The 71,716-nt window shown below is 44.9% G+C and overlaps 1 protein-coding gene across 1 annotated transcript; it reads left to right on the forward strand.

The window, feature by feature from the left end:
• Positions 1-16,815: 16,815 nt before the first annotated feature.
• On the forward strand, positions 16,816-35,037 carry CXCL12 (C-X-C motif chemokine ligand 12). Its single transcript, XM_085065307.1, has 5 exons — positions 16,816-16,976; positions 21,908-22,025; positions 25,446-25,532; positions 29,150-29,247; positions 30,985-35,037. Exons 1-5 carry the CDS (start codon positions 16,916-16,918, stop codon positions 31,014-31,016), a joined length of 396 nt encoding a protein of 131 aa, XP_084921433.1. The 5' UTR covers positions 16,816-16,915; the 3' UTR covers positions 31,017-35,037.
• The last annotated feature ends 36,679 nt before the right edge of the window (positions 35,038-71,716 follow it).

Here is a 71,716-nt window from a genome sequence, read left to right on the forward strand (position 1 = left end):
AACTCTGCAAATAATTGCTGGAGGTCAGTTCAGAGTGAATGTCCTGTTTTCTGGGAATTACACTGGTAGCAGTAGTGCACAATTGTACCCACTGCACTTCAGCCCTGCTCTCAAACACTGGTATAAATTAAGGGAGTCGGTGGAGTGTGAAACAGATGGAGGTGAGATCAAAATAAATCCTTCCACTTTTACCTTGTAACACTTCAGATCACAGATGGGAGCACTGGGATGCAGACAAAATATGACAGGAGGTTACTTGAACATCTGGAGTCTAAACAAATGCTTCTTTATACAAAATAATGTTTAGCAAAAAATGCCTAAGAAATGTGAAAACTGGGCCCAATCCTGGTCCCATGGAAGTCGCTGCCAGCACTCTTGTTCACATCAGCAATTCTGCTCTGATGACATTACAAATGTCATGTCTGAGTTACATCCGACGGCAAATGGAATTTTAAAAGCTTTCCCTGAATCTTTCTGGTAGAATTGTCTTTGCCAAAAAAAACTTCGCAAGGATATTTAAGGCAGGAGCCAAATGTCCAGTATTTGGATTCGCTCTTCAAAGCCACAAATATCTGTGAGGTGTCCAACTTGCCCATGAGAGCCACTGAGAAACAGGCACTTAATTCTGCTTTGTACCTTTGGAAATGTCCTATCCGATTTAGGTTTTAACATAGCCGTTAAAAGGCCAGTTTAAGGTAACACTGTCCAACCATTTGTCATTGAACCACTTTCAGTGAGAAGAGATTATCTCACAATTATCCAGCTGTGAAACAGAGCTAGAGGAACACTCACCATGCTTTAACTGCAACACCAAGCTGCTGCTCAGGGATGGCATAAGCTGATCTGGTTGTCTTTGCCCTGGAGCTGATGAATAGCATTGAATGAGCTGTCTGAGATTAAAATAAATGAGAATATCACAGAATCAAGGCTGCTGAATGTTAAAATCTCTGAAACTGACACTTCTGTACTTACCCAGATAAGAACATCTACACGGAGAACCAGCTTCTTTGAGAACCTGATCTTTTCAGTTCAGTTGGGAAAAGATGAGAATAGGATGAGAACAGAAGTTAGTTTCTATAAATTTTTAGGAAACAATGTTATAATAAAGAAGATTTTTGGATAACACGGCAGAAGTCTGGAATTCTTGATAGATGATTAGAGTAGACAAGCTCTGGGTATACGAGTGTGTGTTTATGGTTTGTATAATGAAGGACAAATAGGCAGCCCTGCCTCTATCCAACTGGAAATCTGTGTGTGATTAAGGAAGGGAGATGTGCTCCCTTCACTACCATTAAGTAGAGTTCTCCCTTATATCACTGTCATGGAGCAGGATCTGATTTAAACCACGTGCTGTAGCTAGTAACCTCAGATAAATTATCGCTTTGTGCCTTTCTAAGGTATTGTCTGTCATTGCAAGGACATTTAACAAACTGCCTGTGTGGGAGTTGCTTGTTTAATCTAAAGCAGAAATACAGACATCTTGGGGTGGGAAGGCAGGAGTGAGACCAACAGGACTCATAACAAATATGTGAAAAGTATTAAAGTAGCCAAGACCTTCCACTGCAGGTGGTGGTCTCCATGCACATGTAGGAGAGAAGTCCTCTGTGTGGAATGTCAGATACACAGTGCAGGTGTAAACAGCCAGATCACATCAGCTGGGCTCAGTGCTTTCTGCAGGGTAAGGGACATGGTGACAGAGCTTCCTATAAGTTTACACCACCATGCTGAGCAAGCTGGAAACTGGAGCCTAACCCTAGCTTTGATGATGGTCACATTGCTCTTTTGGGTGCTCCTGGTGTTTTAGTAAGTCTGTGCTGATCTTGTAGCTCTTTCAGGCTTGGGTGGTTGTTTGATCTTTTGGTGGGATTGGCTGGGGGATTATATACTTAAAATTCACAGATGTCTTTTTCATTTTACTGGAGACTTAAATGAAGAAATTAGATGAGATACAGATTTCAGGCAACTTTAGATGAAGAATATTCCAAGCTGGAATCTCAGTCAGCTCCTGAGAAGGGCAGGGATGGGGCATCACAGAACCTTAGAATAATTTGGTTTGGAAGGGACTTTTAAGGGTCCTAGTCCAAACCCCCTGAAATAAGCAGGGACACCTTCAATTAGATCAGGTTGCTCAGATTCCCATCCAACCTGACCCTGAATGTTTCCATTAGAGTTTCTCAGCAGAGTGAGAATGTATGCATGTGTATATATATAAAATTAGTGTGAAGAGTTATTTTTGGGGGCTTTTTTTCTGTCTATTGCCTTTTCAAATGTAAAATCCTCAGCTGTGATCCAAGGGGAGTAGGCGTTTTGCATTCAGGTGCAGCACAGGGGAGACGTGCCTGTTCCTCAGACAGCTCCTTGGTTGTTCATTCAGATATAACCTCATCTGTATTTTGTGTTTCAGCTGCTGACTATTTTAAGCAACCAAACTTAGATGTGCCAAAGTCAGAGAGGGTGTCACTAGAACAGACATGCGATGTACAGTGTGTGCTGTTGTTAAATGCTGTTAATTACCTTGGCTGGGCAGCCTGCTGTTCCCTGGTAAGTCTCTGCTGGGATCCCAGCCTTTGCTTCCCTTCTGCAATGGAAACATCTCTCCCTTATTTATTTTTGCGTGAGAAAACATGTTTCCATTCGGAGCCTCTAGATACCGCTGGAGTGCCCCCCTGACCTCTCCTCGTGGGCCCAGCCCGTGTAAATGACCAGACAAAGGAATGTGGATGAAGGAAGTGCTATAAAGTAGAAATATTGCTGGCTCGTAAATTCCCTCCAGCACAGCAAGTTTTCAAAATAAACAGAGCTACAGTCACATAGGACAGCATAACTCAGCGGTGCAAAATTCATCACTGGCTTTTGCAAAGGAGGGCAGCCTGACACCAAAATTAAACTCCTCCAAGAGTCCTGTCTGCCCTGGCAACAGACCTGCATTACATTTCCATACAGACTTCCCCCAGCTTTGTTTTCCAGGTTATTCCCTTCTTCAAAACTTGTGCCAGGCTGAATCTGGGGTGGGAAGCTGAACTACAGTTCTTATTTAAATCACTGGGATTTGGTGGTCTTCACACCCTCTGGGTGGCTTTTATAAAAAATCTCAACTTTTGATATTCCTGTGCTCCTCTGACCTGCAGTATCTATATCTCCAGTACCTGGGAGTTCAGCCAAGAGTATTGCCTGCTGCTGTATGCCAGGATTGCTGAGGTATGTTTGGTGTCTTCTGGCTGCTGGATCTTCTTGGCTGCAGATCACTGTTGCTTCTGCTCCAGTGACACTTCTGTCTCAGCTTATAACGGCTCAAGGCCCCTGACTTCTGCAAACAGATTGTCCAGATGCCAGGTGATTTCCAGGTGTTTGAAGAAGCAGCTTATGCACTGTACAGACTGCATCTAAGTGCAATATTCTGGTGTTTTTCATGCTTAAGAAAAGGAAGATTTCTCCTTGGGTTGGGAATTTTTTTAAGAGAAAGGCACTTTCTCCTAACGCATTCTGACAGGTAATACACAAATGGCCATTTGACAGCTTCCCAAAATCCATACCATGTCAAGAAGGGGGGTCAAATTGACATTCCTCGAAACAAAGTTTTGATTTTGGAACATAAGTACAAGAACATATCTGAACTTCAGACATCAGTCCACACTCGGAAGCCTGTCTTAGGGCTCAAAGCAATGGAGTCAACATGACTAGCAAGCAGATACAGACTGTTACTTTTCAACAATTTTTTGGCTTGACATAGGAGATTTTCCGAAGCTGAATTTAGGGTACTTTTGATGAGCTTGTACTGCTTGTTGAAATATATTCCATTTTGACACAAAACATACTGCCTTTCCACTGAGACCCAGTATCCTCCTGCTCTTCTCCCCTGACTCTGCTCTTCTTATCTAAAAATAATTTGGTTTGTTTACTTAGTGAAAAATTGAATGTTTCCAAGGGCACTGAGACTTTTTTCTCTTCACCAAGAGCTCAAATATCTACTGAAAAAGCTTTGATGAGAGATTTTCAATCAGATTCTATGAAAAAAGAGATGAAGGAGGAAATTATGACTTTTTTTTTTTTTTAAAGCGCACAAGAGAGTTCCTTAACATCAGTTGTGGGAATAAAGAAGAAAGTGACTGCCTTTGATCTGAAGGGAATCCTATAGTTTTCCTGAATTCTGCCAGCTGCTCCAATTCTGTACTTCCACTCAGACAAAACCCTACATTATGACTGGGCCTGAAACTAACATAAACAATCCTCTGCCCTTTTACCCCTGCTGTTAGAAGATGGAGTATCAGTGGAGCTGAGAATTTGTTCAATACATCTAAATGAAGTGTAACCTTCCAGAGTTAGATGGCACGAGCTAGATAACCCCGTTCAAGTGGAAATAGATGAGGGATGAGACTGAAGATTGCAAGATGGGGCTGTAGCCAATAGTCCTGCTTGTGACTTCTGTGCTAACTGCACTGGACGTGTAGACACCAAAAGGTTTGTCATTGCCAAAAGTGGAAAAACTCCCAAAAAAGTCTAAAGTTTTGGTTAGTTTAGTTAGTCCAAAGCTAAAAGTTTTGTCTGTAAGTGAAGGAGAAGAGATTCATCACACCATAGACTGTGTCATGCAAGAACAAGTTATTAATAAACGGATGAAGAATAAATTGAGGTCCCAATTAAGAGAAAGTCCTTAACATTTCAAGCAGCCAGGCTTTGAAAGAGTCTGTCAGCAGACTGGGTTAAAGAGGTGTGGTATAAGAGGGTTATTTGTGTGATTATGGGACCTGGACTCAGACCAGAAGATCCTTCCTTGTATTGTGTAACCTTGGAGTCCACAAACCTTGATGTACTTTTTATCTTACATATTTTTATAGCTTTTAGAAATTAAATGTTTTCTATGAAAATGAGAGAGAGGACTCAGTATTGGTCACACAGGGATGCTGAAGGAGTTGTCTGATACATCCCACAGGGCAGAGGATAGCAGATATTTCTGAGCCCTCCTTCCTGAGGACGAGATGTTTTGGGCAGTATCTTGTAAAGGTTCCACATGCCCAAGGACATTGCTGGTGCTTACACAGCTCGAATGGCTGTGTGGGACTCAGTGTTCTAGCAGGTGCTTCCAGGGAAGTGGAGCATGTGGGAAGAGTGGGATGAGAAAAAGGAGAGGCAGAGCAGAGCAATGAAGAGAGAAAAGGAGGGGAAAGGAAGTAGGGAGCTGGAGGAGAAAGAATTAAAAAAATGTGGAAATGAACTAAGAGTAAATGTGTGAGGTGAGCAAAAGGAAGGATGAGAGGGTGGCAGACATAAAAAATGGGGCAGTTAGGTGGGCTGGCTTCTGAGCATGCCGTAAGCAATTTCTGGGCTTGAAGAAGTGGAAATTACAGAAGCTGACTTCTCTGAGTCAGGTCCTAGTGCAAATACCAGGTTGCTCTTGTTCATCTGTCTGTGCCACTGCTTCACAGCAGTGTTCTACCTTGCTGCTCTGGGCTGTTTTCCCTTATGAACATGATCCTCCCCCTATGTCTTCCAGCCTCACAGCCCTAGCAGAGTAAATGTTTGGGAAATTCCTGTTCCTCTTGTTTTGCAGCATCTGGAATTAGGGTTGAATAAACCCCTTTGGGCTGGGAGGTTTTGGAAGGAAGCCCCACACTCACTGGGCCCTTTGCCAGTGAGTTAATCCTTTCTGCATTGACCCTTCTAGAAGCAGCAGTCCCAGGCCACCAAGGATCTGATAGCCTTGAACTCTCCGTGCCTGGAACCGCGCTTGCTGCTTTTTAATGCTGATCTCTTCCCAGCAACTTTCCCCCAAGGACGCAGATGGCAAAGCCGGGGCAGTACAGATCAGCCACTTCATTCCTAGTTCTCTCAGTCAATGCTCTGGTGCAACTGTCATTGTGTCAGTCAGGACAGAGGATGCTGTGCCATGTGCTTCATCCACTTGTTTCTGTTGCCACTGCCCTGCATGTACATGCCAGGAACTCTACACTTCCCCACAGATACACCAGATCCTCTCCCAGGGCTGTTGGCTGTAAGCTGCATGGGTCATTGCAACATCCCTGAACCCTTCGCCCCTCACGTGGAACTGAATCAGGTTGGGCTTGGGCTGAGCTGAAGGCACAGAGCAGTAAGGGGTGCTGGCTGAGCTCATGCTCAGTGAGGTGTGTTCATGGGGATTACAGGCAGCACAGGCATGCCAGGGAAGTTCAATGCAATGGGCAAGAGCTGAGCTCTGTGGATGTTTGTCCTGTGTCCCCTGAGGGACTTGGGGTCAGTTCCGTGGCTTGGAGTAGTCAAATGGAAGACAGAATATATTAATTATCTCTGGCAGTGTCTGAAAATCTCTCAGCTTTCACAAGGAGCCATTGTAGCTGAGGATCACTGCAGCTACGGCAGTAATCTGCACCACTTGAGAGCCTGGGCTTAGTCTTGCCTTTAGTACAGGCTTCTGAGTAATCCCAAATTCCATAAATAGCTCCTAATGCCATGGTGCTCCTTGAGCAGCTGTTTTCCAAAGGCCAGAATACTCACACCAGCCAGCTGGACCTGGCAGCACTCGTCTGCAGCAAGCAAGATTTGGCCTTCCAGACACTGCTTCACCCCAAATGAAAGGACAGTCTTGCAGCCATTATTCAGAGTAATACTCTGCCTTGGTTCTTCCATCCTTTAAATGGGAATAAAACACCAGGATAAAATCCTCTGTTTTGGATGCCTAGAGGTAGGCTTCTAATGCTCTTTGGAACAGCTCATGTGTGCAGCATGCCTGTCAGATGATAAGAAGCTTGTAGACCCAATTATTTCTGAGACCAGGCAGGTACCCCACAGACCTACAATGGACATGTGTCTCCAGCCAGGCAACTGGCCCCCTTTTTCAAGAAGTCCATGAGGTACTAAGACATCCTCATAAAGAGCTCCACAGCAATGTCTGCATAGAGATATATTTCATACAGCCAACCCAGCTGATTTCTTCTTCACCTGTATTGTAGACAGCTCTCAGGCAGGTTCCCTCTTATGGCACATGTTAGGAGGAGTGCAGAGAAGCATCTGCCACCTGGGCTTTTCTTCCACAAATAAAAGCTAAGCCCAAGGGTTTTTATGACCTTTAAACAACTGACTTTTGCTCCTGCATCCCAGCTGCAGGCAGTCCACCTGGTCAGGGTGTTTGCTTGGGAGGAAAAAGCTGCCTTCTGTGGGACATCTGAAAAGCTTTTGTTTCCACATCAGACCTCCTGTTTAAGAGTGCATGCAACACCTCCAAGAAATGTAAAAGGGAAAACTACATCCCCCACGGAACCAATGAGGCTGTAAATCCAGAGAAAATCTTCTTGTGTCATTAATGAGCCAGCACATCAGAAACTGGCCTCTCTTGCAGAGTGGCTTGGTCCAGGCACATTCCTTCTCCTCATTTCCTCAGTTACAAAAGCAGGGGATGTTTGCTGTGGTGTTATTCTGGGAAAAGGGATTACGAAAAAACAGGATTTATGTCCTTAGATGGGCACACTACAGAAATTAATTTTGTCATTCTTCACAAGAAAAACTAATTGGCTATAATTTGCTAACAGGACATAGAGAGAAACACTATTGTAACCTCATAGATTTAGTGTTCTAGGACCAATCTTTCAAGCCTAAAGTCTCTCTTTTCTCTGAATTCCCTGACTTTCTGGTGCCTGCAGTCCTAGCAGCTCTACCTTTTGGGCTTTTCCAATGAGGTTATTGATAGGTACTTTATTGCACAGGGATATTGCCATCAGCTCCTGCTCCAAAAGGAAGGTGCAATATTTTTTTTGTTTCCAGGTGTTCTTGACTTTATCTTCAGGGCAGACATTTACTATTCTATAAATTCCAACTGCAGTTTTTCAGATATTGCAGGAGCTAAAAAAGGCTCTTTATGATCAGGGTGGGGTGGGGAAGGAAGCTGGATTTTGTTTTTCAGGGAGAACAGTGCAAAGTTTTTCAAAAACTGGAGTCTATATCCACAATTCTTTCTTTTTACTGAAGTTTCTGATTCCCTGCTAAAATCAAATGATGCGAGACCTGCTTGAAACTGCTGAAATCAGTGGGATGTTAGGAGCTTCACATCCTTCTTGGAGCTGAGCCCAGACTCTGGGCCATGTGCCGGGAGGGCTTGCTGCAGGGAGCTTCAGCCATGCTTGCCCTCCACCCTTGAGCATCTGCTCTTGAGCATGGCTGGAGAGAGGATTCTGTGCTACACAGACCTTTGATCTGAAATAATGTGGCCTTTGTACTGCTCTCATGCATCTTCCTCTGCATCCTTCCCATCTGTAAATGTCACAGTGCCTGTTAGCTGGTTGTGCTCTGTCAGCTAAGTCTCCCTGCTCTGTAACACACCAGGCTCAGGTCCCACACCATGCCTGCCCCCCAAACACCACTCAGGGAGCTGCACCAGAGCAGGAGGAGAGAAATGCACCAGGCAGGCTTGGTTTGGGCACTTCAATGCACGTGGGGAATATCCAGCTGCGAAGCTCTAACAGATGTTGACACCTCTGTGCTGTGTTTGCTCCATGAAGTGGGAGCAGGGCCAAGGATCAGTCCCCCCACCTGGGATGTACTGCCAGAGCTTTGTGTACATGCTAAATTAACACACACCAAAAAAGTTGTAGTAAACTGTGCTACAGATGCTGGGTAATAGATTGTATGCATGTGTGAAGAGGGTGACTATGCCAAGTTTAAACACCTACTTTATTCCCTTGAGGGATACTGACGTTCTTAGAGCTTAGCTTAACGTATATGTCACGTTCTTGGGGCTTAGCTTAATGGACATGTCACAAAATGAGAAGAAGGTGCGGGGGTTTAAATACATACAAGCATTTTGAGCTAGTTCTTTTTCCTGAAAATCTGAGCACTCACTGTAGATTAGAAGAAATGCAAAACTGACAAATTTTCTTCTAAACTGCCTTGTTTAGATCTCAGTGGTTTTTTACAGAATGAAGCAAGTTCTGAGGAACCAATTCCTACAGACATATAGTTAAGGATATACTGATTTTTCTGAGGTCAGTAATTTTGAACAACTCCTAAAAATGAGATCACAAGCCCTTCATAGATGCTTTTGTCAAATGTTTGCTGTTTGCACAACTGTGTTCTAGTCTGGGGGATTAAAATCATGGCTGAATTTTGACATGAAATTCAGTCTGTGTGAATCCATTACCTGTATGGTCTTTGCCAGGTTGAAAATAGCATGCAAACTGCTTTTGGTGAGCTAACAAAGCCACAAATAGTTGAAAGTACAAAACCACCTACACGTCAGCAAATGTCAGTCCCTGTTTGTGAACTGAGATACAAGAGCAACATTTTTAGGACTCGTGATAAAGGACAATGAAACAACATGGGCATTTATCATTTGGTTGTATGGGTCAAAGAGGAAACGGAATCCATCTCCAGAGAGGAATACTGAAAAGTAGTAAATTAGCATGAATAGATTTTTTACGCTCCAGAAGGGAGGATTTAAAAGTAGAGACATTAGGAAGGAAAGATTTCTGATGGTAAGTCATCTTGGACTATAGAAAGACCTCCTGAGGGAAGAAATAGAAGCTGAATCTCTAAAAACTTTTAAGCACCAGTTGAACATAATGGCAATAAATCTTCAATCAGAAATAGCCCTGCACTGTGAGAATAAAAGGCTAGATGGCTTTACTGTACTTCTGCATGTCTTGTAACTGAATGACTCTGATGCTCCTGGTGGATGGCTGAAGTTTTATAAGCAGCTGGGGATCCATTATGTTGAATGATACTGCAGGAGCACCAACTGGTCTTACTCCCTGTGTGTTTCAGTGTGAATGGTGATAATCTCCTGAAACATGTATTCAGGCCCAAAATGCTGAAGCAGAAGAGAGGAAGTGTAGGTACAGCCACAAGAGCAGAGCTGCTCAAAGGAGGAGAAATGACTAGCTGATATTTCTACTAACCTGCTGGGGGAGTGGCAGGTCACAGGTGTGTCCTTCAGGGACTTATTTCTGCCCCAGTGTTTCCCTCTAAGTAAGCAAAAGTTTAGGAGCTGGCTTTGAAAACCTCAGCTGTTCAGTCAGCTATTGGTTGTAAGATCCAGGAAAGCCCCAAGTAAAACACCACTCCAGCAAGAGAGCAAATGATGGCTTTTGGGGTGTCCCAATCTCCACACCCCAGTTAGGCCTGGACCTGCAAGAAAAAATGTTCTTGTTGTGTGAGTGACATGTATCTTAAGTGATGTTAATGATTGTTTATTGCAAAGTAAACATTTTGCCATCTGGCAACTTTACACAACGAATGTCAGAAAAGTTCCAGCAAATGAAGTGTTTCCATCACCACAAAAAAATCTGTTTGCTGGATCTCACTTCAATGTGAAATTAATACAGCTGCCCATAGCCCAGAGAACAAATCTCTAAACTAGATTTAATTTATCTGCCTCATCAGCAGGCAGATATTCCCTATATGTGCTGCCCAGGCACTAATGCCTGGCTCTGGGCACACAGCACACTAGCCTTTTCCTCACACATACTTTTGTTTTCTCACTGCTTTATCTTACCTATTACTCTGGGCTTTTATGTGATGTGACTCTGTGGTTACTCTTGCCTTTTATGTGATGTAACTGTGGTTACTCTTGCCTAAAATTACTGTATTCATGGTTTTAATTTGCTCTAGGACTTCTTCAAAGCAACACAAAAATAATGGGTGTTTTAAATTATAAAGAGGCACTTATAAAAATTCCAATTTTGAGATTTTTCCTGAATATTTGCAGAAAGGAGGAGGTTAAGAAAGGGGAGGGGGGAAGAAAAAAAAAGGGAAAGAAAAAGAAGGAAAAAAAAAAGAAAATTAGGATAAATATAAAGGAAAAGGAAAGAGAAAAGAAAAATACTTTTAAAAAGCGAAAGCTCAGTACAGCTGCAGTGTGAGAGGCTTTCCCGGCGTTGATCCCGGCCGGAGCGGCTCGGCAGCACTAGAGGGCTCCCCAGGACACACAACGGGCGCTCCGGCCGCGCTCAGCCCCGGCGATACCCGGGACGGATCCGCCTGTCCTGGCGCTGCGCTCCCACCTGCGGCTCGGATCTAACTGGGATGCGGGATCTGCTTCTGGCGTGGACTTCTTGAAGCCCTATCCCTATTTAGTTTGCATCTCAGAGCTGTCTCTGAATGTGTGAAGGATGAAAAAATGTCATAAAATGAACTCCAGAAGGGCATGTAGTCTACTTGTCCACTTGCTAAATAGCAATGCAGTCCTTAGGACAAGAGTACTAGAATAAAAAAACCCACCCTTAAAATGGAATGTTATGACTGCTTTGCTCTGTAGAGCTGTTCTTATTGCACGATGCAAGTTGTTAATATAGACAAAACCCTGGTCTTTGTTGAGGGAGAATGCAGCTGGAAAGTTTGTTTCAGAGTTTGAAAATCCCCAAAGTCTGTAGATATTTGGGTTATAGTGTTTTGTTCATGCCTATCTTAAATTAAAAGCAAATAATAGAAAAAAATATCCCAGGAGACATGTGACTCATATTTGATTAGTCAAATGAAAGCCTGAAAGAAGTGAGATGGGTGTTGTGAGGACCCCTGACCACTCTGACCTGAACACTGGGCTCGATCTTTTCCCTGCAGGCTCTTAAGTCGTTTCAGTTCTAATGCTCTGGTTGTCTGTGCATCACTTTCCCATGGAGAGAGTATAAAAGCAGAGCTGAGCTTGGCCCTGGCCAGACCTCCCAGGTACCTCCTCTTGCTGGGAATAAGGAACCTTTACTGCTGAGGTCCAGGTTCCTCGCAGTGGCCTGCAAGCTCAGTGACCCTGAACGGTCCAAGCAAAAGCCAAGCAAAGCCACACAGTTTGAAACACTCTTGGAATAAAATCCCCTCCGTGGTGTCAGCTTGGTGCTCAGAGGGAGAGGCAGAACACGGCAAACTTGGCTCTGTATTACCCCAAGCTTTCAGGAAACTCCTCACAGCGAGGCCAAGAGCTATGTTCATAACAAAACTTAAACCCAAGCAAAATTTATCACGTTTTGAGTTTCTTCATGAAAGGTTAGACCAACTTGGGATGTGCTCTGCTGGGATAAAAGAAGAGATGGAGTCTGCCCTTAAGGGCCAATTTCACGTCCACTGGAATCACATGCAAAACTCCCAGGGAAGCAAGCTTAAACCTTTAAACACTGTTAGAAAAGCAGCTACCACAGTTCTCTGTCATTCTAGTTAACCATCTATAAACAGTTACTCACTTGACCTCTATTTGATCTCTCCCTCTGCCCTCCAAGGAATCTTTCAGGGCCAACATACATTATGGATATCTCTGTGTACATGAATGTTGGAGGCTATTTTACTACTGTGAGAACAGATCTCTTGCATTTCTATCTGAAATCTGCTTGTTTGGGGAAATTTTTTTTTTTTTCTTTCTGCAGACAAATCCAACAAGTGCCTTCTCTTAGTTTATACTGGTTTGTTGCAAATACTTAAAAGTCCTGTTTGCTACAGGACCTTTGCAAAGGATGATCTTGGAACCCTGACACGGCAGTAAGGAGGAAAAATAGTCTTAGCACTTGAAACAAGAAGGTCAAAGACAGGCGTTAAGAAAGATCTTCAAGCCCCACTACAGTTGTCCTTTTCTAACTGTTGCTTGAATGTGCAGCAAGAGGCAAAGCCTTCAAGCTTTCACCTGATTAATAGTCTTGGGGGAAAAAAAACATTCTGTAGGAATGCTGCAACAGTAAGACTGCTATTTAAAAAAAGAATTCTTAAGGAAAACAAGAATGACAGTAAGATGGAAGTAACTTAAGGTCATATAGTCAGTAACTAAAGGAGAAATTTATATGGATGCCTTGGTTTGGTTGGGTTTTTGTTTATTTTTTTTAAATACAATTAAGAATTTCAGAGTTAAATTACAAAATAATATAAATACATAAAAATATTGAAGCATTTAATATCTCCAAGTACTCTTAACTCTGCATCATGGTAAGGATACCATGCAGTAGCTAATGTCAATTTTAACATTTAAGCATCCTTCACTTCCTTCCCATCACAGTATCATACTATGAGGAAATAACCAGTATAAACATGCTTTAAAAACATAATCTTAGGGAAAAAAAAAAAAAAAAAAAGAGTAGATGCCCAGACAGAGAGATATGGTCGATTTTTTATCTTTATTGTGCAGTCCAACAACCGAATAAATATAGATTTCTAAATATACTTTTTCTTCTTAAGTCTAGAACCCAAGGTAATGTATGGTAATATATTTTACTAGAAATTGTTGAGATGCACTGTTATTCCTAACTCTACTTAAACATAGATTCTGTGTGAACACTCTGGCCATCCAAAAAAGTGATGCATTTAGTTACAGATAATAAGTCCAGGAAACTTTAAGGAAGATCACAATGAGATAGGATTAGTGAGAACAAGATGAAAACAAGGATACTATTTCCAACCTGAGGACATTCAATTTAATTCTTGACTCACACAAAATTTTCTTAACAATAAATTGTCCTGGCCAGAAATGGCTTGTTTTAGACAGAATCTGTGGGGATTTAAAACAGCTTCAGAAAATAATGATTTCATTGCTGGGTTATGCCAGTCTAAAATTCTAAGTAACAGAAATGTTGCCATCTCCTCATTTAAGAGGAAATGTAATTTAATACAAGCACACTAAAAATTTAGAATATTGTATTATTACAAAAGCTGTCTCAAGCTGTGTTAAAATCAACAGTAGGTCTATTTAAGGTTTCTGAATTCATCCTTTCTTTGTTAGCATTCAGATAAAAGATTGAATTTACTGGCTATTATGGAGTTCTGGCTGCAGCTGGTTGGGGGGAGAAGGGGGAGAGAGAGATATTCAGCCACCCAGATCATCAAGGGGTGTAGGCTGGATTTTTTGAGCATTCAGATAAAAACTGGGCAATTCTGTGGGAGTTAACATTAAGTTGAAACGAACTTTTCAAGGAATTTAACACTTGGCAAGTAATTTGACTTTCCTTTTAAATGTTCAGTTCGTTCAGATTTCCCTGAGTTCATAGCTCTAGTTTGGGGCGAGGGGCAAACCATGGACTCCCACTGAGAGGGGGATTTCATGTTTTGTTTCGTTACTCTGTGGCTGGTTAAATCTTAAGCTCATAATTGCTGTACCATAGGCAGCAGTTTGTGCTTGACGGGAAAACAAAAATCGTCGTTCATGAAAATCGCTCGGAGTTGGTTCAGATGAGCTCGGTTGCTTCTGGAGATCTGTTCTTCTCCCGGGAGCAGGATGACAGCGGTGCAGCCGCGGAGGCAGCCCCGGTGCAGGGCTGTGGGGCGGTGCGGGGCTGTGCAGGGCTGTGGGGCTGTGGGGCGGTGCGGGGCTGTGCAGGGCTGTGGGGCTGTGCAGGGCTGTGCAGGGCTGTGGGGCTGTGCAGGGCTGTGGGGCGGTGCGGGGCTGTGGGGCGGTGCAGGGCTGTGCAGGGCTGTGGGGCGGTGCGGGGCTGTGGGGCGGTGCGGGGCTGTGGGGCGGTGCAGGGCTGTGCAGGGCTGTGCAGGGCTGTGGGGCGGTGCAGGGCTGTGGGGCGGTGCAGGGCTGTGGGGCTGTGCGGGCTCCTGTCCGTCGCTGTCCCCTCGCCCCGCTCCGCGGGCTCGGCTGCGCTCTGACCCAGCAGCTCCCCTCGGCTTGAGGGTACCGCCGGGACACGTCCTGTGCTGCTCCGGCAAATCGCTCTGGCAGAAGAAGCCCGCAGCCCGTGTCGCTGTTCTCCCTGCGTGCTGGGGAGCACACCTGTGGGTGCGCGCAGCGATGGGCACGCGTGGCGGGGACGGACGCACAGCGCCGAACAGCCGCGGTTCGCCCGGCAGCCGCCCGAGTGGCGCTTCAGCACGGCGGGGTGGCCTCTCCGCCCGTGCCGAGCTCCCGGGGACTTAACCAAGCACCTGGACCACCCCCTTCCCTGCCCCGTCGGGATCTTCCCCCGGGCTGGCTGCGGGGAGTCGGGGAGGCTGTAGAGGGATGGTGCCGGGTGCGGTGTCCCGGTCCTCCTGTCCCCTTCTCCTCGTGGGACAGACGAGGCTCAGGGGAACCGAGACACCCTCCTGCCTGGTTGGTGCACTCAGCTATCCCGAGGTGTAGAGGGAGCCCTTTCATCTGCGGGCTGTGACTCTTCGACTCAGCTCCGAAGGTCTGTCCAGACATTCCCTAGGATCCAACTAGTTTTCACCTTCAGTTACAACACTCCTGCATGTCTCGGGATGCCGAGGGAGAGACTGCTACAAAGATTTGGCTCTGATTTCATTCCCCATTTATCCAGTCTCTTTGATTAGATTCTTGAGATGTTTTTCTCTGAGGCAGTAGCAACAGCAAATACACGCTATTGCTTCAAGTATTATTTCTCTAAGTAATTGTGACTCTAAGTGTGGTGTGGACATAACAGTGCCTCTACTAAGTGCTGTGTGGATGTCATCCTGTGCCAGTGGGAGCACTGGTGGGACAGCAGCACTCCTAGAAGTGTTTGCAATTACGATGAGCTTCTCCTATCCCTGCACGGAGTGTCACAGTTGTCACGGCAGCAGTAGCCCGGCTCACAGCACTGGTTACAATCGTTGGTCCTTTCAGTGCATCAGGTTCGTGCACTATTGTGCTACTTCACCTAAAAGGAAGGAGGGGATCTGGGAGCAAGATCAGCCTAAACAAATGCAGTGCTTTTTGGTAAGGAGGGACTAAGAAATACAAATCACTAGATTTAGGGAGCTGAATGTGTGTCTGTGTCAGGTAAGGATGCTCTTCATCACCAAACATGACTGCAAGCATTTCTCCTGGCCTTTAGAAATCATCTTTTCCAGTGAAACAGCCACAGGTTAGCACAGATACAATGTTTGGACTCCTGTGTCCAACTTGATGGGCTGTGGCAGGGAGAATTTGCAGCTACCCAGGGTATAAAACCATGCTGGTGCTTTTGATGGCATTGTGAACGTGTCCTTTAAACAGCTCCACACCAGGATTAGCTGTGCCCACTTGACCCCCACAGTGGCCCAACCGAAGGTGCCTGTTTTAAACTTAGGCAAGGAGTCCAAATTCAATCAAAGCCTCGATGTTTATTTAAAGTTTTTAATAGCAACAAACGGGGCCCTGTAGACTTGGGCTTCATATGGTGAGGACATGCTTAAGTCAATTACACTTGACAATACTGTAATAGCTGAGGCCAAGTGACACCCCCGGGCCTCCGGGCTCTGCAAGGCTACCAGGGCTTTCAGCCGAGGTGCCAGGGAGCCCAGTGGCATCTGCAATACAAAGGAGGTGGAATGTTGGCAGCAAATGTTCTACTGGGTTCAGTTAATACGGGGAAGAGCTGGTGCTTAGGACCAAACATGCAGAGGCAAAAAATGAAAGCCCCTCTCCTTCTCTCTCCATGTCTTTTTTCCCCTCAAACGCCCACATAAACTTCTGGGAACATGCTTCGTATGGGGCACTGTACCCGATGCCCAGGGCGCCAGTGTAAATCTAGATTCATGCCCACGAGAGTGAAGGGGAAGTTTTCATCTCTCCCCGGTGGGAACATTTAAGGGATGCGTCCCCCACCGCTATCCCTGTGCCAGCAGATCTGGTTCGAGAGCAGCGGGCCCGGGGCGCCCAGAAGGGCCCGGGGCTGGCACAGTTTGGTGAGGAAACAACTTTCTCCCCCCGTCTGGGGTTGCATGGGGTGACGATGATGTCGGTCCCCGCCGCAGCCCCGAGCAGCCGATCCCGCGGGGGCTCGGAGAGCGGGGCTGGGGATACAGGCGCTGTGCCTGAGGGGAGGCTGCCGGGCTGACGAGAAGCCCTCTCTCTTTTGGTTCCTTTCCAACCATTTTTAGCAGAGGAAGGATGTAATAACATGCCACGGGCAATAAATCACAGTCTAGCTACTCCCCCTGGCTCTCCTCCCCCCGCCCCCGGCCCCTCTATAGCGGGAGGGGCGGAGGGGCCGCCAGCAGAGCGCCGCGGCCGCCGGGACGAGCAGAGCAGCGCCTGCCCGCGTCCTCCAGCCGCCCCAGCATGGACCTCCGCGCCCTGGCGCTGTTCGCCTTCGCCCTGGCCGTCATCTCCCTCTCGGAGGGTAAGTGAGCTGCGGGCCGCGCCGCTCGCACCGCTGCTGCCGGGAGCCCGGCCGGGAGCGATGGTCCCGCGGAAATCTCCGCTCTTCCCCCTTCTCCTCGCAGCTACAGCGCTCTCCCGGCTCGGGCTCCGGCCGCTGCTCAAATGTGTCAGGCGAGCCCGAGCGATGGCTGTGCTGAGCTGGGAGCAGGCAGGCTCCCATTCCTCCCTCTCCTCCATCCTTCCCTGGCTTTTTTCAAAAAGCTGGCCAAAGCGGTCCTCTCTGCCAAACTCGCCCCAGATTGAAGTTGTCTGGGGGAAAGCTTTCAACAGCGCTCGGTCTGCAGGGAGCTGCTTTGGCTGCAAAATATGCATATCGACTTTCCCTCTAACAAAAAACCCCAACCCTAAAAGTTACAAGAAATTAGAAACAGGCGGTTGGTCGGTTCCTCTCCTGTCCTCTGCCATGATCTATCTTTCCTCGATCAGGGCAGAGCTGAGCCGAAGCGGTCACTCGGCAGGAATTTACCGCACCCCCTGCGCGGGTGCACGGGGAGCTTTGGGGGGCTCAGGGAGCTGCTGCGACGGGGGCTCGGGGGGATCGCGGGCTGCCGGCGCTGGTCGCGCAGTCACATCCGCGCTGCAGCGCCGTCTCACAGCCCGCCCGTCCCACGCCGGTCCCCGCGGTCCCGTGTGTCGCCCACGGAGCCCGGTCGCAGCGGCAGCTGCCCGGCTCGCTTTGCCAGCTGCGCTCGGTGGAAGCCTCCGCGTTCGGACAGCCCTGGACAGCGCGGCAACCCGCGCTCCTTGCCGCGCATCCCGCGGGGAGCGCTGTGCCGCGGGGCTCCGGGCAGCGGGCACCGCGCGGGCAGCCGCACTTCTGGGCATCTCCCGGGCGCTCCTGTGCGGCTGCTTCTCAGCTGGCAGACACTTGCCACCCCCTGTCCCCTGGTCGTAAGCTCTCTGGCTGGGTAAGGAGCGCCTTTTCAAACCTTCGCTCCCGTCCTGTTCTCCCATTCTGGCGAACGAAACGTGGGTGTTCCTCACCCAGAGAGGCAGAGGATGCCCTCCGGTGCCCCTCTTTGTTTAGCCTGAGAGAATTAATTTTCCCCGAAAATTTCTCCGATGCTTTTCCGCACAACAGCCCCGTCCCGTTGGAGCACGGAGCCGCCACTGCCCTGGAGAGACACCAACCACCGGCCCGGCCAGGTGGGCTCCGGCCCTTGCCGCGTTCGCCTTATCCGCCACCCCGGGGCTGCGGGCTGGCAAGCGAGCGGCAGGTAGCGAAGGCACACCCGGGGGACCACGAGTGGCAGGACCAGCTCCGGCCCCTGGGTACCTGAGCGGGCTCCCCTCGTTTCTGCAGGCGAGTGCAAGTCTGGAGTTGCGGAGGAAGGGCCGGGACTCAGGGGCTCTCCTCCTCGCCTCCCCCCTTTTAGCTCGGGGCTGGGAGGCTGGCAGAGCTGCCCGGCTGCAGCTCGGCTCGCCCCAGTGCGGATGCTCTCCTTCGCTGGCAGCGAGAGGCAGCGGGTGTCTCATGTCGGGATTAGCGTGTGGGGACCTGGCTACCTGAGGAAGGAAACGGCTTAGGAAGGCTGGAGAGAAACTGGTCTAAGGAGAGTGATCCCACCGTACTGCAGTGTTAAGAGTGGAGTTTTTTGCCGACTTCTTTGCACGTCATGTAGTGCTCTCAGCCGTGATCCAGATGAGGGCTTGCAGGGCTGTCTTGTACTGGGGGGCAGATGAGCTCTGAATTCTTCTTTGTCACCTGGTAAAGCTGTGTCTGTCTATCCCAACCTCACTTTCCAGGGAAATTGAGCTGTTCTATGCTTTAAAAGTTATCAAACATCTGATAATGACAAATGCACCACAGGTTGAACAGAAGTAAAATGATGCTTCCATCAAATGTTTTGATTGTTTATGTCCAGCCTGCTTGCCTGGATATAGCTTCCCTTTCTGTTCAAGCATCTAGATCTTCCTAGCCCACACAGCAAGTCAAATTACTGCTGATGACTTTGAAGCAGAACTTGCTTCTAACCTTACTGTCCAGTTTCAGTGTGGGTGAAGAGAAGCAGATCCCTGTGAGATGAAATAGGTATCATCCAATGCTGACAAGTGGCCACTCTGTGAGAGTATTTCGTGCTTTGTCTCTAGAGAGAGAGAATTTGTCAGCAAAAGTGGGTGTTCAGAGCCAACAAAACTCAGCTGGAATTAGAAAACAAGAAATCTATTTATTATTAAAAAACCCCAAAACACAAAACTCCCAAACCCTTTCAAACTCTTCTTAGTCAAGGCCAAAAGAGGTGTTCTCTTTTTATCTAAGTAAAATTAGGTTGAAGGAATGACACTGAGATGTCCAGCTAGCATCTGGCTCTCAACTTTTGACTATGCGTCCATTTGAACCAAATTTGCTAGACAGATAAAGCTCTCAAAAGCCATCAGTTGCATGTTTTCATGCAACAGGGCAATTAACGGACTATACTAATTTGCTCTACTGAGAGAATGGCTTCAGCTTGCGCTCAGCGTTTGTGAGACGTCAGAGAACTCACAGTACAAATTGGTAGATTAATTAATCAGCTGAATCAGCTCTAATGTGCATGCAACAAGATGTTTTGAATTTTGAAAGGAGATAAGGAATGCATTTGTCAGCCTCAGGGTAAGACCAGAAATGTTCTCTTCCTAGACCTGATTTTCAGCCTTGTTGAGAGCACAGTGAGACAAGGGGCAGTGGCAGGACTTACTGATTCCCTGTTAGTGATACAGAGAACTGACCCAGTCGGTGCCTGTGCTGCAGCTCCCAGTGCTCAGTGCCTGATGCTGATCACCAAGCAAGGCACACAGAAATACCAAAGGGATTCTTGTGCTGGGAGGGGGTGTGTGATTCCACTTCACATTGGGGTGACAGAACAGTGAATACTGGGTCTTCCCCTCTTCCTTGCTGTGCTAGATGCCTTTCCTTGGGCAAGAAACAACTTTGGGACTTAGACTTGTTTAGTCATGGTTAAACTTTCTCTGTTCTTGATTTCAAGTGGTATGGGATTGAAAATCCCACCTCGAGTCTGAGAGAGGACAGGATTACATTATCAAGTCATAGATCTGAACAGTTCATCTCTTGCATGTTGTTTAGTTTAAAGCTGGCTTAAACTTGGTTGTGACAAGCTTGCAGAGACACTATCACTGCAGCTGTGCTGAGTGCTGTTGTATGACTGTATTCAACTCCAACCTCCCTTTCCAATACAAACTCACAGATGTGTATCTGTCAGGCACAGATTTGCAGTGGGAAATCCTAGTGTCTCACTCACTCCTTTCCACATTATCACTAGCCAGTCTAATCCATGTTCTAGAGGCTCACCCTGTAGCCCTCCTTCCACCTCCCCTTGCAGATTAACTCACAGGGGGAGTCACTGTTTGGACTGCCATAAAACCGATTGAAAAGTCCTTCAATTTTGATAATTTATAGTCCGGATTCTGGTGTGGATCAGGACAAGCTCTACTCCCACTGATTAATTCCTTTCCTATGGGATCGGATTCTGGCTCATCTCTTAGTAGAGACACCGGCAAAAAGTGAGTCCCCTCTTCAGGACAGGACAATTTCACCATGTTGTCTGTGGTTATATGGGCTAGAGACAGGCATCGATAAACGTGCAATATATGTAGATCAGCTGCACTTGAAAACCTGTCTCTTTTCTCACCTTCCTAGACAGCTGTTTAGGAATTCCAAGCCCTTCCCTGCTCTTTAGCTCCCCATCTGCTTTAAAAGGGAACTGGGTTTCGATGCTGCAAGTATTCCTGTGTGGCTAAACAAACAGGATGGCAGATTGCCATGTGGGATCTCTGTCAGATATAGATCTGACCATCTACAGCATGAGCCAGATCTTAAGGGTTAGGTGTACGAATTTAATTCCTCCCAGAGGCTGGAAACTGCTCCACTGGGAAATTCTTAAAAATCTTAGGCATCTCTTAGACTTCCAGGCAAAGCTTCTGTGTTCGTATTTCATTGTGCATGGACCTTTTAAAGTTACAGTCCGAGTGAAGACCTTACTTGCACTTGATTGCCAGTAATTAAGTTCTCTCAGAGAAATCGGGTAGCAGAGGCTGTGGTGGGCGCCAGGCTGCTTTTCTCAGTCCTGCATGAATATACATGGCAGATTTTTAGCCTGGGGGGGTTAAACTTAATTCTGTCCCTGGTGATACCAGTGACAGAACTCTCCTCCAGTCTGGTGGCCCCTGCATAGTGTATTGGGGACGCCCTGACTGATAACTGTCTCCTCGGTTGCCTTACTTAGCCGCAGGCTAGGAATTCAAAAGACTGCAAGTGTCTTATGTGAAACCGCTGGGATCTCGCATCTCTGAGCCGCACCTTCTTGAGCGGTACCTCTGTTGGGAGTCTGGGCTGGCTGTGGTGGAAAAAGGTCAGCTGGGCCCTGGGAACGCCAGCAAAACCAGGGCTTTTCTGTAGCCACTAAGTCCCCTGTGAAAAGCTTGCACCTGAGCCGAGCCGTTTTGATCTGAACTCCTTGGAATTCATCGCTTTCTTCTGGCTACCTTCTAATTTGGCCTCGGGTCAAAATCGTTTGAGTAGAACAACACCGAGGACAAGTGCCCCCTCTTTTGGCCTTTATCTTATCTAATTACCAGGAGCATCCCTGCACAATGGAGCGGCTCCTTATTCTAATCTCTTCGATTTTACTTATCTCCATTTTCTCTCCCTCTTCTTTTGTCTTCCGAAATCCCACGCACCCTTATTGAAAGGCTGGGCACTGAGCTGAAGGGATTGTGCTCTGAGCTGTGGGCAAATGCTATCCTAAAACTACAGCTTTTCTGCTGCTTTTTTTTTTTTTTTTTCACCTGCATATTTGGAGGGAGTTTCTTTCTGTGAGCCCTGGTCGGTGTATCTGTGCTGCTGACCAGGAGCAAGAGGTAACGTGTCCTTTCCCTCCCTTTGTCCCGCAGAGAAACCCGTCAGCCTGACTTACCGATGTCCCTGTCGATTCTACGAGAGCAACGTGGCAAGAGCCAATATTAAGCACCTCAAAATCCTCTCCACACCCAACTGCTCACTTCAGATTGTGTAAGTCTCTTGTTCTTTTCAGCTGGGTGCAAATCTCAGGTGACAAAAAGAAGGATCACAGAGCTGGTGCCTGCTCTGGTTGGTTGCATTTCAGTCTCTCGTGCCATGATTCCCAAATTCATCTCTTCACCCCGTGTGTCAGATATGTCTGGACCCTGCTTTATCCCACATGAAGGAGCCCAGCTGGTTGTTTCCCAGCTGTGTTCTCTGCCTGTGATCTCCCTGTTACTGTGTGATCCCATGTCCTGTTCCCTCATGGGATGTGAGCAGGAATGTCAGACAGGCTGTCCATTGCCTTGGATGTGGAGCTTCACAACTTGGGGTAAAAGCTCCACAGAGGTCTGAGTCTTCTAATGGGTCACTTCTCCATAGAGTGGAGCTAAACAAGCAAAAGGAATTCCTGTATTTCATGTATCCTGCACAGGAGGTACAGACCCTAAATATGTGATGGCCTAACCTAGGGATGTTTACCAGGCAGGGACTGACTCAGTAAATCACAGCAGAACAGAAAGATGGGTTCCCAATGGAAAATAACCTCTTCATTTTTGCTGAAAAAGCACCCTGATTTTCAGGAAAAATCGGGATTTTTTTTGTTTGTTTGTCTTTGTAGATGTGTGTGTGTATGTGTATGTGTATATGTGTGTGTTTTAGGAACACCTTTTTTGTTCACTTCTTCATGGGTGATCCGTCCCTCCTCTCCCAAAATCTTGTGAAGAAAAAAAATAACATTCATCTTTTTGTTGCAAGGGAGCCTTACTACTCTGAGCTTCTGTTAACCTCTTTAACAGGGTGCCAGGGACTAGATTTAGTTTCTATGTAGTGATCCCATTACTAGTTCTGTCTTTGACCCATATGTTGAGCAACTCAAATGCTGTAAAAATCAATTTTTGTAATCCAAAACATTTTTGCACACAGGAAACTGATGTGGTTTCATATATTACTCAGGAATGTGAGTGTGTATCCATTCATAAACCAGGGTTTTTTGGTTTGGGTTTTTTTTTTTTTTCTGTTTTAAACCACTCTGTGTAGATCATACACATTTTATCATGTGGTTCTGCCTTAGGATTTGATTGAGGACAGTGAGAAAAATGCAAGCCTCAGCCGAGAAATAACTTTCTTTCAGAAAAATGGCAAAACCAGCTGTGACTAACTCCGATCTCTACCTATAAAACAATTTTGGAGGCAAGCATCCAAAATGCAATAGTGCATGGATTTGTGCTCTGGGACTGTCAGTGGATGTCATAAGTGTCCCAGTGCTAAGGCTTTTTAGAGGATTTGGAATTTTCTGGAGTAGTTTCAAGAAAATGACAGCATTTAAGACAGGATAGATTATCTATTTATCTCTTAATTAACACAGGATTATAGTGATTAGAGAGGAATAAGAGCATGAAATGCAGAAACAGAAACATCTCTTGCCCATTCCTGACCCCAATGTGCTTGTTTGTGGTACACAGAACATAAGAACCTGTAGTTCACCTTATTTTTGTTACTTTGAATAATAAGGTGCTTAAAAACATCCCTCCAAATACTCTTGAAACATCATGAGTTTAAACGAGGTCTTTATCAGAACAGAGATCAAATCAATCAAAACTAATACCTGAATTTTTCATCGTCAATAATTTTAAGCATTAAACAGTGAAGGTGTAAATAAATTAAAATCTGCCATTTTCAGGAATAGAGAACCTAAGTGAAACATAGAATTGTCAGAAGGTATTTTGTGGGTTTTGTTGTTTGGGGTTCTTTTTTGTGCAAGTTCATTTTCCTTTTTGGTTAAGGAGAGTTGTACCTGAACAAAAAGCCTAAGAGCAGGCTTTTGTCTTTCACTCTATTGGAAATCATCTCTCCATATCCAGGGAACTCCTCTGTCAATGTCTACTTCTACAAAGCCTACACTAAATTCCTTGCTTTTCACTACAGGGAAATGAGCATTTTTAGCGAGTAAGCACCTAAACCAGTCCAGGTTAAACACTCCATACTATTGCTTATGTCTCTTCCATGACTGCACAAGGAGCAGGGGCTGACAGGCTCAGGAATAAATGTCTGAAGAAATCTGTGTCTCAGTATTAAGTGAGAGGTAATATTAGGTGAGAGAACAGCACTGAATGTGGCTGGAGACTGGTTACGTGTGCTTTTGCTTCTGTACCCTGTGAGGTCAGCTCAAGAATTCCCAGGCATTGCTAACATCAGCAAATCCATTCTTACACTCTGTTGGTATCACTTAACTGGAAATGCTCCAGCTTGGCAGTGCTGTAAGGGAAATATGAATTAGGCCCATTCATCTCTTTACTGGCACAGGGGTTGCACGACGGATCCTTGATGTGTTTATGTTACAACTGTGTTGTTGCATAACTTCAGACCAAGGAGCCTCTTTGACCTGCTATTTCTTACGCCATCGTTTTATATTCTGCAGATTTCATTTTATAAAGTGAGGAACACTATGGCTTCCATCCAGCAAATGTTTAAACAAGTACTGAACTTATTCTTATGGGCACTTCCGTAAAAAAAAAAAAAAAAAAAAAATGCTGTTCTTTGCACTTTTCCACGGCAGGCAGGCTGTTTAGAGGGAAACTTTGCAGCAGCTGGGGCAGAGGCAGGGTGCTGCAGGGAATGTGGGAGATAACAGCTCTCAAGAGGTCCTGAGATCCCTGGAGGGTGAGAAAATGCTGATGAAAATCTGTTTGTTCTGCTTCTGAATGAAAGATGCAGATAGCCCAAATGTCAAATTCACAGTGAATTCAAATTAGCTAATGAGGTTAGTGTTGGAAGTGTAGCTTGGACATCCAGGAGAAACCCCTTGGGAGGTGAAACTTGCCTCTGGCACTGTAGTACTCTCAGTTGTCTTCCTCCCTGCAACCTAGTGTAGCTTGGACATCCAGGAGAAACCCCTCGGGAGGTGAAACTTGCTTCTGGCACTATGGTACTTTCCGTTGTCTTCCTCCCTGCACCCTGTTAGTTCAGTCTTGTATAAAAGAAAAAGCTAACGAGTGACCACACCCTTTCTTTCAAGGCTTCCAGGAGGTGTCTGTCCTCAAAACGTGTGAAACTTCAGTTTTGGGTTGAATCTAAAAGCTGTCCTTAATCAATTCCTTGCAAAAATCACCTTTATTTACCATGTCAGTGTTTCCATATGAAATTTTGCTGTTGTTGGCATTGGAAGTCTTAAATTCAAATTCTATATCTGTTCCACTCTCACATGATTCCCAGTACAGACCACGAGAGCCTGTCAGAGGAGACAGATGGTTTCCAAACCAGAGATATTTATAATAGATGACTCAAGGATGGGAGAAATAACCCATCCTCCTCATGGCTTACCTGAGAGCAGCACTGGCACCCAAGGAAAATATGGCACAGGGATGGGTGGTGGGTGTAGGCTGAGGAGCGTTGCACACCAGACTCACTCTGACTTTTTTCCTTTGGCAGTGCAAGGCTCAAGAGCAACAGCAAGCAAGTGTGCATTGATCCCAAGTTAAAGTGGATCCAGGAATATCTGGAGAAAGCTTTAAACAAGTAAGGCAAGAGACAAATGGACTTAACAGCTAACATCCTGAGTTATTAAAGGGTAGAACATTAAGGGCTGGCTTTTACCATGTGGACAAAGTACTGTGGAATCAGATATTGTGTCAAAGAAGGGTTTGGAGTTGACCTAATTTGTATTAAAACAACAGTTTCTAATATATCCTAGATGTTAAACTCAGAATTTTGCCAGGGTTTGAGGCAAAATTTATGCTAATGAGTATGTTCTGGGGTCATGAACTCATCCTCTTTTAAAAAAAAGCTGTTCTCCCAAGGAAAATGCTTCCTTTATGCCCCCTCTTCCCCAAACCAACTACAATTACTTCAGAACCTGTATCGTTCCTGTATCTTTGGAGCCCCTTCTCCATGTTACCCTGGGTGTCTGCTTGCACAGGCAGCTGAGGCCTAGGGATTCTTGGCCCTAAAAATTGTTTCTCTGCTGCCCAGTTGGAATGCTGTTAATGTCAGCCAAAGCACGATGTGCTACCATGAATAAGGTATGAGACCATTTCCCATGAGACCAGGGGAAAACCAGCCAAACTTGGCAAATTCGGACTTTCTAAATCTATTTTAACTGCCCCTGAAAGTGGCTGATCACGTCTGTTTTGCGGTGGACTCAGCCTGTCTCCGTTCAATTTTACACTGAGAAGAGCAGCACAGAGCACATTTTAGTGCTGAGCTGCAGTGGAGGGCTCCAGCCCTCCAACACTGGAAGATGGTACACACCAAATGATGGCACAAAGCATTCCCCTGCTTGCCCAGAGACCTGGGCTGCAGTTGATGCAGCAGCAGCAGTTTGGCCAGCAAGCCTACCTGTGCACTCAGTATCCCTGCCACCCTTGCCATCACATTCCCACCCCACAGTAACTGCGTTGTAACCCTGCTGAACCTTGTCCCCCCTGCATCTGTAGGGTGAAGGCAGGGCTGGAATCCAACCGTTTGCAAAAACAATGCATTATTGGAGAAGGTATGGCCTCAGGGCAGATGTGAGTCACAGGTACCTGAATGCTGTCCTCTGTGTGCTTTGTAAATGCATCTGCCGAACAAGGGGTAGAGTTAAAAAATAATTATTTGTTCCCCTGTGTTTTTACAATAAGCAAGGGGAAAAATGCCACCAGAAGTAGAGAGATTCTTCCATGTGTCCCTTTTGGGGACTGCACTGGGGCCAAGAGTGAGGAGGAAGAAGGAAGGAAGCCAGCTAACAAAGTCAATGTGATTCCAGCCCTGACAGCTCTTCCCATCTCATCTGATGCTCAGTGCCTTCTTTGCTGCCAGCACTCAGTCCTTTTGTCCTTTGGACAAATTCTCTGCAGAGGTAATCCAGGTTAATGTTGCCAGAATGGCTTTGCATTTAGGCACTACTGAACCTAAGAGCAGGATGTGTCCTGTGCTGACTATTCTAGGGACCTGAGCTGTTTTGTTTTACAAATTGGGAAAATCCTCAAGCTCCTGCTTAAGTTTCTCTTTGCTATCATCCCCAACCTGAAACTTAGGAGGCATTTTAGAAATCTACAAGGTTGGGCAAATATGATTATGTGCCTGTCTGACTTACGGGAGGAACTCAGCTGGAACATGTTCTGCTCTCACTTCCACTAGTGAAGATCTGAGACCAGCTCTGCTGAAACCAGTGAGTTTGCCTGATCTCCAGCCAGATTCTGGGGTTTGTTTACCAAATGCTAATACAGAAGCAACTCTGCCAGTTTGGTGGATTCATCCTGCTTTACATAGAATAACAAGAGAGATTTTGGTCCCAGCTCTATGAAATGAGATGACAGAAAGCATATATCTCCACCACCTAATCCTGTCATCATGGCATTGTGTTCATTTTCCAACTAGTAATGCTAGCACCAGTGGCATTTTCATGCTCCACAGACAGTCAGGGCTCTGTCTGTAGCATTTTCACAAGGCATGTTTTTGATATATTTTAGTGCACAGCTTTGACTTCTTCAATGAAATGTACTTTGGAATATATTTATAGCGCATCAAACAATTCATATATTTGAATTGGAGCCATATGAATGTTGGTAGTTTAAAACACCGATATCCCTCTAAACTACTAACAGCTTGTAAAATGAATCTATATAGATCTATAAATGTTAATGTAGCTATCAGTTTCAATCAGCCATATATTATATTTTTTCACTTGTACCGAAATTGTATGAAATGTGACATTACCCTATATGCACTAGCAATAAAATGGCTAATTGTTTCATGTTATGAAAACCCAACTGTACATGGGAATTTTATTTTTCTGGAATAAAATCAATACGTTTTGTAGAAAGGGCTCTTGTAATTGCTTAAGTAGAATCCAAACTGTGAAGTCATTTTAATCTATACCAGTACTTCAATATGAGAATATCTTCAGTGTTATAATCTACAGCTAAGGGCAACAAAAAGTTCCTAGAATAGTAGTACAATTCAGTTAATTGTGAAACCAGAAACGGTTTTTACTAGGGAATTACTTTCCTCACTAATTCTGCTTAGCCTTTATTATTGCTTTATATTCATCACATCTCCATGTAATATACACATGAGGCATCAGTAAAACACATTCAGGCTGTCAGGAATCCAAATTCTTTAACTGGCTTTAAGAATCATTGTGCAGCTGCTGTGGCCGACATCATTCAACATTCATCCATTTTATAGACATGGGGCAAATCAGTCCTTTCTTGAAATAGCTAACAAATCCTTTATCACTTCCACACAATCCCAGTCATCATTTACGGTACATCAACTCCCTTTCCCTCCTCCCTTTGTACAAGGATATGCAAAATCAGGCCCTTACAGAGTTAACAGAGCCCATCTTGTCTGCTGTCATGTTAATACAATCCCACTTCAGAACTTCCCTCACTCCAGGATGCTGGAGTCCATTAGGCTCAGTTGCTACTGCAGACACACAGGAGAGATCTGATGGATCTGGAGAAGACAAGAAAGTCATATGGAAAAAATCTTTCTGTTGAGCTAGCTGGGAGAAAAGAAAAGAAACTCTGAATGTCTAGAGGCTGGCTGTGTTGATAGCCAAGCCCTGCTGCTGCCTTCCAAACCCTGGTGTGGCAGCTCTTCCTAATTTCTGACCTAATTCGTAAATAATGGTTGAAGTACAAGATGCCAGAACAACCTCCCAGTACTCCACCAAGTGTGTGCTGGGTGAAGACCCCACACGAAGGGGGATAATGTGGGTGATTATCTTTACAGCCTTGTTTTAAGGCACTAAATGTCCACAAATCCCCTCAGAGTAGCCGCTGGTTCTTGCTGATGTCAGCAGGAATGCTGGGTGGGAAGGCAGAAATCCAGACCTCCTCTACTTCCATTGTACCTCAGGGGCAACTGTTTGGATGGTGAAGCTCCTGGCTGACAAGGTCTGGAAGGCATTTGGGGAGGCTTTGGTATTTTGGATTAAAGGGTTGTTCTGGCTTCAGATTTTGTAAATGTTCTTCCACCAGGACACTTTGACTTGTCTAGCATTCCCCTCAGACAGAGGTTATATGGAAGGGTATGCTACATTTGCATCCTGCCAGCAAGATATGAAGGGACCATAGGATAAATGTGGATAAGGCCTTTGTATATGGATAATTTATGGCAGTCTTTTTTGTATTTTTCTTTTAATTTAGACCACGTCATCGCACTCATAAAAAAAAGCAACAGAAGAAACGGGGCCCACTCTGCCCTTCCCGTGCAACACCACTAAAGTCTCCAGGGAGAAAGAATGGTAGGAGGCATTAGTTTCTGAGCTGGGACACCTCAGGTTCAAGTCCCTGCTCTTCCACTGACCATTTATGGGACCTTGGGCAAATATATTAGCCTGTCCAGATCTCCATTTCCCCCCATATTTGTTGAGGATAACATCTCTACCCTTCCTGCAAAGGAGTATTATATAGATAAAACTCTTCAAACAGGGGGAAAGTTTAGGTACAACAGATGTGGGAAAATTTTCCCAATTAATGAATGGGAAAATGGGCACATAAAGAGGCAAAAAAAACCCTGAAGCAAAGTCAAAAACACGGTAGAGGTTTGGGAGCCCTATTTATTTTAGCTCCAATATCAAACTGACAGGGTTAATTATAACAGCTGTGAATTTGCCACTGGTGTTTTCTAATGAGAAATGCAGCACCGTGTGGTGACAACATGATGTGGAGCATGGGTGACTGGTTGATGCCTTTCCTGTTAGGCAAGACCCAGGGAATGGTGTTATATATGCCAATGTCTGGATGTCCCAGGGTGGTTTGTCCCGCCTTTCTGCACCAAAAGAAATAGGGCCACTGCTGTGGGATATTGGAAAAGATATCTTCAGAGGAAAGCTTTTCCTCATGGCTTAGTCATCATCTTGGTGCCTAGATGAGTCTTCTGAGACTATCTTTACTGGGAGTAGCCACAATAGTCTCTGGCTGTGGTCACACAGCCTTGATTGTCCAGCAGACATTGGAAGGAATGTTTGACAAGGTGTGCTGAGATATCAGTTTTTGAATACCTGGTGTTTGCCCTCTGACACTTGTAACTCAGCCTTAGTGACCTCATCTTGGCCAATCAGCCTGCAGCAGGACTAGGGGTCACTTCAGACAAAACATGGAGGCCACCTGCCCAAAGTGGCTCCTTGTTCTGAGTGACCCACACACACGAGACACCTGCACTTTGCTGTGATGCCTAACCCACAGTCTCCTGGGTACCATGCTCACACTGAGCATGGGAGACTGCATTTGTCTGCAGCCCACTCTGAGCTCCTCCCTCAGCCCTTGGGGCCTCACACATTGCTGTGCAGTGCCTCCCTGCCTGTCACCCCACCTTCCCTGGGCAGCTGGGCACACGAGCTCTGCTGTGCTGCCCAGCTGCTCGTGGCAGGAGAGATCCCAGGGCAGGGTGGCTCCTGGCTGGCAGCACACTGGCTGCCTCTGCTCTCCAGCCACCCCACGGTGCAAGCTGAACAAGAGCAGAGCATGGGCTGCCCTCTACATTCCTCCATCCTCACAGAGACCTGGTGCTCTCTGGAGCTGCACTCTGTGATCTCCACCAGAGCTGTGGGGTAGGGGCAGGTAGAGGAGGCATTTCCAGTGCCACTTGCTCTGCTACTGGGGCTGCTCACAAATGATTAATCTCTCCTTTCCCTGCTGGTTTTTTTGCCAAGTTTCTTTGCCCACCAATAATTCACTGCTCTGGCTTTCAAGTCCAGAATAAGCTTTCAAGCCAGCCTTCCTCCTGTATTAGTTCTGAACACCTTACTAACTGTGATGAGCACAACCTGCCCAAAATAACACCCGTTGCTGGGTTTGCCCTGCTGGGTCCCAGTAGCTCCTTGTGGAGAACTTCTCCCAAAATTTTCAGCAATTACTGGTTGGAGGGGCTGCCTTTGGGTTAGTCCAGACACAGATTTTCTGTTTGACTAGGCCTGATATCAAAGCTTTTGCAACTGAAATAAACCTTAATAGTGTTTCACTCTGTTCTTCATCAACAGGAGGTTCAAGATGTAAGAGGCAAGCATTGTAAGCCGTCTACAGGATTTCTTACTGTAGGACCCAGAGAGCAGATAACCATTATTAGGGAATGAATACATTTCACTGCTAACATGCAGCACAAAAGCAACGCTTCACGCATTTCCAAAGGTTTTTTCTCGGTTATTTTTGGTGGGGGTTTTTTTGTTTGGTTTTTTTTCCCCTTGCACAAATTGGCTTGCTTTCACAGTGCTATTTTTATATAGTAAGATGTAACTATTTGAGAAAAACATAAATTTATACAGGTTGGTTTATTACCTAGCACTGGGGGCAGATACCAATTTAAACTAACCCTATGTTATTATATAATACTTTTATTTCCTTTGTTATGTAGAGGTCCTGCTTTATTTAACTTTCTTTTGGTTCATGCAAGTCTCCTGGAGATTTAAACCTAGAAGGACATGAACTGTGCAGTGCAATGATGTTGTGCAAGTAGTGGTGGATCTCCTTGCCTCCAGAAGTCATAGAGACCAAGAACATAGGAAAGCTAAAAAGCATCAGACTGATGAAAGTGAACAACATTACCCTGAGTGGCATTTACAGATATTTTGGGTGAGTGATTAAACTCAGGGCTACAGGGCCCTTCTCTGAAGATCAGAAACCTTGCTGACAGCTGTGAGCAGCTCGATCAATGCACATCTGGTATTTTAAGGTGCTAATACTTGGTTTGTAGTAATTGTGTGTGTAAGGAGCCACAACATCATTCTGATCTCATCTGGCATTTCCTATGTTCCTGAGTTTCTGATGACAAATTTAGCAAAAAAGGAATGGGTTATTAAAGCTCTAACAACACCATCATATTGCAAGTTGCTGGAGGAGTCAGACACGCTGCCATGCACCAGGTATCTCTTCCCACCCATCCACAGGAGGTGACTTCAGCTTGCCTGGCTGGCTTTGCACTGAAGTAGGCTGAGATGCATTCACCCTTCACCAACCATGCTGTAGCTTGGCTACTGAAGTCATACCTACCTGGGGGCAGTCACATCCCTGATTGCTCTGGAGATACCCAGAAGAGGATGTCTGGCCATGTCTTGGAGAAAAGAGATTGATGGGGCAAGAGAGTCTGTGCAGTTTGTGGAAGGAGAGGTGTTTCTTGGGTGTGGAAATGAAGGCCAACACTGGCAGTTCACCAGCAGTCGTGGTCTTGTTTGCTGGTGAACAGGACAGCCTCTGGAATTCCCTTTGCAAAGCACAGCGTGGGACAGGCACCACTCCTCACACTGATCCCCTCTCTAAGCCAGAACTTTCTTTCTCCCAGTTCCTTCCTGTATACACAATATCTGCTACATGGTATGGAAAGACATCTGCAGCACTGCAATAATCATGTCATGCTGTGCACTGAGATCTGGGGGGAAGCACATTTGTGCAGCACAATGCTTGTGTTTGTATGTATCTGTGTTTGTATTGTAAACAAAAAAATGTTGTAAGACTGTCTTTTTTGAGCTGGTTGCTTCAAAAGAAATCTTTCCTCTTCCCTGCAGCCTGTGTCAGGAACACTGAGAGGGGTGTTTCACATTCCTTTTTGGGGTAGGCATCTTTAGTGCCAAAGAGGCACTTTGGCTACGCAGGGACTATATTATTTCCATGTGGATTCAGGTAAAAATCTTGTAAGTATTTTCCTCTCTGCAAAACAGGACTATTGCAGAGAGTCCTTCAGCTGGGACCACATCACCTCATTTGCTTTAAAGCAGAAACAAAATGCTGTGCCTAAAATATTTGTGTTTGTGATTATGACATTCCTTCTCTTGCTGTCATTACCAACCTGGTGCTTTAAGTATGTTGTGTCTCTGTTTTGAAAGGTCTGGTACCACTGTACTTGATGAGAATTGGAGTTTTGATTTAATATTAGTAGGATCAGATCCTCTCCTGAAAAGGTAAAGAAAGAAAGAAATTTTGTGAGAGAATCAGAGTTTTTTCTATCTTCCCTGGACTGTATTTTATATCCTAGGGTCCATCCCCTGTCCCACACATGCACCTGCATTTGCCAGTGGTTTGCCAGAGACAGATGTGTGAGTGTCCAAGCCAAGAATGACTGCAGAAAAAGTCACCCAGGAAAGTGCATTCTTCACACGTAATTCCTGTCAAAGGACAGCCTGAGGTCTGATAGATTCCCGTTGCAGTAAATGGAGAATTAAATAATCCTCTGATTTTGATTCAGCAGCATACCTTGCTCCTGATGATGGGGCCATGACCGATTTGTTTCCAGGGGAAACATTGGCTTCTGGTGAGAAGGTGGGGTGGGTAGATGTGACTGTACAGCCTTGCCAGTGCTCTGCTGCAGTCCTCATTAACAGGGAGTGCAGCTGGGGTCAGCAGCAGTAGGGACAGGTTCCTGGGAACATGCCAATCCCACATTACAGCCTGGGCAAACACTGCTTTGACAGGAGCACTGGATGGGCAGTGCTGGAGCACCCTAGCCAAACCCTGAGGAGCCAGCTCTGGACAGTGTAGCTAGGTAGTGGAGGCAGTGCAGGAAAGGGAGTCTCCTGTCAGCCTTCTCTTCTGGGAGCAAACTAAAGAGTGCTGCAGGGGTAGACTGTGCTAAAGGAAGGGCATTTGTTCCTGGGAGAAATGCATGAGTAGCAGCAGGAAGAAAATGCACTCCAGCCAAGGCTGGAGAACATTTACAGCCAGGTGTTTGTCTGGATGCTTTGGGGGCTGTGTGCCCCAGCCCACACAGTGAGCTGGGCCCTGACACCTCTGGCTGGTGATGTTTCCCTCCTCACAAAGCTGAGACACTCTCAGGGCCAGCACCGTGCCCCTCCCTCTCCTGGGCAAGGTTTAACACAGTGTGAATGCAGAGGTGGCACAGACCTGTCTGGAGACTTAAGTGAGAACCTGATAAAAGCTTTCTCTTGCTTTGGACCAAAATTCAACCTTGAGTGGGAAGCTTTGCTGTTTGCCTGACATTATTTGCATGATGCACTGGGGAGAGCAGCCACGCCCTTTGCACCACAGGAGTCAGTCCCTGGGCTGCCCCAGTGCACCACATGTTGTTTGTCCCATTCTCACCATGACCAGAGCAGGCTCAGGAGCAGCACTGGCAGCATCTCAGTTGGGGAGAGCACTTGGTTTTCCCTTCTGCCTTTAACTGTTGACCAAAGACAGAGTAAGGGAAAGGAAGCGTGAGGAGATGGGAGGGAGGTAGGGACCACATGTGAAGAGCAGGGAAAAGAGATAGCACTGAACCATGCTGAAAAAGCAGCTTCCATAAATGTGAAATCATCATGTGGGTATTTTCAACGTGCAGCTGTCAAATCCCAAGGTTGGATTATTTTTTAAGAGTAGATGGTATTTATTGCTGTGTCAATTTTTTATTTATACTAGCTTTATTCTTTTATGTATGAATATCTTATCTGAATTCTGCCTGAGGAAGAATGAAGGGTGACTTTGATGTGTTTTTGATTAAGGTGTTTGAGCACAGCTGACTGTTTATTTTGCAGTGAAAGATTTTTTCAAAGTTAAATATACACATTTTGTTTAAAATGCAGTTCCTATAGATTTTTTTGTTGCCATATTCCCTTTGTTAGCCTCTAGAAGGCCCTTCTTTTCTCTGGCAACTTGTTTTGAGTGATGCAATATACAGTAGCCAAGGTTTTTTGCAAACTCATCACCTAAAATCTGATTGTTATTTCTTTATCAACATCCCACCAAGATAATCCTTGTCTGAAAACATGAAACTTTGGTGGCCACAGAGAAGAAAACATGTATCATGGTAAAAGGGCTGCATGACCCTCCCATCTTCCATTCCTTAAGAACTCTGTGTTGTCAGAATGTGGTAAATACTGTACTTTATATTTTTATTAAGTAAAAAGAAGTATCTTCCCAAATAATGTGAAAAGGGTTTTGTATTTGTGTTCCTGTAAGGCAGCTTTTATGGAGGAGTTATATTATGCTTTTGACATTACTCCTTTCATAGAAAATTTTGAAAATAAACACTTTTATATTGTTGTAATTTCTCACATAAATGTGTATGCACTTAAAATTTTCTTAATAAAAATGTCTGTCTGAATAAATTTTTATTTGCTTCTATTTTTATTTTTCTCCTCACAAATGAACAGCTACAATCTCCACTCAGAAAAAGACATGCAAATGTAGATTGTATCCAGTTTCAAGGATGCCTCCATATATCCCCAGTGCTCAGACTCTGCAGAACCTGAGGTAAAGGACCCGTGGGTCTGGCAGGGAGCAGCAGCTGAGCAGATAGAAATGTGCCATCTTGAAAAGCTAACCTTTAACCATTTGCTCCCAAAACAGAAACCCGAAGTTTGTTTTTTTTTAAATCTTTTTTTGCCCAACTTGTCTCCTGCATTAGTTTGACTTCAGTGGAACTGAGAGCTATGAGCTGGTTTTGTTCCAGCAGCAGGGATATCATCATCATCTGTGCTGAGGAGGGGATGAAGGTTTCTCTGAAAAGCATGAGGGGTAACAGGGTGCATTTGACTACAGAGCAGATGTGAACAACACAGTCCTTGGGGCTGCTTTTTCAGGGCACAGCAGGGTCAATTTTCAGTTTGGAGATGAAAAAAAATTTTAGAGGCTTGCAGAACTGACTTGAGAACCTGCAGGTATAATCCTCACTTGGATGATGTTGTAGGGAAAGTGCTGTGAGTTTCAAAACCATGAGTTGAAACTGGTCTTGGGTCAGTGCCTCTCCCCATCTACAAGTTCCCATGGCAAGAGAAGACTATTTCCTGAGGTCACCCTACCCCTCCACCCTGCCCTGCTCACCATGCCAGTCCTCCACTGGACACCCACTGCAACAATACAGGTGAGTCCTGGCACCATGTACAGCTCTGGCTGGGGCAAAGCTCAGGGATAGTTTAATATAACAGAGAAAGAGTGCTCGAGCCTTTTCAAGCTTCTTGCTTAATAAATATTTCTTGGCCAAATTGACATGCAAAAGGCAAGAGACATGCAAAAAAGGCAAAAAGAAAACTCAGATGACTGATGACCCCTTTGCAAATCCTTTAATTGTTTACTAAGAGATTTATGAAAAACTAGCAGGTAATTGTGCATGCAGATGGTCAGTGAGAGATTCCCAGGCCACTGCAAAATGCATGGGAAGTAATTAGCTACAAAATTACACATTAATATTAAGGATATTCATATATTCCCATGAATATATGTGTTCTGTGGAACACTTTGCTGTGCCTTTCATCAGTTCTTTTCTCTTGGATGTGAAAGTTTTGGTTCTTACTTCCTCAGCAAAGCATCACAGCAATGTATCTGCAAGCTGCCAAGGAATTGGAGGTGAGCCCACCTTATTAGCACATCTGGCTCTCTTCATAGGCAGCTTTCCAATATTAGCAAGCTGAAGGAAATCAGCTGCATTCATGGCCTCAGCCACCCTGACACTGATTATGGGCTGGATTGATTAGCTCCTGGCATGGTATAGGTCAGAGGACAGCATGGTAAATGCCTCTGCTTCCTAGGACCAGCTGGGGATGTTAGCACTGAGGATGTTACCTTGGATGCTACATGATAAGGGTCGCTCCTAGCTTCTAATGAGCATTTCCCTGTTTTATAAAGCTACTTGCTCTCAAGTTGTCCCAAGAGCCTTTCAGACAAAACAAATATGTAGCTTTGAGACTAGCAAAGGCAAAATGAAAAAACAAAAACAAAAACCCCAAGGTCTAGAAGCTGAAGCCAGAGAAATTCAAAATGAAAACAGATTTTTAAGTGTGGAACTGATTAGCCTTTGGAACACATTCCCCAAGAGAGGGGGGAAGGAAAGCCCTGATCCTCCCTATGCCTTCCTAGCAGGGCTGAAGGCCATTGTGGTGTTGCCCATGCATACCTCGCTGGGCTCTCAGGGGACACAGGGTGAAGATCTCTTGCCCCTGTTACCAGTAGGGTCAGACAGGATGAGCTAAAAATCCCTCTGGCCTCCAAAATCCATATGCAGAAAGCCTCAGTTCAGGGGAGCATTCCTCAGCCTGTCTGTTATTAGTAACACCTGCATATCATCAGCCATCCAAGCTCCTTGGACCAAGGCTGAGGATGACTCCTGCTGTTACACAGGAGACAGATTTGGGGTAAGAGGCTTCTATTTTTGGTCACAAAGGTGGCCCCCCAGCTGCAGGGGCAGAGGCATGGCAATGAGAAAAGCTTGCAGCCCTGTCCTGGGTCCATGCACCCCCTGACTCTGGGAGGAGAGGTTTGCTCAAAGTGCCCTCTGGATCACACTGCTCACAATGGTCATCTTTCTTGTAGGAATTTCCCGAGTTACTTTCTTTGTCCTTTTTGCCTCTTACCCTTATTTGTCCTTCATTCTCTCCTCTGGCTCTTTTGGGGACCTTCTCTTTCCTCTCAACTCTGTCTTCCCAGCTGAAGGGACAAATCTTGGTGATTTAAAGCCATTCTCTGCAAGTCATCAGCACCTTTCTCCTGCTTTTTCATCACTGTTGGTGCTCCCTGGCTAGGGCCAGCCATCCATTTCTAGTCTCTGAGAGAGGTGGAAGGACATTTCCCTTCTGTCCTTTGCAGTCACTGTATCAGAGCAGGATCCAGGGTCCTTTGGGAGAGAAGCTGCATGACTGCTGCTGCAGAGCTGTTTGTACTTTATGCTCTTGGGCTCGTTCCCATCTGTGAAGTCCCATCTGTCTTCCCTGCCTGCACCAGCAACATCCTTTGGCTCATCAGCATGTCCTCAGCTCCTCCTTCTACAGCCATCCGTTCCTCACAGGATCTGCCAAGGAAAAATGGTGACCTGTGACTGCTGTCTTCCCACTGCCAGCACAGAGAGCCAGACCCGGACACAGCGGCTTTGTGAGCTGGCACAACCAACGTGCTGCTCCAGGCTTTCAGCAAACCCGAGTCAGACCACCATGGCTGGAACAGGAGGTGAAGTCTAGCCCAGCCTGCTGAGAGGTGGAAGAGCACAACCTAAGAACACAAGGACAGAGGTTTAAAACGCTGCTGTAGCTTACTGAAACCTCCAAAATGCGTGTGATTCTTCCACCCCAAAGATCCGCAATCAATTCCAGCTGCCTAGCGTGCTGCGTGATTTATTGCAGTGCCTGCGAGATTTTGGCTGCGGTAAAACATGTTTGTATATTGCCTATAAAACAGCAAATCTGAAGAAAGGACTCTCTGGATGTGGTTCAGAGTGTGTAACAAAACCCAGATCGCCAAGTCCTTCCACACAGTTCCACAGCAATACATGCAGCCAATCAAAATTTAAGATCTAGCACACACTCTCTCTTTTCCTCTGAGCACCAGAGAGCTCTAAAGCACTGCAGACTATACTATTCCTACACAAAGGGTAGCCTGCTTAAGGGAGCAAATGCCAAGCCCCATTACTTAGCCTAGTGCATCTTTTCTAAATTAGAGCCTTTCCACAGGGCAGAGCACTAGCAAAATAGTTCTGCACAAAATAATGGAAAAGGAGAAAATAGAGAGGAAATACTTCATTCTTTCAAAATATAAATATTATGAATGCAAATAGGAATCCAACTCTGTATGCCAGATCTACAGCCACAAAAGCATGGCTACCATTCATGCTAAGTGTCCACATTCAAAATTAAGGTCCTCATAGTCACTTTCAGTGCCTTCTGCAGCCTGGTTGCAGCAGTGATTCTCCTACTGGCCTTACTGCCTGCCAAGCAGCCTACCCCAACCCAGTTCCTGAGGGATTTGTACTACTCTCTCCACCCCTTGGGATCGCCAGAGCAGACATCTGGTCTTGCTCAGAATGGGGGTGGCGGGAGGGGGGAAATTCCAGGGCCATTTCCAGAATATATGTATTGTACAAGCCTGCACACCCCTACCCTTGCAACTGATCTCCCGGTCTGATTTTCTTTCAGTTCATCATTATTTTAATTCAGACAAGGTCCTATTATGCCGGAGTTGCCCAAACACAGAGAGATAAAGACAATCCCTACCTGATAGATTTCATGGTCGAAGATCTGCTCTGCCAGGCTCTTAATCAACCATACATGTTGCAAGGAATTCAACTCTCTATCTCTTCGTTGGGTGTCGGAGAAGCATCACATCAGACGTGGGATGGCTTGTCAAGCAAGTAAAGAACTACAGATCATCTAATTTCACATTCACCGCTTTCAACATATGCAAGATTCAGTTAACAGAAAGTTTTTCAATTCCTTGAGGGGGTAGAGTGCTGTAAAAAGATAATGGAGAAGTGACAAGGAGAAGCAAGGCTTCCCAGTCATTTGATTTCTGGAGATAAAGAGTGGAGCAGGATGCTCTGCAGGCAGGAGATGAGTGAGCTGTGCAGCTCACTCCACACAGTCCCCACGTGCCTTGTCCCCATGTGTGTCTCCACAGTGCTCACCCCATGGATCACTGCCATCCTGGCTCCTCCCCTCCTCTTCCTTCTCTTGACTTCCCTCCTTCCTCACTTCTAACTACTTTAAGATTTTTCTTTCCTGCTGCCATGTTATTTGTTGCTGACTTTGGACATTCTTTACGGCCTTTCATCAGGCTTCCCATCGCTCACACACTCTGCGTTGGTTTGGCCTGCTCTGCCTTTTGTCTGTGCAAAAACAAAAGCTTTATCTGTTGCCCAGAGACCATGGTGACTTCAGGGCTTTCCCAGTGCCAGCACCTAATTGCAAACAAATGCAAGTCCCCGGCTCCATCGCCAGCAACGCTGTGTCTTGGGTGGGAGGGCCTGATTCTGCTCACTCTGCACTGTGGGGCTGGTGAAAGGCTCATGATTTACAGCCGTGTATCTCACTTTGCCATCTGGCCTTCAGCAATCTAGCTGGCTTTGGAGAGAAGGCATAAAAGCCACACGACGCTCGTGACATGAATCCCTCTCGTGTCTGGTTTTCCTTAATGTCAGTGTATAAAGGGGAGTTGACTGCAATGAACAACCTTCATACTCCTCAGAAAATCCTCACAGAGCACAGAAGTAAATGGCACAACATTGCCACTCCATTTCTACGTCTCTTTGAAAGCCACAAAGGGATCACCACTCCATGATGGGCTGCCGGAGAGAGGCACATGGAGCAGGGCATCAGGCTGGAAGCATGTGGCTCCCATGCTGTGCACAGGCGTGTGTTACCCACTGCCCAGAGCTGCTTCAAAACGAGATTTTCATCCAGAAAAATGAAGGAGGGATTCCCAGTACTCTCACGTTTGTTTGTATTCTAAAGCAGGACAGAGAAAGGCTGAATATCATGTTTTCTAGTGGAATGGACAGCTTGGAAAGGATTCTCTCAGGAAATGACAAAGCAATTTGTTCTGCTCAAATTGACAGAGAGCTGGCTTTGCCTCTGTGTCACAGTGACTGATAGAAGTTGGAGTTCCAGCAATCCATCCAGCCCTGGATTTCCCAGGCTAGCCTACATCTCCTATAGTGCACTGCTGTCATGGCTCAGCTATGACTTACTGGTACATGTCAGCCAAAGGTGCTTCATGGGAAAAAAAGTTTCTCCACAGCACCAAGCTCATAAAAGATACTGAGAGCATGAAGCAGAGTCTGGAAGCAGGTCAATTTAATCTGAAATTTTTCTATTATGACTTGATGCCCAGCAGATAGTACACAAAATTCTGCAAACTTCCCCTGAAAAACATCAATTTCATGACAATTATTTTTAATTGCATGAATATTCTGGCAGAAAATTCTCAATTGCTTCTAAATTTTCTTAAAAGTTATCAATTATCTGCTGATTATTATTTTATTTGCACTCTTCAGCATATTTGTCTTAGCTGGGGAATCATTCTCAAATACTGATCAGCAGGTAAACAATGTCAAATCTTGCCAGCATTATTTCCTTCACTTGCTCTCAAATGGCTTCTTTCCATTGGAGGGCTTGCCAACCTTCATGTGAAGTACAATATTTTACAAGAACAAATCACCCCTGGGGCCTGTCCCACTCCTCCACCTGTGCCCCAAGGCATCTGTATGGGATTACTCTGGGGGTCTGCACAGCCTCATCCCAAACAGCAACCCCACCACCCCATGGGAGGGCAGGTAGCAGAGAGAGGAGAGGAAGGATTATTCTTGCCTGCTTTCTCACAAACAGATCTGGATACAATTTTTTTAGTCAGGCTGATTTTCTTGGAATCCAAACATTGAATGGGAACATGGCCATGTTGGTTAAACTTCAGTGGGAAAGTCCAAGTGCTCTGAGGTAACTTTTTCATTTTCTCCCAATAGTTCTCAATTGTTTCATTTTCACAATATTGAAACCTGTAGTTCTGATGAGGTAGAATGACTTGTTTTGACTTCACTATTTCAAATATGATCTAATAATATTACAGAGCAGTGCAACATCAAAAGTAGATGTTTTTATCTTTTAGAAATTAAATATATTCCCAAATCAAATAATTTTTTGTGGAAATAGTCTTCCTGCAAGAAGTTATGAGGACTGACTTCCCCTGAGCCAATTAGTAATGGCAACAAATGGCAAAACATCAGCAGTACTCAGGAAAAATTATTTCTTTTTTTGATCACTTTTAACAGCCATGGTTTGGGAAAGAGGAACTTCAGAGGAACAGAAGACTAGTTTTTCCCTGCAGCCATAGCAAAGCTCTGAGGGATCCCTGCGGTGCTGCTGGAATCTGTCCCTAGCAGCAGGGAGCCTTAGTGCTTAGAAGGTGAAGGTATGAGAATGCCCCAAAATGATGCTCTGGCAACATCAGTGCCTGAAAACCATGGAAAGCAAGATGTGCAGCAGCCAACCTGGATGAGTCTTTTATGTACATTTCCCTTCAGGGGCTGTTCTGCGATGGGTTTGAATTAGGCTCAAGTTATGAATCTATAAATGTGGTATTTTTTTGTCATTATGTCTGTTTTGTATTAAATTTCTGTAGCTCTTCCCTCCCTTCCTCTCTGTGTGTCTCTCTCACCATTTTGGCAGCTGTGCACTGCCTCAACAGCATCAGAAAAAGGTAGGAGAGTCAGGAGAATCAGGGAAGGATGAAATGTTCTACCAGCACAATAATTGGGGTATCAGTGGTGAGTGAACTGGAAGAGTGAAGAGATGTTAGATGAAAAAGGCAAAACCTAAGATTACAAGTTTTGTCCATCTTAGGGATAAGAAAGAACATCTACAGGTAAAAAATAGTGGAGATGTCTTCTGATTTCCTGTGGGGAAAGAGCCCATGTTCAGATGTGCACAGTACATCTGTGACCTCTAGTCCTTGTTGGTCTGTAAAGGCAGGACCCAGACACCACAGGAGCACATGTGGATGGTTGTGCTGGTCCCTCGTGGGTGGGGGTTTTCCCATTTCATTTCAACCAAAGCTGAAGAAAGTTTTTCATCCAATTTTATTCCAATTTGAGAAAAGTATATTCTTTTATTTTACCTGTCTCCTAAATCTGCTGTAGCTGTGAAACTGCTCTGAAATATACATACTCTATAAGAAATGGATCTAATGCTTGGGCTTTTTTAACACAGAGAGTTTATCTCTAGCACAATGATATGTGTTTGCTCATCTTACACACCAGGCTCTATAAAAGCAGAATCAGATCCAAATGCCTTCTAGTCTTTTTGTCCATCTAGGAAAAAAAGGCTTAAAAAACAAAGGCTTAAACAGTTTCAGGTATGTGGATTTAATGACATGGAGAACAAAGCCTGTGGACTTATTTTGGATTATACTCTATAATGAAGACTGGAACTTGGCCAAGTATCCTCTCCTTGGAGTTTTCATCACTTTGTTTTTCTTGTTACTTAGGACCCGTGGGTCCTAATTCTTTGAACACTTGCCTTCAGAGGAATTAAATTAGATTATTAGTAGCTGTCACCCTGCAGTCCCTGTTGCTCAGACTTTGGCAAATGTCCTTCCACAGAGGAGCAACCTTTGGGACCTGCAGGGTAAAATGCAAGGAAGGCTGATGAGACAAACCAAACGAACCATGAAAAATGGAGGGTTTGCTATGTCTCAAGCACAGAGATGTGGATGGGTGTCATCACCCTTCTCTGCAGCATGGGGACCAGTGCTCAGCACTGTGTCATTCTTAGCAGATGGTGCAGCAAAATATCCCAGTGCATGGATGATTGTGAGAGGGGAGGTTGTGTGGCTTTCGTATTTGGATTTTCTGTTACTTTAGGGTTTTTTTTGTTTGTTTTGGTTCTTTCTTTCTTACCTTATAAGGGAGAGTCTTGTTATGGAAGACAGGCATTTCTAGGTAGGTGCTGATGGATTTCAGCTCGGGAAGGCTCACTTCAGAGAGGATGGAATTTGCCTAGGTGGATGCCACAAACCAACTGGGATGTGTAAGAACAATTTGCTCTCATCCTGCTTCTCTCAAGGGCTGCATATTCAGCAGACTGTCAAAGGTCCTAAATGTCTCACTGCATTGCCTCATCACTTCTAATTACCATTACTTGCTCTGCTCACAGGAGTTTCTAGGGAAGATGGGATCTGTTTTTCTAATACATTGTCCAAACTTGCATCACAAGAAAATCACTTTAAAGAATTGTTTGAGGAAGTAATTTAGGAAAACTCCTACAGAAATGAAGTGCTGGATGACTCCTTCAGTGACCAGCACTCCCCAGTGCTGCAGGGCAGTGGAAGCCTGTGCTCCCTCAGAGATGTCTTCTCCTGGAAGCTGTCCCAAAACCGGGTAGGAACATCCAGGGCTGTCTGGCAAAGGTTTCTTCCAATTCTTCACAGATCTGCAGACATAAATCACCAAAGGTCCCTTTGTTAGAGTCCAAACCACTCTGCTCAAGAGGAGTGAGTTTGCAGCTGTCATCCAAGTGACATCTTCCATGGCAGACTCACCCATCAACTCTTTCAGGATTTCCCCTGCCACCTGGAGGTGATGCTTGCAAGCCTGGGATGTTGCAGGAGTGACAGTCAGTTCTCCTGGTTGGAAGGCAAGGTAAGCTGGCCAGACTCCTTGCTTTGCTGAATCACCACACAGTTATTAAGCTCTTAAAATCTCCTTTACGTATTTCCAGTGGGCTGGAACACCACCTCTCATCCCCTTTGAAGAGCTACCCAAATGCTTATGTTATAAAGAGGCTGTTAAATTTGATATGAGACAAGAACTAACCCACTCAGCACAAACCATCAGCTGGGGACAATCCATTTCCTCTTTGCTGAAAGCCAGGGAATATTTACTATGAGTTCTCTCTCTTTTTTTTTTTTTTCCCCAAGCAGCAGAAAAAGAACAACATTGCCACAGCGTGCCTGGCTTTTCCGCTAAAATTTATCTGTAATGCCACCTGCCTGCAAGTGTTGCCATGCCAAAAAGGGCACAGATGCAAACCAGTGGGCAAATGAGAGGCAGAGGATTGGGTCCTGGGAACAAAAAAGGAGGCCAGCCCTTCTCCTTGTTTCCACAAATGTAAGCATCCCTTCAGGGTGCCTGAAATAAACACTGCAGAGCAAAGGACACAGCAGCCCAAGGAGAGCAGCATTTTAGATATGAAAAAAAAGACTTGCATCCAGCTTCCAGCTGCTGGTGATTGTCCTTGGTAAGGCTCAGCTCTCTGTTCCTGTTTCAGCACACACCCAGGTGTCACAGTTTTTTGCAACAAGCACCTTCCAAACACCCAAGCTGGGATGAATAGACACCCAGAACTCTCCTTCCACCTCTCCCTCTGCACAGTCACAGCCCCTGCAGCAGTGAGATCATGACAGCCCTGGCAAATGCAGAGCAGGGGCACAGTCAGCAGGAGCAGCACCATGAGTGGGAGATGATGAGAAAAGGGGGAGAGCAAGGAGCTGAGCAGGCTGCAGGTAGCTCAGGAGCTATTTTTCATTTGGCACATTGGTTTTCAAGTCACCCTATAGCCTCCCTTCAGTTTGTTCATGACTTAGCCAGCTGCTGTCTATATTAAGAAATCAAACCAAATCAAGAAGGAAGTCTGAGTTTATTGCTCAGAAATTTGCCTGTATGAATATAAATTTTAGCAAGGCCACAGCACACTTCAGCACTCACTGCCCACTCCGTTGTAAAGAAACAGGAAGCCTTAATTATGCCAAGCACTTTTCTAAGTGAAATGTGTGCATAAAAGTCATATGTGTATTGATACATACATAAATGTGCTTGTATATGTATATTTGTATGTATATATGACATATAATCCATTTTACACGTGCATAAAAGATGTGTGTAAAAGGCAGCCAGCAACCTAACAGGCCAATAAAATCACACCCCAGGTGTCCCAGCTAGAAAGCATAGGGAATTTTATTAAATCTGTTATTGAGCTTGGCATGTAAATCAACCCTTACTTAGTGCTACCCATAATGTGAATCAAGAAACTGCACTGCAAAGAAATTTGAGGTATTTCTGTCCTTGTGAGGGACACATGAGAAGTACATGAGCCCTTCCTGTGGGACCACAGAGGGCACTGCAAACACCCAGGCAGAGCAGTGCTAGAGGTCTGCTGGAAGTTAAGGGTTTTTTTCACTGGAAGACTGGAGATATGTGAAGATCAAAACTTTTTGAGGAAACAGATTGATTTTGGCAGCATTATCCCTTTGGGAAAAGTGAAGTGAAATGGCTTGCTTGGAATCATCAGTTCTGCCTTATTAATGCCACTCATTCAGTGCCTCACACAGTTTTCTTTCTTGAGAGACATGGCATCAAGGCTGTGGCCAGGGATTACACAGCAGACTGGATGTGGAGGCTACCTGAGACTGGATTCAGTACAGCAGGACTGGGGAACTGCAAAAAGCCACCAGGTTTTGCTGCAGAACAGGCAGAGAGCATTGTGTCAGCCAACAGCAAACAGCTCCCCATTGCTGAAAAGGGCTCCTTAATTGATTTCTCACTCTCCATCACTGTTTTTCCTCACAGTGATGCATGAAACTGTAGAAAATGCCAGAGTTGCCTGAGGGAAATTGCATTTCTCAGTTAGGCTCTAGCTGATAAGACATTTGAAGGATTGTGTTATCCACATATTTTTTTAAAGTTCACTTAGCTTAGAGGTAAACAGATGCTGTAGGAGGCCATTATTTCACAAACCCATATGCACTTAACTGCTAGCAAATGGACTAATTATGCTCTGAGATAGTTTATATGCATAAAAGGAGCAAGCACCATCTACTAGCAGAACCCTGTGTGGGCAGAGAACTGCTGAGTTATTGCAGTATTTTGGCTAAACTGCACTCGGCTGTTGTTTCTCAGGTTAACCTAATCATCCTCATGAAGTTCACACAACAGAATTAGATTCAGGCACAGTGTCAGTACAGCCAGGCCAAAGAGATGTTCACAGACTATATTCTACTTCCAGCTCTGGTCTGCCCTGCACATGTTCTAAACAATGTTGCTTCCCAGCTTTTTCTACTATTCCTTTATCCTTCCTCCATTACAGGTTTGCCATAATTGCTGTAAAGGCCCTTAATGTCCCTGGCATTGCCCTTCCATTCTGGGCTGCAGCCTGCCACACAGAGAAAGGAAGAGAGGAGCTCTAGAGAGAGCTATAGCAGGTGACATGCACTTACAAACTTGCTCTTGTGTAGATGCTGCCAGTTGGGCTGGGACAGCATGTGTCACAGCCAGGACTCTGCTGTGTCACTCCCAGCCACTGCCTGGGATTTCTTCTTCTCTGGGCTGAATAATGTTGGCAACAGCCAATCCACATCTGTCCCTCAGTGCTGCAGGGTGACAGTTGTCTTTTTTTCAATGAACACTGCTAAAGCACAGGGGATTGAAATTATCCATACACTTGGCTGAATCCAAGTTTCAGATAAAAAAAAAAACCAAAGCAAACTTCACAAATACGTCAGCATTTCAGGTTGCCATTTTAAAAGAAAAATACTTTTCTTTTTCCTTCTAAAGGAGCCTTGTCTAAAAGTTAATTGAAACAGTAAGATAATTTGAGAAAAAACAAATGGTTCAGTGATGATTATCCTTTTTTTACTGTTCTATTACAGTTCAGCTCAGTCCAAATCAATTATCTCATCCCTTCCCCAAGTTTCCTAAATCAACTGCCAAAACCCCAGTCCCTTTCCAGTTACTTTCCATCCATCCATCTCAGTCAATGTCCTCTTCCTGTTCTCACCACTTACAGTATATTGAGACTGGACCACTTTGCTCCTCCTGTGATCTATGTGTTCCTTCACCACCAACCTTCTCAGTTTCCTCGAGTGATCATTTCTGAGGCTGCAGTCTTAGTATCCCTCCTGTAATTTGGATATCAAGCTAGGGCAGAGTGTGTCTTCAGGAATGGTCATTCACAGGAGATCCTTTCACTTGTGAGTAGGATAATGGCCAGGTCCTCAGCTGCTGTAACCTGGAACAGCCCCAGCACCTTCATGTGGCTCTGAGGGGCTTTACATGCCTCTGAAGAGGTGGTTCATCCAGAAAGATCACAAAATACTCTACAGGGGGAGAGGTGAGCACTGCCTTGCCTGTGGCTGATGTGTAGCCAGCTTTGTTCTGTCTATCACTTTTATTAGACTTGCTTTCCTGACAGGCAAACCTCTTGCAAGCCTTCTATTTGGGTAATCTGCTCTTCATCACCCTGCGCATTTCAATCCACATATTTACACGGCTGAGACTATGTGAGAAATTAGATCCACATCACCCCACCTCTGTACTCCCACTCTGGAAAGTATTTCACTGCTGGGCTGTCAGGATTCATTACAAACCTGAGGAGCAAATACCCTCATATGAATGCCTTCAACTCACCTCCAGGACCAGAGATGATGTATGAGCTGTGATAGGCTCTCTGCTTCCCCTGGTGCTCAGAAACACAACTCCTCTCTGGAAGGAGGATGCTTATTGCTTAAACACATCTCCACTCAAGGATCAGAGTGCTAAAGCCCTGAGCCTCCCATTGCTGTGAGGAGCTCCATGGGCTGTGCAACCCAAAGCACTCCAACAGAGTGTGAACAGCTCCCAGTTAGGGAGGAACAGACCCTTGTGGGACACTGCTGCAGTGAGTCCTGGCCCTGGCACATCAGCATGCCTCCCAGGGCCTTTCTGCAGGCTTTGTCAAGCTAAGCAAGGCATGAAAACGACGTGTGTGTCTTTTAAATGCACAAAACCAGTCCTTAAATTTCTGCTTTTGTTCTTCCAGTTAATTTTGATGGGCAAAATCCATTTCAACAAATTTTTTCTTCTGATAATTGCATTTTAAAAGGAAGCCAATGGGAAAGGGTAAATAGCAGTCGGAGGAGACAGAATATTTCCCTGCTTGGTTAGTCCTAAGTGTCCATTTCTTCACCATGAAGAAAGTGTGGAAAGGAATTTTCAAAGCAAGCAGTATTTTTAACACAATCTGGATAATTACTGTCTTGGGAGAAGGGCAAAAATCCATAACGGCAAGAAATTAGCATCCATCAAAGTACTTCATCAGAAGATGAGTGCTAGTAACATGAAATCTTCAGGGATCCCAGGGCTGCAGTGGCATCTAAGCAAGAGCTCTTCCCTCTCCTGAGCCCCACAGCCCAGCACACCTCTGCCCAGACCCCTCCCTCCTCCTCACCCGACTCTGAAAGGAAGGGAAAAGGGGGCTTAGGAGAGACCTGGGAGGGGTTCATGTACAGTGACCCTTGGTTTCCTATCAGCATATGAAATCCAAGCCCTCTTTTTCTGTTCCTGCCCATTTAAGAGTTTTCATGGTTTATGTCAGCCCATGGGTGACACAATGTCACATTCAGAATTAATGAGGCCAGGGAGGCCAGGAGAATGTCATTAGACTAAATGCAAATGCAGTGCTTAGAACTGGCCCAGACCTTTGCCCCAACACCAAATGAATTCAAGGCTAAAACTTGGAGCAAATAGCCCAGGGCATGACCCAGTTATGGTTCACACTAAATCCAGACCTTGAACTTGGGAAAACCTTGTTATTTCTTACTTTTAATTTTCATGCACTACTTATTTTCTGTCTGAATGCCAGATATGAAAGAAGAAATGCAGAAATCCTGCAAAGGAGGTCATTCTTCATCTCCCACCAGTCAGACCAGAAGGGAAAGGGGCTAAAAAGTCTAGATATGCTTGAAAAATCTCCAGCATTCATTTGCAGACCCTCCAAATCTGGATCAATTCCCAGTGATCATCCAATCTGCTAGGTCTTTCATGCAAATTGATCTCAGCAAGGTCTACTCCATCACAGAAAAAGAAACCCTGTCTCCTAGGGCTGAAACAAAAAGCAATGAAAATAAATATTCTCAGATAACCTGTGCACATGGTCCTTATGTGGCTTATTGCCACTGAAATTAATTCAGAGTGTCCATAGCCTCCAGCCAGTCCACAGGCTCTTGTACTGGGTAGGTGGGCAGAAGGCACATTGACCCTTCATTCTGAAATGGAGCAAAAGCCAAAATAAACAAGCCAAAGAGATGAAATACTGAAAAATAAAGATGAAAGGGAAGACACTACAATGCAGTTTTTCTAGACATGAAAGTTCCTTGTGACAAACTTTGGCCAAATGCTTCACTTTAAAAATGGCTGTTAAAAAGAAAATGCAGTATCTTCTGTCACTTTTTATTTGCTATAGAAGGATCAGGGTTAAGCTTACTTTTAATTTCTGGTTGGTGATATCATTTGATTTTTTTCTTTTTCCCTTCTTAAGCAGCCAGAATACTTTCTATGTTGAAATCCTTGTCTTTTCCTTCCCAATATAATTTCTTTCCTTCCTCACACAGAGGTGTCCGTTGCTGACCCAGAGATGAGCGTATGTTCCCAGAGCATCCCCAACTCCTGCTGACTTCAGCACCCTCACTGAAACTAAACTGCAAAATTCTGAATCACAGTGAGGTTCAGATTACAGCTATGCTGTTTGGAAGCTGGGCTGACTTTTAAAAGTGTCCAAAATGAAGACTGGGCCGATGAGCTCCCAGCTGGTAGATACCAGGCTGTAACAGCTTTGCCTAGTACTGCCCTCCATAAAGAAATCCTGTGTCCAGAGGCTTGTTAAGTGAATAACTCACTGCACAAGGAAGCAGATTCTCTCTGCAAGCTCTGCATAAAGCTTGCATCTGCACATATCTTTCTTTTTCTTGGGTCGGTTTTATTCCTGATGGCTTATTGCCAGTGCAGGGTTTGCTAGTGAAATTCACATGGGAGTAGTTTTGAAAGCCTAAAAATCAATCACGAATTTAAGCTTCCCCCATGGCCTCACTCTTTCTGTAGGAATAACACCCCTTCACCACCCTCCCTTCTCCTCAGTTTGCATAGCTCTGGTAAGTTATTTATCAATAAAAATTCCACAGCCAACACATAATTGGATTTCTATAAGAGCTTTCAAAACCAAGCTGCACTGAGTTGCAAGAGGCAGACAATTAACTTGACAGAGGAGTTAGCACTTCAGTCTTGCATCTGTTTTCATTGCCTGCTTCTTTCAGAGTAATCATTTTCTCATTTTATTCTGGTTGTGGAAGGAGCAGGTGAAAACAAGCCACAGCTTCTTTAGCAGCCAGCTCTGGTGGTTGGCTGATACGCATTGTAGGGCCAGTCAAGTAAAGTGCTGGAAACCTCTCCGGGCAATGGCTTTCAAACTGGTGATTAATGGAAAAGAGTGATTAATGGGAAAGGGTTCAGGTAAGAGAAGAACACACAAGAGGCTGCAGGCTTATTCAAGGGTACAGCTCACTGGATAACCCAGTGTCACAGCTGAGATGGGCAGTGGAAGCACAAATGATTTGGGCTCTACCCTCAGCAGTGACACTTACTTGGACCAGAGCAGCCTTATTCTGATGAATGGTGTGGAACACAAGTACAGAGCACTGAGTCCTCCATCTGCCACCACAAACTCTCCCACAGCATAGGACAGACCGCCAAACTGCTCAAGCCAACCAGGGCGCAAAACCAGCTCAGTCAAGCAGCATATACAAATCCTTTCCAGGTTGCTTGCTACTTTCCTTTGCTTCATCTTTTCAAGCCTTTGCATTAGAGGGGCAGAGGAGGCTGCACTTTTCCCTGAGGCAGGTAAGTGATGGCAATGCAGATGCAGATGCAGATACAGATGCAGATGCAGATACAGATGCAGATAGATGGCACCAGGAGTCTGACTTCTCTCCCTTCCTTCACAGTCCCATCTCGCAACATTGTCATGCCTCTCACAGGGCTGTGCATAGCCCAAGGGCAGAGGTTACCAGGCAGAGGGATTTTCAGCTGTAAAGAACACAGACAATCCAGACTGGTGCATGGCTGGTGAAAGGCAGGGTGTCACCAGTGTCACTGGCAGCACTTCTCATCGGCATCGCAGCTGGCAGTGTGACCAGACATTAATGCCACCACCCCACAGTGCCCAGCAAAAGCCCCAGGTCCTGTTCTGCTAAGCTGTGCAATGAGCTTCCAGGCTTCATTACATGTTTGCAAGAGAGCAGAAGCAAAGATGGGAGTTACTTTGTGCCACTGGGTAAATCCCACTGGGCTCTCCCTCTCCCCCAAAGCGCAGCTCTTCCACCGAGGCAGTGTCTGCCCTGCTGGGGCTGGGCTGGGCTCCATTCCAAAGAAGCCCCACTAATGTCTCCTTGCTCTTGCAGTTTGTTTCACCTCTGCCCCACCGTGGCTGTCAGCTGCTCCCCTCGCCAACACCTCTTCGAATAGTTGTTCTTTGTCAACCTACAAATGAAGGTAACAGACATTTCTGCATCCTCCAGGCACTTACTTCCCTCTGCCTGTCAGGTTCCATGCTCCCAATATCTTCTCTTTTTCATCTTGCACACAGCAAGTCCATTCATCAAGCCCCGACAAGGACTGGGTCTGAGTTTGATTTCCTAGCTGGCACCACAAAGGAGTGAACTGCCTTGGGGCTGCAGGGATGTGCTGGCATTTCTGATGAAGCAGGCGAGGTTACAAATTGGATTCAGGTCTAAACCAAACCTTCAACTCCAAACAGTTCTTAAATGAAGCTCAGGACTGAATCAGGGCTTAAAGCTTGGTTTGGTTCTTACTGTGAAAAGGAGCCATAGCTAGGCACCATGAACACCTTTGGAGCTGGGCTGTCTTGAACCCTTTAAATGAAACACAGGCTGTATTTTGAGCTTTCCAGTCTGAGCTCTTAGAGCTGCACTCCAGCAGAGCTTCAGGTGGAGGGACTGAGAGCCACTGTCTTGGCCTGGGCCACCCACCTCTGTGTCCTTCTGCTAGCAGTGACCAGGGGAAGGCCAGTTCTGTTGCAGGAAACGTAATTGTTTTACAATTTGTTTCCTGTTTGAACAAAACCAGCAGACCAAATTACTAAACCATTTTAAAGAGAAAGAATTGAATTAGGGATATGGAAACAGCATTTTTGAGGCATTCTCAACAAAGACTGAAAAAAAAAAGCAGAACTGATGAGAGCAGCTTTTTCCATCTCAAATGAATGTTTTGAAACAAAATAACTTTATTTTTCTCCAAAGCTCAAGTGGAGGCAAGTTTTCTTTTTGCTTCATTTCATCTCCCTGGAATATTGAAAAACATCTGTCACGATGGGCAAGTCCCCACAAACACTACTTTCACTTGAAACCACATTTTCTGATAGAAAAACTTCTCAGGCAAAAAAGCAGTCTTTGTGAGCGTGGACACAGAGCTGTCTGAAAATGAGCGATAACTCAGTGCAACGCCTCCATTCATGGAGAGCTTCTCAGCCGTTTGGGTTCCCCCAGAACACAGGCCTGTAAAGAGAACACAAAGGGCTCCTGCTCCAGCAGCCCCAGCAGATGGAAATAATCTGCACTGTTTACGTATCGTTTTACAACCTGGGGAAATCAAGCAGATGGTGACACAGTTACCTTTACCCAGACTTTAAAGCAATTGCATCCCCACGGTGCCCAAGGGCAGCTTTCCCCTCCAGCAGAGGCAGACAAAGGTAGCAGTGAATGGGTGGGTGATACAAACCTTTCCTGCAGCCCCTCCAGTGTCTGAGCCCCACGGGCTGCCCGTGCAGAGACCCTTGCCTTCCTGCACCGTCGGGAAGGAGCAGGGAAACCCTGCCCTCAGCATGTGCCTTCCAGGCACTGGGAATAGCACAAATGCTACTCCCAGGCTCTAAACTCTCTTTTTTTTTTTTTCCCTTTTCCTTGATTTCAGCATGGCAATTCGCAGTCTAGTATTGTTATTGGATATAAGACTATCCCTTCTTCCCTTGCAAATGACTTTATTTTACATATTCATGTATTTCTGGCAGGTCAACCCAGAAGGCAAGGGTTAAGTTATCCAGTGATTTTCAAGTGAGACCACTCAGCTTTGGCAGGGTCTGTGCTCCCCACTCCTGGTGTTTGATGAGGTTCAGGTCAGAGATGACTAGTGCAGAGATGATGTATGGATGAGGTGATCTGGGACCTGCTTATTCCTTTAGTGAATGATCAGAAAAGATTTCAGAGATCCCTCATCTCTAGAGGCCTTGCCTTTGTTTCTGAAGTATCTCTTGAGATCTGGAGGGAGAAGTCAATTATCTTTCATAAAAATACCAGTTGGCTTTTTAAAAAAAATATTGTAGTCTTCTTCTTCTCTTTCACTTTTCAAGAAGATTGATGGAAAGGGAAAGAAAAGAGTGAGTGGGCTTTTTAAAAAGTGTTTTAAATAAGATGTTTCAGGTTTGTATTTCAGTTTTCAAAAAAACCCCACACCTGAAGCAGTAAAATAAGAAAGAAGGAAATATAGGAGAGGGAGGATACAGAGGAGAAGAAAAGTCACGTTTGTCATTATCCAAAGCCAAGATCTAGTTTGAACAGCAAACATCATGTGATCAATCCATCTGCCCATCATTCCCTTCCAAACCACATAAAAAATCAAACCTTTGTTGGCACAGGATTTGTCTACACACAACTATGTTACTTTAAGGGAACATGGAAGTAGTACACATCTCACACAAATGCTGTACATTGTCTTCCTTGTAGAAATGCACCTTCAAGCTGGATTGTTCATTCTAGGAGACATCTGTGAATATGCTGTGCCAAAGTAAGACATCTTCATTTTGACATAATCTCATTCACATCGAAGGTTGCACATCTCATCCATAAGTAAAAATCCCACATTCCTGACCAAAGCTGTTGTGGGGATGCAGAGCTGGCCTTAAAACAAGTTAGCTTTGCTACAGAAAAAGTGACCTCCTCGTGAGGGTCCAGTTTCCAAGTTCCCCTCCAAGCCCTTCAAACCATTTCTGAATGCAGCAAGGCTACCAAAGAAGAAAGTGCTCTTTTAGTTTAGAATTCTATCAGTGCCAGGGTGTTTTCTGCACTGGCTTCATACTCCTGTCTCCCAGAGCTCCAACAGAAAAGCATCAGGCCAAAGAGTATCTCCTCTCAGTGAAAGGAAAGCTGTCAAGAAGAGAGTACCAATGCAGTGCCAAGAATGGGCTGCTTGGTGTGCACAGCCTGCAGGGCTGCTCCTTTCAGCACTGTTGATAGGATGGACAATGATCCAGTCAATAGCATAAAGCTATCACATATATCAGTGGGGACACTGTCCCTAAAGGAAGCTCTGGAATCAGAAGTGTGATTAGAGGCAGGAAGAGAGATTGCAGCCTAGGAAAACATGTTGAGCAAGAAGAGAGATAAAAAACTAGGAATGTTATGAAAGTAGATAGGACTGTCAGGGCTGTGTAGAAGCCAGATCATCACAGAGCTTCTGTCGCTGTGTCTCCTAACACAGGAATATCCTGGATGTGCACAAATACACTGTGGAATTGAGTCATAATATTTGAACGTATCTAGAGGAATGACTTCTCCACATGTTGCATTTGATGCCTGGAGATTAGAGAGGTTCAGAGTCAAATAGGATGCTCCTCAAAGCCATGGGAGTATTCACTATTATATTAATGCAGTTTCATAAACAAGAGTTTGGGGACAGTTATAATGTTGGCAGACAACTGCTAATAAAGTAAATTAGTAAGCACGTTCCCCAGAGGGCAGTTTCCTTCTTCCTTAGGAGCACCTGGTGCTGAATATAACCAGAGTTGGGATATTGGTGCAGATGTCCCACACAATTTGGCAAGTGTGAGGTTTTCCCCTTCTGAAATTACTCCTTTAAGTCAACTAAGGTTCAAAATACTCAGTTTTCTGTCTTCTCTCCCCTGAATTTTCTCAACATCTACTGCTGATTTCCTTACACAGGGCTGGCGTTAGCACACCAGGGCCCTCTATCCTCCATCCATGCTCCTATAAACTGCAAAGTCTGAGGTTTGTGGGAGTATTTTTATACAGACTCTTGTTTCCAGCCAGGACTTGGTTTGCAGCATTTCCAGATCAGTCACAAACCTCTGGAGGAAGTTTGGGCTTGAGAGATTTGCAGCTTCATTTTGCTCACTGTAGAAGTTGGAATAACTTGGAAAAACACTGGTTAATCAGTACAACTCCTTGTGCTTATCTGCCACAAACCCAGACTGCCTACTCACTACTATTCCTCCAGCACTAGTTTTCACCAGACAAAATCACAAACATTCGTGTTTCCTGATAATATGCAGAGGACCAAAGTTGACTCAGAAAAGTTTTCTTGTGTATAAGAGCACAGGCAGCTGGGGCCGCTGGTTGTGCCCACAGCTGATGTTTCAAGGGGCTTGCTAGAGCCAGCTTGACTTCCAGCCCAGCTGGGGAGACAGGGAGCTGGGGAAGCATGACTTCTGAAGAGCAGAGATAGCTTGGGATAAGTACTTGCAAGCCACTGAAGTAGGTCTCTTGAAGTTCACCTCCCAGTAGCACTGTGATGCGTGTGCCTGAGATGGTGATATGAGAGAAATTAAGAACCGACTGGAGGACTTGCATGCTTCTGAATGGATGCTGGACAGCAGTGGATTTTTGGTGAGCCTGGTAAATACAGCAAATTTTAGGTTTATAGAGGGAGCAAAATTATTTTAGGAGTTTTTTTCTGCTGAAGCAAAGCTCCCTGATCCCTGGTGGGCTTTCCCCACACCATCCATCGATCCATATAGAGATCCATCCACATATCCTCTGCAGGCATGGCTGGGCTACCACTCTCACCTCCCCTCTTCCCCTCCTGCTTACTTCCCTGTCTCTGCCTTGAATCACCTTGCAGTGCTGTCAGCCCATCCTTACTCCCCACACTTCTGACCCAGGGATTTGACTCAGGAAGCCCCAAGACAAATTAGAATTCCCAGATGTGCTAACTGCAAGGTGGGCATCCCAGGATGCCACTCAGGCTGGCTTGGACCAGCACTAGGATCCACCTCTAGGATCTGCTGAGGCTTGGACAGCAGACCTGCCAGCTCCACATCAGATTGCCACTCTTGGACATAGAGAATACAGGGGAATAAATCCTAGAGTGCAGGAGACAAGGTTACATGTTTACACACATTAATATACACCAATTTCGAGTTCTCCTAGCTTTTTTGAAGACATTTCTGTTTATTTATTTTCTCATATTTCCAGTGACATTAGTAGTTTAGCAGCAGCTGCTGCCAAAAGAATGATCCAGTTTATAGGCTCAGTGAAGAATGACCTTTTACATTATTGGAAATAAATAAATCTTTGTTCCCCAAGTAGAAGAAATTATTTCATTCAGTAAAGTAACTAAGCAAAGAAATGTCTTCCCTCAAAAGTGTTCAAGAAGTGCTAGTAATGCAGAATGCAATCACCACAACAGATTTATTTAGCCCTTTTCTCTCCATCACTTGTCATATACTTTTAAAAATAAAATGACTCCCGAAGGGACCAATTCACAAGACATTTATACAAAAGTTATGTCCAGCCAAAGCAGATGGAATGCAGATAGTGCAGGATATGACAGGGGAGCAGATGTTTTCTAATCATTCCCGCATCATTCCTGGTCACTAGCCAGTTTTATTGGGATTACCCAGTCCCCACACACAAGCAGCATGGCTTTGCATTCTGCAGAGACACATGGTAATCCAGATGCCTGCTTGGGAGAAAAATTAAGAGTTTCAGCACTGGTATTTTTATGATGCCTTGCTGTTGCACCTCATTTAATTTGTAAACAAAATGAATGAGTACTGGAACTTAAATCACACTTTTCACAGCCATCTCCTGCACTGGTATGGCTGCTCTAGAGCCCTCTCCACCTCCAGGAGAGGTGCAGCAGCCCTGCACAGCTGTGTGTGGCTCCTTGCTGGCTCCTAGCCATTGTCCCTCGATCCTGGCCTGGGATAATATCATTTTTGCATTCTCACTGGCATCTCTAAGTCACTCTTTGAGTTCTATTAAATTGTTTGGGGTCTTTTTTTCCTCTGAAGACTGAATAATTCTTCTACCTGAATTCTGAGGAAAAAGAAATCACTTTTATCTTCATTTAGACCATGGATAAGATCCAAATGGTTTCTAAATGAGAAAGATTAATTCCTGCCAGACTGGCTGTGAAATCTCCCCATTCACTTACATACATACATACATATGTGGAGACAGACACACATAGATGCCCACATACATCATCTACCTCTGCATCTCTATGCATTCACACATAAGGCACTGCAAAGATATGCAGAGATAGCTCCATGATGCATTAGCCCATGCTGTCATGGAATCAAACCACAATGACATTTCCTGAGTTAAGGCAGAGCTGCTCTCATTCAAGATGTTATACGGATTAGAAATCCCACTCACTATGACCTGTATTTTACTGTATGAAGGTTCCTGTTTATTTGCAATAAAGTGGCACCTGAAGTGGGCAAACAGATTGGTGTTTTTGCACAAGGTTCTGGGTAGGTTTGTGCCTCCTGAGCTTAAGGCTGTGTGTTGGGCTTTCCCTACACCTGTCCCTCATGTAGCTGGTCCCAACTGCAGGTATTGCACTCAGGCCTCAAGGCTGCAGAGCTGGTACAGCTTCAGGGCTGTAACCAGTTGAGGCACATCTGAGAACAGTCCTAAATTCGTCATAGTGCACTCCATACACATACATCCCTGGGTGTAGGCACAAATATTGCATAGCTGGTCTACACAGGCACAACCTTTCCTTTCCAGGAGCCAGCAGATAAATGTCTGCCTCTAAAATAAATCTGGAAGTTTTATAAAACATCATGAGCAAAGGACTGAGATTTTAGTGCAGACAAGGACCAGTCTGGGAAACATCACTGAAAGGGTTGTCTGTATTAAGGATATTAGATGCTGTACAGAAAGGAGCTGATGGCCCTGTGAATGCTTTCGTGCTGAGAGATAACAGGGTGCAGTTATTTCCTTCTTTGGCTTTCTTGTCTTCAGCAGCAAGGGAAGGGCCTAAGTAATGAACATGATTTGTAGGATACTCCTCATTATCTCCAGGTAGATGAGAATTACAGGGCAAACAGAGGTGATAGAGAGTCCATCAGCCAGCTAGAGGACAGAGAGATATTGGGCTGCTTGGGAAAAATCAGGAAGGCAAAATCCCAGTGCTCAGGAGTCCAGTATCACTGCTGATAGTGACACACAGATGAACAACTCGGACCAGCTGGACTTAGTGAGATCTCATGCTAGGGCTCCATAGGTCTAACAGTTTCCATCCCTTAGTTGGATTCAAATAGGACTTGGCTCCCAGTCAGACGTGGCCAACACATGATCCTTCCCACTGTCCTTCCAGGAAGCAGTGGGACTGGCATGCTCCATTGCCTTGGCCAGTCTTGGCTGGGAACTTCTCCTAGGGAGCGAATGGTGTTTAATTGCTCTCACATAGCCAGGGAGGAGAACTGGGATGCCTCTTGGCAGGGGCCAAGTATGCCTGGATGTAGATGGAGAATCAGGTTTTGTTACTGCCTTGTGTCAGGCTCCTCCTGGTGTCCAGGGGACTTTGCTCTTCAGATCTCCTCAGCCAAGCCCTGCTCATGAGGGTGCAATTTGCAGCAGGTTTTGTGTGGGTGGGTCAGCTCACAGCAGTGATACTAATCCAAGCACAGAGCCAGCAGCTTCACTTTCCCAAGGATGATGCAAAGATAAAACAAATTATAGCTAAAAATATTTTTCCACATGAAATCTGGAAGATGTCAGGAACATGGAATTGCAATTATAATTCTGTCCTGTTCTCAGACACACCATAAAAAGAAGGTCACCAGGATCCTTCTGTTGTTGACAGCAGACGTGGCTGTTGCTCTGGGTATGGCAGCTGCAAGAAGGTCATTAGACAGAGGAACTTCTTTATAGAAAATTGTTTCATTTTATTCAACCTGGTAAATACTGTTTGCCTTGAGAGCAGGACAAATCAGGAGGCATAAACTACAAGGGCAATAGACCTAACTTTAGAAATTCATATCCACAACTGACCCTTTTGTTTTCACCTCCGAGAGATCATTTCCAGGGAATAAACAACCCAGTGATTTGTAAATCCACTGGGCAAACACAGCCCTTTCACGGTCTTCTTGTAAGTTTCAGACATCCAGAATAGATGAATAAGGCAGCATCTGAGTCAGGGGTTACAGTGGGTGCAGCAGAGGTCAAATACAAAAGTCTCCTAAGTGTTGCCTGTGACTTAAATTCAGCAAAACACCGAAGCATGTGCTTAGCCTGAAATTGTAACACAAGCAACAGTGACTTGTCTACTTAAAGCTGGGCATGTGGTTAAGTACTTTGTTGGCTCGAGGCCAGCATGTACGGCATGATGCTGCTAGAGCAGAAATCAGCAGTGGGGACTGAATGCACACACATGGAGGGAAGGCATCCCCTGCTCTCTGCACTGAGCTCTGCAGGCAGCCTTCATCAGACACAATAACCCTGGAAGGAGGCAGCAGCCTGAATGCCAGGCTGAGCTGATGGTGCCTCCTGGCACAGGGGTGTGACCATCCGTGTGACTGACACAGGCTGGTGACTTTACCTTCAAGGTGGTTGGGTCCTGCTGCCCCTTTTAGCTGTGTGACTGTGACACAGGAGAGCACAGAGTGAACACAGAAGTTGTGAGCTACCAAAACAAGGAATACAATACCTAAGCTTTGGGTCATGGCCTGAAAAACAGCTGCAGAGGCAGGGCCACCTATGCACAGGGCTGCTTGGAAGGAGACCAGAACTGTGAGAGGAGACACTTCATCCTGCTGTGCTCAGCAAAAGGCTTGTTTTTTTTTTTAGTTTGTTCTTTGCAAATGCGCAAGTTGCAGCAAAAACAGGGACTCAAGAGCACTGGATTTTTTTCCCTCCTGCCAGAAACAGGACTCGACACCTTGAGCACTGCTAAGTGCTCAGGGCAGGCAGGGCTGCAGTAACTTGGGCACTTCCCATGGGTTGTTGTGTTGTCTCCAGGCAGTCCCCTGAGGTGAGGATGTGCTGGAGGTTGCTCAGAGTGGTGGATCCCTGCCAGGCTCCCTGGAAGATTTGCTGTGCAAGGACCCAGCCAGCAGCAGAGAAGCTGTGCAAAGCAGAGCTCTCAGCTCTGGGTATCTTGATTTTCACCTGTCCGAAGTGTGGATCCCACTCTGAAATCATGGCAAACAGTCAAACAAGAGGATTTTTTCATGAAGAATTCATGGTTGGTTTTTAATTGCTCTGGCAGATCAAGTGGCAGAAAAAAATGTCTTCTGTTAGTTAAGAAAATGAGATGCATTTTGCCCATTTAACCACATATGAGATTAAATAAATGTGCATTCCATTAAAAGAGGTTTTCTTTGAGGAAAATACCTAATACTAGTGGAGAAAAAAATAGCTTAAGGAAGTAACTTCTAGTATTACACTGTGTCACTTGTGTATTCTTGGTGAATCAATGCCAAAAGCTAGATTTCATTCATTAGAAACCATATACTCTTCGATCTGAGCCTGTGACTGAGCTAGGATCTGGCTTTTGTGTCTTGTGGGAAACTCAGATGAGATGCCAAAAACATTTCTATTCTAAAATGAAACATATAAAGACAAATTGGGGAGTGCTTAAGCACCATGTATGAAAAGATTCAGGACTTTTCATTTTGCTTTTGATTTATAAGCCTTGAAATGCTTTTATATGTTAAAAAAAAAAAAAAAGAAAAAAAGAAAGACATTCTGATAAGTTATTTTCAAATAGAAACTTGAATCTTTCTCTGCACAGAGTTCATTAAATAGGTGGTGTCAGTACTTTTGAAATGTTTCATTTTGGAACTTCCCCCTAAGCAAAACATTAAAATCAGCTTCTGTAATTTTTCCATTTGGAAGGAACTACTTTCTCTCAGTCAACAATTCTCTTATAAAGAATATGAAATGTCCTCTGAAAAACTGCTTCATGAAAGATGGGTTTATTTCACAGATCACTGGAAAGCAGTCAGCTCTGGCAAGGGCAGTGTGGAGGTTTTCAATGGCTCAGGAATTCATAATGATTAGACACTTGAGCTAAGATGGTTCCCAAAAGGGATTTGGAGTGTGGTGCTCGCAGTAATATTTGGTCATAAATATAATTCAGATTTTAATACCATGTGTGGTAAGCAATAGGCTGCAATGAAATTCAGAAAGACTTCCTTGTGTGTCTAAAATGCACCTTTTTTGCCAAATGCTATGTCTTAAAAATGTATTCGAGAGTAGCTGTATCTTGGATTTAGCTGAGTGTACTGGGATACATCTTGCCCAACAAAATAAAGATATATTGCATCAAGAGATTTGAAACTGGTCCATTTTTTTTTGTTTGTATGTGCAAATTTCTTTGTGTGGAAAAGTAATATATAAAGCAAAGGTGAAAGAACAGAAAAATGTAAGTTTCCAGAACAAATATTTCAGCTAAATTTGTTTTGATGAATGATATCCAAAAGCAGTCTTTTATATATATATATATATACAAATGTATATATATGGCTTTCAGATATAAAGTAGTCTTTGTTAGAAAACTTTCTGGCTTAACCATGATCTCAGGCAGAGGCCTCTTATCTGTACAGCATTCAGTAACAATCTGATTAAAAGTGTTTCAAATACAGGTAATTTTATCGAAAGCACTGGGTTATTGCAGGGCACGATTGCTATCATACTGCTTAATTATATTTTCTTTCTTTAGAAAAATGCAGCTATCTGAAAGGGTAATGAAGTGATTGCTGTTTGTGTAGCTGTGAAGAAGGGAAGCTCACTGGTTCATTAGCAAAGCAAATGATTTGCCTTTGGCATTAGTTAACCCTAAGGGCTAAATTCCACTCTCAAGTACATCAAGAGGAAAATAACAAGGGATAGAATTTGCAGTGCTGTTAATGGGAGCAAAATTTGGCCCTTATCCTTCAATGGGAAAGCAAATATAATATTCCTACTTTCCATCCATCATGTCAGATAACTAGATGGTTTGATTAGATTACAGAGCCTACACTAAAAATGATGTATATTTGGCTGAATTGGAAAATGCCATTAAAGTGGGATTCCTGGAATTTAGCAGGAAAACAAAATATTTCCTCTCTAAACTCATTATACTTACAGAAAGAAAACTGGATAAGTGAATGAGAGAGCTTCAAGAGACCCTCCTGACTGTGTTTAGAATTAAAAGCATTTAAATATGACCAGGTTTTAATTTTTTTCCTGGATTTGTAAAAACACTTTGGATATTTCTGGCTTTGGAAATCTTTCATTTTCTAAAACAAGATATTTTTAACATGTCCTCATGCACAGCATAGACAGACCATAAAAATGCTTATCCCAAATCTGAAAGATGGAATAGACCTTCAAGTACAAGACTGTCATCTGGAGAAACATTTTTGACTTTATAACGTGTTGATTTCTCAGTCCAAACACTGTATGCACAGCTTTGATTTTGGCACAGCTTGGGAGCAGTGGAGCATTTGGCACTTTTCTCCCAGCTTATTTTTCTCAGTCGACAGCTGGAGACTCTAGGATTTGGGGGATGCACTCACTCTTTGCCTTCAAGCTTGGGGAGACAGGCTTCCAAATTTCAGATGGAAAACAAGGGGACAAAGCTGACCTTGGCTGAGGGCAGCCAAAGATCTAAGGACTGGTTTTCACAGCAGCCCAAAGATATGCAAAAAGGACTTCACCAGTCTGCATTTGGCTAAAAGCCAGCTCATTCCAGAGGGATTGGTGGGAATGCAGAGTCTGAAGGGCTGCCTGTACTAAAACAGGAGGGAAACCATGGTCCTGACTGGTTTTATTTCTGCAATAATAGGTTTATATTTCTGTGGAAGATCTCTGTGGGGGAAAGCAGCATGGAGACAATTAGCAGTGAACACTGGCAAGGAAAAGTAGGTTGAGTGTGGAAAGCAACTGAAAAGGGACTGAAAAGGGAAAGCTGCATGGTGATGGGAGGAATATTGAGAGATTTTTAATCCTCTGCTTTTAAGGTCAGGAAGTCACTTCTGTGACATCTGGGCAGCATAACATTGGCCACAGGTTTGTGGTGAGCCATGAAAAACTAGCTCTGATTTTTTAAGTTTTCTACTGATCTCTCCTTGAATTAAGGTTCACTTCTGCAGAACCTTGTTATCCCCATGTATTAGGTATCCCCATCATTCCTATGGACATTTTCCCTTCCTTGTCTCTTGTCCATATACACACAGCAGGTAAGCAGGAATTTGTCATCCAGTGTGATTGTTAAAGGTATACAGGGAAGAATTCCAACATTATTAAGCTTTCTCACATTAAATAGTCTAATTTATTGTTAATAAGTTGTAGTTTTTTCTTGGACTTGCAATCCTTTTGTATGTTTTGTTTGAATCCCTTTACTGCCAGAGCAGTAAAATTTTGACTGCATCTAAAAGCATTCCTAATAAATAATCTAGAACTCCACTTATTTCCCATTAAAAAGGACTCTGTTTGTAAAATTCCTCTCACATTTAATGGATTTTTCCTTGCATTCAGAATTTCCATCATTTGTAACTGGATCTAGTGCAAAACCTTGTGGAATAAATTCTGATCCCACTGTATAAACTGAGAGTAATTTAAGTGACATTAGAAGAGCTACTCCAGATTTGCACACGAATAACCCTGAGAAGGGTCTATTGAAAAAGCAGACACATTTGAATTTGTTAAATAAGGCATCACATGTACTGCAAAGCTGCAAACAGTGAATTCAGGTGCACTTTACAATGCATCTAATGATAGTGTTTCCCAAGGGCATCTCACCGACTTAGCAAGCACTTGATCAAGGGGCTCAAACCAGCCCAGATCCTGAGAGGCATTTGGGCTGTGAGATTGCATTGCAAGCTCATTCCTAGAGGCTTCCAGCTGCTTTTGCAGGAGAGAAATAGGAGCTGCGAGCCTTGCAGGTGGAGCCTTGGGTGCCCAGTAGCAGTGCAAGGGAAGGGAGGTGCCAGGGAATGGGGCTGCAGAAGGGAATATATCGTGTGAGGAGGTGCCCAAACTACTGAGCACAGGCCAGGGGGAGCATCAGCCTTCCCTGCTGGGAGACTTGTTTAACTCTGCAGCAGCAGCAGCAGCAGCACAGCTGTGATCATATCCCCACAGCTGGATACCTAAGCTAGGTCGGACTTTTCCTTCCTCGTGGGAATTTGGCAGGCATTGCGAGCTTTCCCCTATCTCACCGTCCTCACCCCCTCCAGGGTCAGGGTTCTGAATAACAGAAAAGTGAAAAATTCAGGTGAGAGACCATTTTCACATGAGTGTGGAGCACGGAGGGGTAGCTCAGTCCCTCCTGGCCACAGGGAGCGCTCAGGGCTGCTGCCAGGGAGCTGGATCTGTCCGCAGGGCTGTTTGCAGCTTTCCCCGTGCGACAGGCAGAGCACCGCAGACTGACCAGCCACCTCAGGCAGCTGAGAGCTCACAGAGATTCAAGAGGAGTATATTTAAAATCAGAATGGATGTGTATGGAGGTAGGGAGGAATGATAAACTGTCTGAAGTACTTGGCTATGAACGACTGTATCCTAAAAAGTCCATTCAACCACAGGATTTGGTACTTCCTCACTGCTGCCACTTTGACTTCATGCTTCTCGTAATACAATTTTTTTGCAGGTATTGTGAAAGACACATCTGTAGGTACAGGTAGCTAGATAATACAGTGCAGAGAACTGGTGACGTGTGTTATTAATTATAACCTATTCCCTGCCCCTATTAGGGTCTCCACAGAGAAGTCCTGGGAATGAGGAGGAGTCCTGTCTGTCTGGGTGACTTTCATCAGTATTTGCAAACAATGCAAAAGAAAGAAATCAAAGAACAGATCATAACAGTCCAAGCTTGTAAAGGAATAACTTCTACTAATTTTTCACCCTCAAATAATGCACAATGATTTCTTCTGGTACCTTTTAAAGTCACATTTCTAAGCTTTTCCTTTGCAATGCGAGGACTGTATAAAACTCAGAGAATGAAGTTGCAAGTTGAGTTCCGTGTGGAATCATGTAATATTGGGACCTTGTCGTTTAAGCAATGACACCAAAAGCAGGGTACATTAACAGCCCATCTACAGCTGGGTGGAGTAGGGTGCTGGCAGTTTCGGTGACGCTGGATTTGTGGCAGTGTCACATTTGGGGTGTGGCACTGCTGCTGCATCTGTGAGCCACAAGAAAAGAGAGTCTTGAGAAATCCCTGCGCTGTAAAGGCATGGCAATGGAGGACTTGAAAGGTACAAATAGATGGAAACTGAGTGGTAACAGGATACTACTGCATTTTAAGTGGTCTTGAGTGGGTTTTGTGTGGGAGGATGATTGATTGACTAATTTCTGATGAAGCTGTTGTGAAGAAAAGGGATTTCACACTGAACAGGAATTTCATAGCATGCCAGTAACTTCATATTTTTCTCTCCAGAAAGGAAGTACAAAATAAAAACTGAAAAGTCTGGATTTTTACTTTTTCAGTTGGAAATGTTTGGCTCCCATTTGTTTTTCTGTTGCAAAGAACAATCCATTGCTAGATTATAAACTGTCTCATTCCTTAGCTCCCTGGAGACTGGGAGCAGTGATGTGTGGATTGATGCACTCCAGTTTCATTCTGGTATTGAAAAACAACGGATTGGTTTGTCTGAGGCCACAAGCATCCCTGCAGAAGGTGTATGCAGCCAGTCAGTGCCTATGGGGATCTCATCCTCCTGATCTGTGGAAGCCCTGCTAACACTACATCCTTTTCAGAGCACGTGTGGCAAGAGACAGGTATGCCTATGCACATGTACATCCACCTACAGCATCCCCTTCTGTGCAATCCTCTTCTTGCTTAGTTCACTAAACAGGGATACTTATGGATTCTTGACATTAAAGCTGCCTTTATCTCTCAACATCTGTCTACAGGGGTAGACAAATCCAAGGTCTTGTCTCAAAGGAGAGGATATCTGCTCATTATTTTACAGTGATTGCAAATCATCTTCCTTTTAAAGTCTCTTTTAAAAAGTCTTGAGCTCTGGCTAGCTTAGGGCCATGAGCCCAGTGCACATTTGGCATCTCTGTGGCTGCTGTGCCATTTCCTTACGTGTATTCAGCAACACACTCTTGTGATGAGTCAGTGATTGCTGATCTTCAAGCTCCTATGGAGGCCAAGAAGACCCTGAAAGAGAGAAAGGGAGGAAAAAAATCAAAATATGCCTTATTTAGTCATTACCCTGGCTAACAAAAGTTTAGGTCTGTGCTCTTGTCTTTTATTTGCTGGGGCCCTGATGGCTTATAAATCTGAGGTAAAGGATGAACTGAGATCCCATGTGAAATTTGGCTTGGGAGGTCATCTTGAATACAGTTACAGGTAGCAGCCTAGGCCAGAGCTCCAGCAGCAGCAGCTCCAGCTTCTAGGGCCTGATAGTGGGATTACATGTAGATGTGGCACTTAGGGCCATGATTCAGTGGTAGTCTTGGCAGTGTTAGGTTTAAAGTTAGACTCTATGATCTTTAAGGTTTTTTCCAATCTAAATGATTCTATGATTCTAAGATAATGGATATAATACTTTCCTGGCAGCCTAGCAGTGAACAAGATTTTACAGAGAACAAAATCAAAATAATCACTTCCTCTCCAGCCTTTTCCAAGCCCCAGAACTCAGTAGAGAAAGCTAGAAGAATAACTAGAAGCACATATGCACAGTTCAAAACCACGTGTGCAACAGCACTTGTGAGGATGCTTGCAGTCTTCAGGCAGTGCTGTTGATGGATTTTGGAGCACTATATTTAAGCCCTTTGGTGTTATCAGAATTGCCTAATGTGCAGAGAGGGTGAGCTATGTCCCTTACATGCTAGAGAATATTTGTCTGAAATGCTCTTGATCAGGCTGTGCAGAAGCACTGTTTAATGGGTATGTTTGCCAGATGTCACCATCATCTCTCCTGATCCACAGCCAAAGCTGTTTCTGATGCTGCTCCTTAAACTATTTTCCTCAAATTGAGATTTTGATATTAAAGTCCCATGCACTTCGATAATGGGTACTTCCTAAGCAAGCTCATTCTGCCAGGAATGAGGTGGAGAAGACCTGCCAAGCAGCTTTGCTGGCATGCCTGAGCTCTGGGACAGTGTGAGGTGGTGGTGAGCAGAAGGCTCCTCTGCAGCCCAGCTGTGTGCAGGACTGTCTGCAGGGAGCACAGCTGGCTGTATGGCACACAGCTGTCCACATGGCACACAGCTGGCTGCAGGATGCACAGCTGGCTGCAGGCTGTCCCAGTGTTCCCATGGCACTGCATGCCACACAGCTCTGCCTGGGGCACATCTGTCCCGGGGTGCTCAGCTCTGCAGGGCACAGTCATCTGAAGGTGCACAGCTATCTCAGGGCACACAGCTGTCTGTGGGGTGCACAGCTGTCTGCAGAGCACACAGCTGTCTGCAGCTGCAGAATTCCAGTAGCATCGTTCTCCCCAAAGTGGATTCACCTTAATGCAGTTTACTTTGATCTATCCAAATCCATGCCTTTCCTTAGCTCAGCTTGACTCTGTGGGTTCCCAGGGACATGGCTCTTTCAGCCCTCAAGTCGGGTGGGAGCAGTGGATCCTCTTCCTCAGGGCTGCCAGAGATTACAGCTGATGTCACAACTGGCACTGCCCTGCCTGCAGGTGCAGACTGTGGAATTCTTCACAGAACCCACAATTACCTTTTCCATGACATCATGCAGGTCAAAAACTTGGAAGGGCAGACCCTGAGAAAGGGAAAGTGACATGAAAAAAAAAAGTGGCATCTCTTAGGAAGGTTTTAGATGAAGCTTATCTTGACCTAGGCAGGAGAAAAGATTAGATGATCTCTCAAGGTCCCTTTCAGCATTGTAAGAGAAAAATGAAATTCCTCATGTGAAGTACAGAATGTTACTGTTATACATGATCATGAACAAAGTATTTAATAGTACTGAATAATTAATAGAACCACCATCATTTGGGTCAATTATTCACTGGAGGTGGGAGAGGTGCCAAAAACATTTTCACCCTACTTGCTTTCCCACCTTCCCTGCATGCATGGCAGTAATTTACAGCACAACGGGGTCTGCCTGGCCAGCATAAGTCTAGCAACCTTTTTAGGGTCTGGTTTGAATTTTTTCAAGCCCAAAGCTTCCCAGGAGGTTGAGTCATCTGGTGAAGAGAGCAGCTGCCTTCTCCATGCAGGGGAGCAGTAACCCTGTGGCACACTGCACCTTCTGCAGACTGATTAACTTCAGACTCTGCTCTCCATGTAATGAACTGTACTTTATGGACTGGCAGCTGGAATTCCTGCTCCATATCTGGCAGCACACACTCCAGTGTGTGGCATGGTGGTGCTAGCAGGAGGAAAAGGTCAGGAAGTCTCTGGCAGGGTGCAAAGGTTCAGAGAAGGCTGGAGAGCAGGACTATGGAGCAGGAGATGAGAGTCAGAGGGGTTCCAGGCTCTGGAAGGGGCAGATGTGTCCCAGAGATGGGGAAATGGGATGGGATGGGATGGGATGGGATGGCATGGCATGGCATGGCATGGCATGGCATGGCATGGCATGGCATGGCATGGCATGCTGCTCTGTGTTCTGACTGGGGATATGACAAGTTGGGACCAAAGGCTATCAACAGGATTTAGCCCCTTCCTGTTGCTAAATGCTTTTGTGAGGAGCTGGGAAGCACTGCCGGACCACTGTGCCACTGCAGGCAGACCCTAAGGCTTCCTGCCATGCCCTGGATGTGCAAACAACATCTCCCACTTCCTATGCCTCTCTTGGTGGGCAAATCCTCATCACAGGGTGCAGGGCAGAGCTATAGAGGGGCCAGGCTGTCCAGGGACAGGGACTGCAATGGGGCTTGCAGTGTAATGGGAATCACTCTGTGAGGATGCTGATGAGGACAGGGGTGCAGGAGAGTGGTCTCATTCTGGCACCAAGAGCTGCTCCTTCTCCTGGGTCAGTTTGCTCCTGAGGAGCAGAAAAGCATCAGGGGGTGAAAGGGAGAGGGAGGGAGCACACAGTGAACAGAACTGCCCTTTCAGCAGCCAGCCTGCTCAGATTTACTGGATGCAATGTGCAACTGCACTGGGAGGCTTTTCATGCTTTCTGATCACTATCAGACAGGCAGCTGTTTCCACAGACCACATAATTAATCCAGGATTTCTTTTCTAGGAGTGGCACAACCTAACTTATAGCCACAATATTGTGTATGGTGAATTAGAGTTGTTTCTTTCCCAGGAACAATATATTGTGCTTTTTAGCATTCCAGTTGTAAATGAAACACACCTCATTCAGCTCCCCACTGCTCAGTAACCCCTCTCCTTAGGCTGAGAACCCCTGCATCCTCAGCACATATTGTCACCCCTCTTCTTGCCTCTTCCCAAACCATTCCCAGACCTATCATGAAGAGATTTCAGCTGAGGACTGTGATCCTGCCAAGAGCCTTCATCACACAGATCATTATGTCTAGAACATTTTTCCAGGACTGGTATACATGGACTCCCTTTGCAAGGTGAGAGTCTATACTAGGATAAGAATTAGCAAGAAAAAGGATTTAAAAAAAAGAAAAAAATAAAGATCTGTAGATTTAGGAATATTAATGAATTCCAGTGGAAATATTGGAGGTTGTTGTTGATGTAGAAACATAGTTAGTCTCATTCAGACAAAGTTCCTTCTAATAATTTCTTCTTTGTACCTAGAATTAAGAGTGTGATTTCTAAGAAGTCACAGGTGGAGTTCAGAACTATGGGCCAGTATTTTTCTGTTCCTCTGGGTTTCCCTGGAAATCACATAACATTTATTAAAACAGCTAGAGGTAGAATAATTCCATCATAATCCCAGAATAGTCCCAGCAGCCCCATAATATTGGAATGTGGATCCATTCCAGGGTATATTTGCTTTGCAGTAGGCAAGGTGCTGGTATCAGGTGGGTAGAGGAGGTGATGAAAAGGACTTGACATTTGATGTAAAGGCTTAGAGGGTATTCAGTTCTACTATTTCCTCTTGTAGAAGCAGGAGAAAAAAATTCTTTTTGTCAAAGTGATGTTTTCCAGTCCTCCTCACAGGTGCCAAGCTTAAGCTTTCAGGTTTTTCCTTCTGCCCCTAGTGCAGGGTCTGATGTTGAAATTGAGCACTTGTTCTCATAACAGGTTGGAGGAGTTTTCCAGATGTCACCTGCTGGGTGACTTTCAGCTACTGCCAGCACTGGTGGAGCAGAGCTGAACCTCTCAAGGATCTGTTCTGTGGTGGGCTAGAGGAGCAAACTTCCCTTCAAAAAGGTCAGGTTGACGAAATTCCACCTTGCTCCCTTACCTGACACTTCTGCTGGAGCAGGGAGCACATGGAGAGCTGTCCTGCCCTCTGCAAGCTTAGAGAAGAAGGGAACAGATGGATCTTTTCCTTCTGTCTGCATCCTAGACAAGTACACAACCACTAGACAGAGCCAATTCCCAGTGACCTGTTATCATTCCTGCCAGAGACTATTAGAAGTATTCAGAGCTGTGTTAGTGTGCACAAGTGTTAATGGGAGGCATGTGAAAGCTCTGAATCTCCACCCTATGGGAAATGTAGATATTTTAGCTTCTCCTTTAATCTTAAGACCAAAATGAAAGGAGTAAAGGTACTAAGAGGAAGGAAAAGTCACAAGAATTAACGTTTTTTTGGGATGGGATGTCTCTGGAGGTGTAATCTGAACCCTCAAAAATGTTAATTTTCCATGAATAAGGAAGTGCTGATGGCTTTGATGTGACAAAACCTCTAGTTGGAGCAACATTTGGTGTTTCAAAAGGTTGATGTTAGTATGTGATAGGAACACAGAGCTGGAGTTAGATGACTCATCCACTGCACTTTTCTACTATCACAGACACATGTATTGTAACCCCAGTCTTGGCTTGAAAATACTAAACTCGGCTTAAAAGTAGATATCTTATCCAGTTCCAACATTTTGAATGCTTGATCCTGAATACCACTGCTTCTCATTTCTAGTAAAAATATAATTAGGCTTATTAGCTCTTGTATCAATATTTATCTTTGACTCTGCCTTCTCTGCAGTCTCTGTGCACTGTCACACAGCAGTTTTGGGAGCTGAAACCACAGTGCCTCTTCTCCTCTGCTTTGCTGAGCTGCACAAGCCAGGCAGGCTGCTTTGCTTCTCTTGCACAGGACACACTCTCCAATTTCCTTAGCATCCTTGTAGCTCCTGGATTATGGATGACCAGATGTGTGCAGACAAGGTCTTATTAGACTTCTGCTTTCTGGCATGAATATTTCCCTCTTCTCTTGGAAATACCTTTCTTCCTATTGCCTGAGAAAAGCTCTGCATTCCTGTGTCAGTGTTGTAGTGGTGACTCTGAGACATGCTGTATCTAAGAGCTACAGAGCTTTGTTCGTTCCCCCAATGGTCTGTCTGCCAAAGGCTCAATTCTTGAGCCTAATCCCTATCCAAACAAATTTGTGTGAATCATTTTTGCCCCATTTATCTTGTTCTAGCTCCTGAGACCATCTGATTTTTCCTGTATGCTTTATAATTACAGGAAAACTGACATTTTCCCGTCTCTGCATTCTATTAAACCTCTGTTTCATAAGAAATTTGGATGAGTCACGTTTCTTATTGTTATGTCTATTAACCAGTTTTCATAGTTATTTGCTTAATTTTTCTCAGTTCTTTTTTGACACTATTCTGCCACTGTTTTTTATTAGTGGTTTTGGGCTGGTAACTGCTGTCAGAAAAGTTATGTAAATTGGATGTAATACCATAAAACACAAAATATGTA

The sequence above is a fragment of the Lichenostomus cassidix genome, chromosome 6 (genome assembly GCF_008360975.1).
Source record: "Lichenostomus cassidix isolate B80296 chromosome 6, HeHo_3.0, whole genome shotgun sequence".
Lineage (NCBI taxonomy): Eukaryota > Metazoa > Chordata > Aves > Passeriformes > Meliphagidae > Lichenostomus > Lichenostomus cassidix.

Excerpts from the sequence above, each read along its gene's own strand:
- CXCL12 (XM_085065307.1), top strand. The coding sequence starts at position 16,916 with ATGGACCTCCGCGCCCTGGCGCTGTTCGCCTTCGCCCTGGCCGTCATC. Across the intron at positions 22,026-25,445 it reads AACTGCTCACTTCAGATTGT|TGCAAGGCTCAAGAGCAACA; the intron begins GTAAGTCTCTTG and ends TTCCTTTGGCAG. Across the intron at positions 25,533-29,149 it reads CTGGAGAAAGCTTTAAACAA|ACCACGTCATCGCACTCATA; the intron begins GTAAGGCAAGAG and ends CTTTTAATTTAG.